Source organism: Heloderma suspectum, chromosome 6 (assembly GCF_057233095.1).
Source record: "Heloderma suspectum isolate Gila_16-S chromosome 6, 16-S_ref, whole genome shotgun sequence".
In the NCBI taxonomy this organism is placed as follows: domain Eukaryota; kingdom Metazoa; phylum Chordata; class Lepidosauria; order Squamata; family Helodermatidae; genus Heloderma; species Heloderma suspectum.
In genome coordinates this window covers 57929418-58001071 of record NC_139463.1, presented here as the reverse complement: position 1 = coordinate 58001071, position 71654 = coordinate 57929418, and the positions used below count along the sequence as shown (strand labels likewise).

The 71654-nt window shown below is 46.3% G+C and overlaps 2 protein-coding genes across 2 annotated transcripts; both read left to right on the top strand.

Moving 5' to 3' along the window:
- Positions 1-10011: 10011 nt before the first annotated feature.
- Positions 10012-14283, top strand: LOC146340938 (vomeronasal type-2 receptor 26-like). Its single transcript, XM_084807277.1, has 5 exons — positions 10012-10617; positions 11054-11116; positions 11538-11609; positions 11818-12027; positions 13336-14283. Exons 1-5 carry the CDS (start codon positions 10012-10014, stop codon positions 14281-14283), a joined length of 1899 nt encoding a protein of 632 aa, XP_084663403.1.
- A 14098-nt stretch (positions 14284-28381) lies between these two features.
- LOC146340937 (vomeronasal type-2 receptor 26-like) lies at positions 28382-48212 on the top strand. Its single transcript, XM_084808230.1, has 3 exons — positions 28382-28633; positions 46340-46466; positions 47200-48212. The coding sequence occupies exons 1-3, from the start codon at positions 28415-28417 to the stop codon at positions 48096-48098; spliced, it is 1245 nt and encodes a 414-aa protein (XP_084664356.1). The 5' UTR covers positions 28382-28414; the 3' UTR covers positions 48099-48212.
- The last annotated feature ends 23442 nt before the right edge of the window (positions 48213-71654 follow it).

Here is a 71654-nt window from a genome sequence, read left to right as displayed (position 1 = left end):
CCTCATGGCTCTGACGAAAGGGCTGCTTCAAACAGAAACCCCGGGAGCTGCCTCATAGTGAGTCGCACCATCGAGCCTCCGCAGCTCAGTATCTAGCAGCAACTCTCCAAGGTGTGTCTAACTCTCCCAGGGTCTTCCTCTCCAGGGTTGCCTAGATATGCCAAGGATTGGTCCTGGGACCAGGTGCATTCAAAGGACGTGCTCTGTTACTGAACTATGGCCATTCCTCACTAACTGGAAAACAATTATTATGGTATGAGTTTTCATGTTTTGTTATATACTTAAAAGAGCGGCCGATACAGCTCCCGAGGGTAACTATTCTAAGCGTCCAGTTTCCAGGCCCTCCTGCTGAGCAATAAAAACAGTCAGAGACTCGACCTGCAATCCACAGTCTTTTATTGAGCTAAAAGTCGCTCTTCAGACCATTAGAGTTGGTAAAAGTGTTACAGAGTATGAATGTGACATGTACTGTTGATCAGCATTCATTGTATTTCATGGGAGTGCTATTTCTAATTATCTGTGTACACTGTAAGTGATCAGTAACAGATGTGATTGGTTCTGTCTGTGCTGTGAGAGAACTGTGGTGATAGAAAGCATTCTTGGAAATGAAGAGAGATTGCCAGAAATGGGTCGGTCAAGTACAGGAACCAGGAAGCTGCTTAGCTTAGCAGGGATAGCTTCATCTAGGAGTTGCTGGTGTCCATGGCAAGCCTAGCTACGCTGAGAGAAATGGGAGTCATGGCAGGGGCGTTGTTACAGAAGGCCCACCTGGGCACAGGACCCGGATCATTTGAGCTGTGCCCTGGATCTTCTGAGCTGTCCTAATTGCCTTTTTTTAACGTTGGAAAACGGAAACGGACATAACTTTTTGATCTTGTATGATAAATACATGACATTGGGAGACGTGGTAGCCCCAATGTATCTTATTAAACTTGCCTAATTTCAGGCAGTTAGGTCCAGTGGTTTTTGTGCTAGTCAAAGGTAGCTTGTGCAATTTTCTAGAAAACCTGTCAAAGCCAAGAGCTATAATTGTTCTGTTCTTCCACATAAGTGCATGGAATTTGGGGACCTGACAGCCCCCAAAGAGTTGATTGAACCTGCCAAATTTCAGGCAGTTAGGTCCAGTGGCTTTTGTGCTAGCCATGCATAAATTTCCTGTTCTCAAAGACTAAAACAAAAAGTAAAGAAACCTGTCAAGCCACACAGGGGATTAGAGATCCTAATCAGAAGGTGTTTAAGGTGACCATTCAGAGGTCACTATCCCTAATCTCTGGTATAGGGTTTGTTTGTTTTTGTTCTTTTGAGGTGCAAAGAACCTCTCTCCCCCTCCTTTTCTGCTCTTACATGCCCACTATTGGGAGCTTGCTTGCAGTGACATTTTGAAGAGGGAGAACAAAGAGAAGAAAGTGCGCCATGTGAAATACTGGTATTTCACACAGCAACTGAACATACTGCCCCAAAGTGGAACCTTTAGCTTCTGCAGAAGTGTAGTAGCTTCAATACAGCAAAGGATCCAATCAGCCTCCACCAACTTCTTTCTCCCTCGACACTTTAATTTCTCCTAAATAGCTGTTATTCCAAAAGGAGGGTTAGGACTATGTGGTGTCATGATTGAGGAACTGCTGAGGCTTTTAAATAAGTTCCACAGTTTTAAAAAACCTAGAAAAAGCCCTCAGCCACCTCACCACATGAAGTTAATTTAAGTATGCACAATCCTTACAAACCCTCCACAGCCTCCTAAATTCCTCTGAAGTACCACCTCTCTTAAAGGAGCCACTTGGCTGAGGGAATTCTCTCTACCCCCACCCCCAAGCTCATTTCCAATCACCATTCTTCTGCTCTTCTTCCTTCCCCTATCCTGTTCTTTCTTTTTCTTCTTTATTCCACCCAGAGTATATCTTGGGGAATTCTTAAAGAGAATTCTCTTTGGTGGGCAAGAGAAGTTCTGAACTGTATTTGACTTTATAGAAACAGACAAGAGGGTTGGTTTTTCTCCTTCTCCTCACAGAAGTCTTTAAGAAAAGTGGGTTCACATGGTTGCAGAGAAACAAACCTGGGTGTGTTTTGTTTGCCAGCTGTCATTGTCCAGCAATAGGAAGGGCTGTAGCTCAGTGGTAGAGCACATGCCTGGCATGCAAGAGGTCCCAGGTTCAATCCCCAGCATCTCCAAGTAGGGCTAGGAAAGAATCCTGCCTGAAACTCTGGAGAGCCGCTGCTGCCAGTCATTGTCAAAAATTCTGGGCTAGATGAACCCAGGGTCTGCCTCAATATAAGGCAGCTTCCTATGTTCCTATGAACAGAATGTTTTAATAAAATAGGAGTTTGGGGTTTGCTTTTTACATGGAGGCCTTACTCAGAAGCCCCATTATGTTTCATGAGGCTTACCCTCAGGAAAGTGTGCATAGGATTCCAGCACAGGTTATTTTGCAGGGAGGTTTGCACCCTGATGTTCTGCATGTTTACTCAGAAGTAAGCCCTGAGTTGTGAGCATGGTACTGCAGGCTTAATACAGCTTTCAGCTCAGTCCTGTGAATGTTTTGTCATTTGTGTTTGGTTTTTTATTTTTTTTATTTTTTGTTTTTACATGAACCACTGTTGAGAGCTTGCTTGCAATGAATTTTTTTTACTTCAGTGGTGAGGGAAAGGCACTCAGTACATGCTCAGAGTTAGTCCATAATGTAGCCCTATTTTTGAAAACAGACTCATTGGCTGAATCCTGCTGAAGTCTTGGCTCAAATGAAGTTATGGGGAGGTAGATACAATGAGAGCTTGTGCATAACAAGGAGGAGGTAGGGGATAGTTGCACAAAACAAAACATCTCTTTTTAGGAAGAGTTACTGCAGGATGGTAGGATAAGGAGGATTGGTTGCATGGAGGGGAATAGAATTGGTAGGGGGAGAATGTAAGTGCTCCATGGTGACAGAAAGGCATTCTGCATATGCTGAGAGGCACTCTCTATTTAAGAAAATAAGAAGAGATGTTTTGCGTCAGACCAAGGTCCATCTAGTCCAGCATTCTGTTCACACAGTGGCCAACCAAATGCCCATGGGAAACCCACAAGCATGACATGAGTGCAACAGCACCTTCCCACCCATGTTCCCTTGCTGCTAACATTGGTGAAATGTAAATCAATTCTCGTAATTCTAAATTTCCATGAATGTAGATCCTTCAGGAACTTTGCAGGTTTCTTGACTGCGGGACGCCTCTAATGACCTGTGTATTTTCGTACAGACTTACTTAAAACCTATTGGGGAAGAGGGGAAGGGAAGGGAAAGAAAATTACTTCCTCTCCCAAACTGGAGAACTCCCTGTCCACATGAATTGCTGCACCTATACTTCTGAAACTTGGCTGGCTTTTTACTTAGGGACAATTCTTGGCTGTCTGTCATTTTCAGAACCATGGTCCACAAGGAACATAGGGAGATAAGTATGTCCTCTTTTGAAGACCTCAAAATTTCAAGGCCACCCTCTCACAAAATCCCTTGTGGCTATCATTTAGAAATTTGGCAGTCATGATCCCCTCTGATGGGGCAGTGAATCCTGAAATATTTATCCAATTCTTCCAAGGAATAAAAATATTACTGGCACTTTCCTTTAAAAGGAAATCAAAATATAAACTCTGTACCTATTTTTCTGAGATTGGGCAGGTGTAATCCCCTTCTAGGGGCTACTATGCCCGACATTATCATCCAGTTCTGACCAAGAGAAAAAAGCTACAGGTTTGTTTGTTTGTTTTAATTTCCCATGGTCAACAGGAAGCATAAAGACTCATTTTTCCAAACCTTGACTCAGGGTTGGTGCTGAGCTGAAGATGTCCGACTATAAATTGGCCCAAGCAGAAGCGGGATGTTTTCCAAAATGCTGAATTGGGGTCTGAGTTGAAGTGGGGTAGGGGGTCAGTGCACACTTCAGTATGTATGTAACCTACACACACATACACAAGTACACACACACTCATAGACACAGAGAGATATTAGAGGTGTTCTTAGACTCGGAGAGAGAGAGAGAGAGAGAGAGAGAGATGCAAATTTGTGTTATGGGCCTGTGCTCAGGATCTTTTAAGAAGCTAGCTACGCCCCTGAGTAATGGTATGGCCAGGTCTGAAGCTTAGAATGTGGTCATCAACATAAAGAGGTATAAAAAGCAAGTTTGATCTGATTGCCCAGAGAGATCCTGGGAGAATGAGAAGCCTACCAAATATGGCTACCTAATATCTGCAGACCATGCTTGCCAGATAGATAACTACAACATCTTATCGATGACTGCTGTGTTGGTTGAGAGAGGAACGGAACTTTAATTTTACTGAGAAATATGCGTGCCACAATTTCTATTATGCTTCTAATCTTCCTAATTGCATTGCATGTCATAATGTGTTTTGCTTATTTCATCATTACGAAGTTTTGTGATTCCCTCATTCTGTTTGAGCAATAAATGTATATTTTGTGGTACCAGTTGGTGTTGCTTGGCTTGAGAGGTGTTTCAGGGACCACCACCCATCGTGTATAAATTAATTCTTGCAACCCAAAGACTCTGCTGGGACTCATACATCTGTTGCTGAGTGGGGTCTGTCCATATAGCCACAGTTTTCTCTCCTGGTCAAGTGAGTAACACACACTTGTTCGAAGAAGAGAAGCGAGCTAGCCAAAAGGAGTGGGAAGGAGTCACCCATCTCAAAGACTACAGGCTGCCCTCAGGGTCTAATTGGCTAAGCTGAGTCCTCCGATAGAGAAACGTCAGTAGGGAAGAGAGTTGCCCCTCAACTAACTATAGGCTACTACACAGTACCTGAATGGTGTTCTGAGCCCCTCCTTCAGGGTGGATCCTCCCTCCCTTGCCTCCAGTGGGTGACCAGCCTGGCAGAGCACCTCCATCCTCTCATAAGATCCGCCCTCTTGGATTGATGGCAGACCCTTGCATCTCCCAATTTGTGCCCTTCATACCCCTCTGAAAGAAGCTGCTTCTCCACGGGGTGGGGGTGGGGTTGGGGAGGAAGTATCTGTACCTGAGCTTCTTGACTGATATGCCCTTGGGAAGGGTCTTCGCTGGCCCTTGAAGAGTCTTGGGGAATTTCCTCCCTTGCCCCCGTCCCAGCTTTTCTTCTCCTAGCCCTGCCTATGAATCTGAATTGGAATCTTCAGACTCAGCAGGGAGGCTGGGCCCAATCCTGACACTTAGTTGAAATGGTAATACACCAGGCTTCCATTTGACTGATATGTTTGTTATGATACTGTTATGTCTGATACGATGTATATGCATTGGAATTGATTGATATGTGTGATATGGTATATATGCACTGGAAACATTTACTTCCTCTGTAATTTGGTGTGCATTATCAGTTGGGCCCTATTTGTTAAATTCATGTTTATACCCTCCTATAAAAGTATTTATTTCATCGAATATATTGATAAAGTGTAATTCTGTAAGGTCCCTTGCATATCGTATGTTCTTGATGAGATGTCATTGCAGATCTTGTCTTATCTCTTTTGCAGTCCTACCTGTATGCTGCCTTGGAAGGATTTGCATCCTGAAAGGTGGAGCATAAATATTTTCAAATAAATTATAAATGTGCTGAATAAGATCCAGCAAGGCTTTTCCAATGTTCCTCTGAAATGCATCTATCAAGACTTTGTGTCTCTGTGTGTCAACAGCACAATCTGAGTGTGTCTGTGAATCCTTGGTGCAGGTGGCTTTGGTCTAGAAGGTTTTTTTCTCTCTTCAAGGAGGGTTGAACCATATAGACTATGTAACCGTTCTTGTCAGTTCCATTGGGATCTTCACTCACCTCCCAATGTCACTCCCATCATTGCAGGATGATATTCAAGCACTACCAGCAAGTCCTGGCCTTGGCATTCGCCATCAAGGAGATCAACAAGGATCCAATTCTCCTACCCAACCACACCCTTGGCTTTCACATCTATGACCACAGCAACATTGCAAGATCCATCTACTTTAACAGTCTGTGTCTCCTCTCCACACGGGGGCAAATGTTCCCTAATTATAAATGTGACAGGAAGTATAAACTGCTCTCTGTTATTGGGGGTCTTGACTCCAAATCCTCAAGAGAGATTGCATCCTTAATGGGCATCTTCAAGATACCACAGGTAAGGGGATTCATGTGGGTACAGACATGGGGGATCTGCGGAACTCAGGAACTGTGAGATGGACAGGCCAGTCTTTGAAAACAGATTTTCCCATGCAGTGGGTGTGTTGCTTTGATTCCGGGTATCAGGAGTCATGGGCCTTCTGACCATGGATAGCCTGCCCTGCAAAACCTTTGGTAGTAGCTAGGGGTGTCAGAGAATTTCGCACCGAAACTTCAGGGGGCCGAGTGCCAACGTATTCGGCCCCCCGAAGTAGTTTCGGGGAGAAATTCTCTGCACCCCCCCGCACCCCCCCCCCCGTGATGGGACTTACCTTTCCCGAATGTCGCTCCCGGTGGCGGGTCGCAGCGGCGGTTCGGCAGGGCTTCGACAGGGGCGGGGGCGGCAGCCGGTCTATCGACTGGCTGCCACTGCCGCCATTCCAAGAAAAGTAAAAAAAAAAAAAACACCCCCGTGATAGGCTACATGACGATTAACGTAGCCTATCACGGCTAGATTTGCAAAGTCAGCCATGATAGGCTATGTCAATCGTCACGTAGCCTATCACGGGTGACTTTAAAAAAAAAAAAAAGCGCGTACGCTAATGGCGGCCCCCATAGGGAGCCGCCATTCCCGTTCCTTATTTGGTCACTGTAGTCTACGTAAAGATTACGTAGACTACGGCAAAAATAAGGGCAACGCTATTTGCGTTGCCCTTATTTTTGCCATAGTCTACATAAAGATTTATGTACGCGTTTGCATACATTTGCGTACGCGTTTTTTTTTTTTAAGTCACCCGTGATAGGCTACGTGATGATTAACGTAGCCTATCACGGCTGACTTTGCAGATCTAGCTGTGATAGGCTACGTAAATCGTCACGTAGCCTATCACGGGGGCATTTTTGTTTTGTTTTTAACTTTTTATTTCACGGCCGGGCGAGGCGCCTCCCCCCCGGCCTGAATTTCGGCCGGGCGAGGCGAGGCACCTCCCCCCCGGCCTGAATTTCGGCCGGGCAAGGCGAGGCGCCTCCCCCCCCGGCCGGAATTTCGGGGGGAGAAGCGAAGCGCCTCCCCCCCACCGCGAAGCAAGCTGCGAGACGAGGTAAGTGACTTTCGAGCACTCCTAGTAGTCGCCAGGAATCTCAGGTGGCTATTGCATGACTATTCACAACCAGCAATGGGCCAATTATGTAAGAAAAGGCTTTGCATTGGGAGAAATAACAAAGAGTCTTGCAACACCTTAAAGAACTGGAGTTCACGAACTCTCCCTCGCCCGACTCTGCTCCATTCTATTCGAAAGATTTCCTTGAAGCTTTGGGTACTATGGTAATCCTGTTCACCAGCCCCCCCCCCCAGCTTTCAGCAATCGTCTGCTCTGTGAACAGTTCCACACACCAGTGACCTACAGCCACAGAGAGATCCAGGACAGTGTTGTGGGGCGTGGGTTGGCAAAATCATGATGCAAACGTTCTGGTCAAAACCTTGTTTTTTCTTGTCCAACCCCACCCCACTGCTTTTTCCTCTCTGAGCTCCCTCCAACTATCCCTGATTTACCAGAGGTTTGCCCCATAGCCCAGTCAAATAAGTTGCCTTCTTAGCAAATGTAGCCACAGAGAGATCCAGGAGGACCAGCCAGGTGTTGTGGGGGCTGGGGAGACGGGAATAGAGAAAGATAAGAGCACTGCAAGCACCTTCTTCCTGAATGTATCATTGAATGGTCCATCGTCCTAAATTTCTGCATAACAATTTGAAAGTACCCCAGCTTATTTTACTGTGTGCTTTTGTAAGCACAAAAGTGTAACTTTGGTGAATGGAATGAGTCATCATGCCAATGGCTTACAGAAGGAACAAGGGTCGGATTCATTCACTACATGGAAAGATCATTGTTGACACGGGACCCTGCCAGCTTCTTCTTTTTGCTTGGAGGATGGGGGTGGTGGTGGTGGCCATTTCAGAAGGGCAGGCTAAAGCACATGGATGGCAGGAACAACTCAACACTCCTCATGTTCCCTCCTCCCTAAAATCATTGCAATGCAATGGCGAACGGACGATTGAGCAACACTGAATCGAAATGTTGCGCAGATGTAGTTGAAAGTGCACATTTGAGGGATGTAAAAGTGGGCAAATTCCAGGCTTTGTGTGCGAATGTGCCCCCTTTTGCGCGTACAGGTGACCGAATAAAAAAACAAAACCCAGCGAAGCCGCAAACGGTTCGAGGGACGATTGACAGCGAACGCCGATCGCTTGCATGCTTCGATGAAGGGGAGGAGAAGCGAATAGTGGGGAGTTCTCACATCCCTACAATCAGTTAACAGAGCTACCCCTCTGGTGATTGCGGGAAACCAAACCCCACTACAATATAAAATTGGTCAGTGTTCCATGTATCGGGGCTAGGGATGTACGAAAGTCACTTACCTTTTTGAAGGGTGACATTCATTCATTCATTCATTCATTCATTCATTTATTTCTATACTGCCCAATAGCCGAAGCTCTCTGGGCAGTTCACAAAAATGGTGGGGGGGAGGCGCTCCGTCCCTCCCCCTGAAATTCTCTCCGGCCGGCTTCGCTCTGCAGAGATTCCGTGGAGCCACCGGCCGGGGCCGCCTGCAGCCGGACATCCGGCCACTGGGCAGCCTGCAAGGATGCAAATGGCGGCTGCTGTAGCCACCGCCATTTGCATCCCTGTATTTTGCCGTGATAGGCTACGTAAATATTTACATAGCCTATCACAGCAACAACAAAAAAACGCAAACGCAACTGGCGGCGGCTACAGCGGCCATCATCTGCGTTCTTTTTTTTTGCTGTTTTAGCCTACGTAAATATTTACGTAAGCTAAAATGGCAAAAAAAAAGAGGGAAAGCAAATGGCAGCTGCCGTAACCGCCGCCATTTGTGTTCGCTGTTGGTTTGTTTTTTTGCCGTGATAGGCTACGTAAATACTTACATAGCCTATCACGGCTATAATGAAGAAGCGAATGGCGGCCGCGGACACGTCCGCCATTTGCAAAGCAGTGTGAACAGCGCCAGGCAAGTACTCCATTTCGCATGCCTTTCGTGGGGTGGGGGGCGGGGGGCTTCATTCCGCCTCAGATTTCGGGGGGCCAAATGCACTGGCATTTGGCCTCACCGAGATCCATGGCAGAATTCTCTGACATCCCTAACTGGGGCACATTCCCTTATGAAAGAGCTTATGTTTCAACCACACAGCTTAGGATTAAAACAAAAAGTATTTGCAGTGGAGGAACTTAAGGGGTTTCTTATTATGATCTACTAGTATCATGTCACATCTTCAATGGTGTGTGTTCTAAGGGATTTTGACGCACAGTGAAACTGATTTGACCACACTGTCATATTTGGAGAAGAGCCCTGAATCCCCAGTATGCTTACAAAGAGTCACATTTCTTCAGTTTTGACACAAGGGCCTGTTCCTGACAATGGCTAGAAGCTGTGTCAGGGTTATCTCCACGGCAGCCCTGATTTTTGGGGTGAAATCCACACTAGTGAGGAACCTCAATGATATCATAGAGCTTTATTTTATATTTAGAGACATTTTAAATAGCTGTCTTCCTTCTGGATAGCACATCATGCATCTGAAGTCGGCTGTGGTAGTCCATGGAAAATTATGCCATTCAAACTGTGTCAATCTTTAAACTGCCGCAAAACTTCTCTGCAACAGGCTAACACGAAATTCCTTCCTTCAGCTTGGTTATGGCTTGTTCAACCATGTTCAACGAGAGGAAACAGAATTTATTTCATTCTACCGGATTGATGCTGATGACACTACTCAATATATGGCCTTGGTATGGCTGCTCCTACATTTCCACTGGAACTGGATTGGGCTGATTGCCTCAGCTGATGAGAGAGGGGAAAGGTTCATCCAGACACTGAAACCAATGCTCAAGCAGAATGACATCTGTGTGGCCTTCACTGACATGTTCAAGCTAACAAATCATCTCCTAATACATCAAGCACTAGCTGGCTCTATTCCTAGTTTTTGGTTTGAACCCGAAGTGATTATTGTCTTTGGGGACACCAGTGTTATGAACATATTAACTGTCTTCTTGGATGCTAATGAAGAAAAGACCATGATCCCATTTAGGAAGGTTTGGATCCTGACATCCCATTGGGAAAGTGCTGCTAAGGGACTAAATTTAGAAATGGCCAAACTCTTCCATGGTGCGTTGCACTTCAGGGTCCAGAGAAGGGATGTGCCAGGATTTAAGCATTTTCTCTGGGCTTTAGATCCACTCCAGCCACAAGGAGATCCCTTTCTCAATAAGTGGTGGGAATGGGCATTTGTGTGTCACTTTCTGAAATCAGGCCAAACGTCTCCAATGGGATGGAGAAACTGTACTGGGAAGGAGGAGGTACAGGACCTGACGGGCCACAAGTTTGAAATCACCATGTCCAGACACAGCTACAGCATCTACAATGCTGTCTATTCCTTGGCACATACGCTACAAGCTGTGTCCTCATCTGGATCCAAACATAGAATGATGGGGGCAGGCAAGAGGCTTCTGAATATCCAGCCATGGCAGGTAACATCTTCCTTCAGATTTGGCCACCTTACAGAAGTGCCTTGGTGTTTTATCAGTGCTCTGATCCTGGAAGAAAAGGGTCACCCTGGGTAAGTGATTAAAAAGTAGTGGAGACTTACAGCGCTTCTGTGATAATTACGTATTTAAAATTCATTGTGGATATTGAGAAGGGAGGAACCAAGCAAATCCCAAACACTTAGTTGTAGCCCCAAACATAAGTTCTAGTGTATACAGCAGTATTCGTCTCCCCTCACCAAGCTGCCAAAGCGAAAGCAGGCCGCCCCCACTGCCACATCTTCCTTCTTGCCACGCCCTTACCTTAGACAGTCCTCACCTTGTTTTACCCACAAGCCCTTGCCATACTTACAGCAGCTATCCTACCCTAAACACAGAAAAGCTTTTTAATGTGCACGTTTTAATGTGCTTCCCTCTGCAGTCCTCGAAGGCCGCTATTAGAGAATCCCATTTCAAAATCGGGAATGTGTCTGCGGAGATGGAAGTATCGAAACCGTAGCCGATGTGCTGTTATTTTGCTCTTTGTATAGAAATGCCTGTGAAGAGTTAATTACCCCCTTATTACTGCCCTATCCAGGATGCCCAGCTGATCATTACGTGAACCTCCTTCTTGAGGACCACGATAGGTTGGTTACAGCAGAAACAGCAACATTTCTAGTAATTGTTATCACAGTGGGAGCAGGAAGACATCTCGATATTTAAATTGTATAATGTTAGTTTTAACTGTGTTTAATGTTTTATTTGCTTAGTAAATTTTTCAAAAATAGCTTTTTATGGGTATTGGACAGTATTACTTTTGTTTTCTGTTTCATTATACATCTTTGTATGAACATTGCTACAAATCGCAGCGGCCATTGGCTTGGTGCAAATACAATTTGATTTGATTTGTCCTTCTTGCCATCTAGCTGAAGACCCCCATGTCGGTCTATTTCCTGCTCCAAGCAGACTCTCTCCTGCTCCCAGTCAAAGATATGAAGGTCTGCTGGAGCAAGTAGACACCAGCCACAAAGACATATGTGCAAGCATATGAGAGCAGTTAGTTCCCAGTGAAGACACATCTGAAGTATTAAAAAAGGGAGTTCAGAAAAAAAGAAATTCTCCTTACTTGACAGCCATTACAGTATGTTAGAAGACACCAGAACTCTTTAACAATTAACCCATTTCTAAGTGTCTCTTCCATTACAGATCCTTGCTGCTTTGAGGAACGTTCATTTTAACAACAGTGCTGGAGATGAAGTCTCTTTCTATAAAAAGTGGGAGAGATATGACATTGTGAACTGGATTTTCTTCCCGAATATATCTTTTGCTCACATGAAAGTTGGACATACGGACCCAGAAGCGCCCCCAGGCCAAGACTTCACTATTCAGTCTGATGCTACTGCGTGGGCTACAGAGGTGGGGTTGAAGTGAATGTCACTGGAGAATTAAAGAACATTGCAGTTCTATCTCTTGTGAATGGAACACGTCTTTCTAGATGAGCCCAAAGGCCTATTCAGTCCAGGGAGGGAACGCTGATCAATGAGAAAAAGTAGTCTTTGCATGCAGTATTTGCAGTCCACAGCATCTCTAGGTAGGGCAGCAAAAAGTCCCCTTCGTGAAACCCTAGAGAGCTGCTGCCAGTACGTGCAGACAATACTGGGCTAGGTTGCCCAAGGATCTGGCTCGGTAAAAGGCAGCTTCCAATGCTCTTGCTTGTGTCTGAGAATATATTTTATATAAGCATCTAGTCTGATGGTTCTAAGTAACCTGCCAACATCAAGAAAGGATTTGGCCTCTCAAAATTGGTGATCCTACACGTCCTGTAATGGGAAACTCTGTTGATGAATTCCAAGTCCTTTTTAGTGCAATAGCCATCACATGTAAAACCTCAACTATTTCTCTCTTTCCATTTAGAAGCAACCCTTTGCGAGGTGTGTGGAGAGGTGCTCTCCAGGGCACTGGAGAAAAGTTCCAGAGGGGAAGCTCATTTGCTGCTACAGATGTGACCGTTGTCCCGAAGGGAGATTTTCTAACTGGATAGGTAGCTCAGATGTTGAAAGCTATAAAAAAGGACAGAGCCTAATGGGCTCAGAGTGGAGTGGGACCAAGGGGATGATCATAGACAAGGAGAAGAGTCGGCCATTTAACCTATGAAAAATTTCTCCATAAAATGCCATTGTGGATTGCTTAGCTTTGCACTTAACTGCTTTGTAAAATACTCACACTTTTCTGAAGGCATCTTCTGTTTAAAAAATAAAACGACTCTCAGTACATTATTAATACTTGCAAGTACAGAATCTGTAGCCCTTTTTCACTCTAGTGATTTTTGTCACCTATTCCCATCCTCTACACCAAACAACTCCTTAGAGAACAGTCCATCATCTAAACAAAATGACAGATAGTTATTAATCATTTGTTTGTCCATTCAGAATGTGTTGCAAGCATCAGACAATGGTTACACTCATACAGTTACCAGTTTTTAATTTCTAGTTATATCATTTGGGTTTTTCTTCCTTGCAGAATATGGAACATGAGGCTGCTATGGGGGGGGGGGAATCATATGGAGGTGAAAAAAAGGCATTTTGTACCTTTTCTGATTTTATGACATTTGGTGCTGAAGCTTAAAGAGAAAATAATAAAAGGGGAGTTGTACCCTAAGGTGTATAGTAAGCTAGGAATGGATATTTCCATCTCCTTTGTTAGCTGAACTGTCCCCATATAAAGAACATCTATGCCATGTTTGAGAAACTTCAGTCGCTTTTGATTCTTCCAGATGCAGATCACTGTGAATCCTGCCCAGAAGATCAACATCCAAATAGGAACCAAGACCAGTGCATTCCCAAGAAGATCCACTTCCTTTCCTATCAAGAGACACTGGGCTTTCTTTTAGTTTCTCTAGCTCTTTTCCTCTTTCTGATCACATCTGTAGTGCTGACAATCTTCATTAGACACGGTGACACACCAATTGTAAAAGCAAACAACCAAAACCTCACTTACATCCTCCTCATCTCCCTCCTGCTCTGCTTCCTCTGCTCCTTCCTGTTCATTGGTCAACCCACAATTGTCACCTGTCTTCTCGGACAACCTGCTTTTGGCATCATCTTCTCTGTTGCTGTTTCTGCTGTTCTGGCAAAAACCATCATGGTGATTCTGGCCTTCATGGCAACCAAACCAGGAAACATGGCAAGAAAACTTTTGGGAAGACAATTGTCAAACTGCATTGTCCTGGCCTGTCCCCTCATCCAAGGTGTAATCTGTGCTGTCTGGCTAGTGACCTCTCCCCCATTTCCAAATGTGGATTTCCATTCCCTGGCTGGAGAGATCATACTGAAATGTAATGAAGGCTCAGTCACGATGTTTTACATTGTCTTGGGCTACATGGCTTTCCTGTCCTTCATTAGCTTCATGGTGGCTTTCCTTGCAAGGAAATTACCTGACAGCTTTAATGAAGCCAAGTTTATCACTTTCAGCATGCTGGTGTTTTGCAGTGTTTGGGTCTCCTTTGTGCCCACCTACATGAGCACCAAGGGGAAGTCCATGGTGGCTGTGGAGATCTTCTCCATCTTGGCCTCCGGAGCTGGTCTCCTCAGTTGCATCTTTCTCCCCAAATGCTACATTATTGTGCTGAGACCCGCTCTCAATTGCAGAGATCACCTAATCAGGAAAAAATAATCTGTGAATCTTATGTTTTGGAGAATTCCTTCATAATTCATATTCCAGCCAGTCAATTATAAGTGAATGTGATTCTGTCTGTTTTATTTTAAGATAAAACCAACCAATCAAATCCATTATTATGTTTCTTTTTTTCTTTTTTTGCCTGGTGTATTTACTTTAGGCTAAGGAGTTCTAAAAAATCTAGAGAGGGACATCTTGTGTAGTCCTCTCATGTGTGTATTGGAAGTCTTGAGATGGCAATAATTAGTCAAAAGTATTAGATGAAAGAAGCAATATAGCCATTAGACAAATCGCACAACTGTACATTATTTCTTGAAAGTCTGTGGACACTTCTCTTCATCTGTTTCATCATGTATTAAGTGAATAGGTATACTGAATTCATAAATAATTTTGCATTGATTGGATGGGGACCTTGCCAGATCTCAGCTCCTCTTACTATCACTCATCCTCTCTGCTATTGAGGAATTTTAGGATTAAACAACCTCTGGTTTAAGCATCAATCTAGATGGGACCATCACACGACTAGCTGTTATGCCCTTATACAGTATTGTTGCAAATGAACAGCAACCATGGTGATGGTGTAGCAGGACCATGACAGGGGGAGCAGGGTTATTATTTCATCCTTTGCCTGGTCTAGATTAGAAGCCCTGATAGTTGTTTTTTGCTGTGCAATAAAAGTTTCCTTTGGTGTCTGTGGGAGCTTCCCTTCTAGGGATGTACGAAAATTCCGCCACGGATCTCGGGGAGGCCGAATGCCAGTGCATTCGGCCCCCCAAAATCGGTGGCGGAACAGCCTGCAACCAACCCGCCACCCCCCGGGACGAGACTTACCTTGGGCGGATCTTCCTGGCGGCGGCAGCTCCGGCGGCGGTTCGGTGGCAGCGGCTGCGGCAGCTGGTCTTCTGACCGGCTGCTGCCGCCACCATTTCCAGTTTTTTTTAAAAAAAAAAATGATAGGCTACGTAAAGATTTACATAGCCTATCACGGCTAGGTTTAAAAAAAAAACGTGATAGGCTACGTAAATGTTTACGTAGCCTATCACGGCTGACTTCAAAAAAAAAAACGTGTACGCAAATGGCAGCGGCCATGGCCACCGCCATTTGTATTCCTTATTTTGGCACGTCTTAGTCTACGTAAACATTTACGTAGACTAGGACGGCGAAAATAAGGGGAACGCAAATAGCGTAGCAGACACGTACACGCGTTGTTGTTGTTGGTTTTTTAAGTCAGCCGTGATAGGCTACATAAACATTTACGTAGCCTATCACGGCTGACTGCAGGGATGCAAATGATGGCGGCTATGGCCGCCACCATTTGCATCCCTGCTAGCCAGCGGCCGGATGCCAGCGGCTCCACAGAATCCCTGCGAAGCACAGCCAGCCGGCCAGGATTCCGGGGGGGGGGAGGAACAGAGCGCCTCCCCCCCAACCATAAACATAATCCGCGAAAGGTAAGTGCCTTTCGTACATCCCTATTCCCTTCTGGTGCAAACTTCCAGTTTTAGGGTAGCAGGTTTTCATCAGCACCCTGATGTGGGAGAAAAGGGCCATGCCCCTTCCTGTACACTGTGGTCCCAATCCTACTTGCTCCCCCAAAACCCCTCAGCTGCTACTTACAATATGAGGTGTAGTGGCCCTTATATATCCATCTGTTTACCAAAGCATTTTGAGGAGTGCTGACTGCATATTTTTCTTGACACACAACAAGACAAGTGGTGTGCAGTAGCAATTTCAAACACCATTTCTTGCAAACCCAAAGGATATTAAAATGAGGATGAAGGCAGGTATGTTTTGAACAATGATATTTAAAGTTACGTTCATCATGACAGCATCCGTTGAGGTCCCCAATCAAAGCCTCCCAACGTTCTTTACAAAATTAGCCACAGAAATGGGTAATTTTAGTGAAGGGCAGTTAATGAAGGAAGGATTTTTGAACATGATATTGAATACCATTCCAATGTTTTTCTAGGAATGGAGACATTATTTAAGAACAGCAGGTTGATGATGTCATCTGAACCTGTCAGAGGAAAAAACAACAACCCCTATATGTATTAGTATACACCATAATACACCATATCCATACACCATAACTTATGGCCCAGAAAAACATAGCTTTTGAAGCATTCCCCCAGGGAAGAGCCAATGCCAATACCGGCCTTCCCTCGGGTCCTCAACAGCAACCCCTAAGGGATGCCTCTGTACCCACAGGGGACCACCCCTGTGGACATGGTGTATTCTGCATATTTACTTACAGGTGCTTGTCATTTGTTAATCCTCTAAGCCACCTTGGAAGCATTTGCATCCTGAAAGGAGGAGCAGAAATAATGGAAATAGATAATTAATAAATAATTATAAATCTGCTGAATTAGGTCTGTGATCCACCAGGGCTCCTGTGCAATGCACCTAGCATTACTTTGTGTCTCCATGTGTCAACTGAACAATCTGAATTGTCTTTGAATCCTTCATGGAGGTGTCTTTCATCTAGAAGTTCAAAGAGGTTAAGCCTGATGAATTTTTAACCCTCCACTTCTCAGCAGTTCTGTTGATATCCTCACCCATCTCCCAACGTCACTTGCATCATTTCAGGATGATGCAAAAGTACTACCAGCTAGGGATGGTGGAGAATTTCTCCCCGAAACTTTGGGGGGCCAAGCGCCAATGTGTTCAGCCCCCCGAACAAGTTTTGGGGAGAAATTCTCTGCACCCCCCCGCCCCCGCACACCCCCCCGGGACGGGACTTACCTTTGCCGAATGTCCCTCCCGGCGGCGGGTCTGGCCGGCGGTTCGGCGGGTCTTCGTCCGGGGCGGGAGCGGCAGCCAGTCTTTTGACCGGCTGCCGCCGCCGCCATTGCAATAAAAAAAAAAAACACCCCCGTGATAGGCTAAGTGACGATTAATGTAGCCTATCACGGCTAGATCTGCAAAGGGAAGCCTCCCCCCTGGCCTGAACTTCGCAGGGGAAGCAGCGAAGCACCTCCCCCCCACCGTGAACAAGCTTCGAGGACAGGTAAGTGACTTTCGTCCACCCCTACTACCAGCAAATCCTGGCCTTGGCATTCACCATCAAGGAGCTCAACGTGGACCCACTTCTCCTACCCAACCTCACCCTTGGCTTCCGCATCTATGACCACAGCAACATCGCAAGCAGTTAGGTCCAGTGGTGTTTGTGCTAGTCACCGGTAAATTTTCCTTTTTTCAAGAAAATCTGCCAACTTAAAGAGATATAAAAAATGTTGTCCTCCCACATAATTGCATGGAATTTGGGGACCTAAGAGCACCCATGGAGTTGATTGAACCTGCCAAATTTCAGACAGTTAAGTCCTGTGGCTTTTGTGCTAGCCATGCATAAAGTTTCCTTTTCTCAAAGACTAAAACAGAAGGTAAAAACTGTCAAGCTACACAGGGGATTAGAAATCCTCATGAGAAGGTGTTTCAGGTGACCATTAAGAGGTCACTATCCCTAATATCTGGTGTAGGTTTTGTGAAAGTACAAATAGTACTTTCCTTTTGTCTGTCCTGAATCTGCCACTATTCAGCTTCACCGGATGACCTGAGGCTCCTCATTGAGGGAAGAAAAATGTTAAACATCTCTTTGGCTGCAATACACATTACCTGGGGAAAAATCTCACTGAACTCAGCTTATTTATTGTACTGCTCTGCTTTCTCATTCCATATAATTTTATAAACCTCCCCTTTTATTTGCCATTCTTCTAAATCAAATAGCCCAAATATTGAAGCCTTTCCTTATAGAGGAGTGATTGAGAATGGTGTGCAGTGACCCCACTGTGACTGGAGACTTCTGGGTTAAAAGTTCAACCCTATTAGCAGCTAGATGATGCTTGTCAAGGCTCAGTTCCCCCCTCTCAACTCCTCCTTTCCCCCTCCCTCATCTTAAGGAAATTGTTACATTCCCCAAACAGGTGACCTTGGCTTCAAAATTGTCCGAAGTGATCTGAAGTGTTTCAGACTGATCCAACCCACTTTGGACCAGTCCAGACCTGCTTCAGGTCCAGACTGATTTGGTCCAAATCACCCTGCTTCAGTTTGGAATTTGGATCCAGATCCAAAGCAGTGCACAGCCCTACTTAATACAAGCCTGCTTCTTCCCTCTGAGCTCAGTAGCCTCGCTGTTATTAGAAGGCCTTAGGACTCGCTTCCTTGGCAGACCAATAGGGATTCTGGTGTGAATGCACTGGCCTTTTAAACTATAAGGGAGACCTTTCCTTCCACAGTTGGCTCATGTTTTTTTTCTGTCTCCCCCCAGTTTTCTGCTCTTACATGCCCACTTTTGGGAGCTTGCTTACAATGACATTTTCAAGAGGGAGAAGGAAGAGCTCCATGAGAAATACTGGTATTTCACACAGCATCTGATTTTACTAGGGCTGTGCAGGGACCCCCCGATCCAACTCAGAAGCCGCTTTGCGGGCCCGAGGTGGGCTCGACCCGCCTCAGGCAGTTTTGGGGGGGCCCCAACCTGCCTTGGTCCCGAACCGGCTTTGGGTCCTCCCATGATGCCCCTGTGCAAACCCCCTTACCTTGCCACCACCACCTCCTTTGCCATCGTCGTCCCCGCCGCCTCCTCCACCACCACCGCTGTCCTTGCCGCTGCCAACTGCTGAGGCCTAGACACGTGTGGCAACTCTTATTGCAGGGAGTCTCCATTTTTAAAATTGGTGGAAGTAAGGGCAGCGGTGGCAGCGGTGGTGGTGAAAACAGTGGCTACGGCAGTGAAGACGGGCTGTAGGAAAGGCTGTCGCTCAGTGGCAGAGCACACGCTTGGCATGCAGAAGGTCCCAGGTTCAATCCCCAGCATCTCCAGGTAGGGCTAGGGAAGAATCTGGCCTGAAACCCTGGAGAGCCGCTGCTGCCAGTCAGTGTCAACAATACTGGCCTAGATGGACCCAGGATCTGCCTCAGTATAAGGTGGCTTCCTATGTTCCTATGAACAAAGCTTTAATAAAAATAGGAGTTTGGGGTTTGATTTTTAAGTGGAGGCCTTACTCAGAAGCCCCATTATGTTTCATGAGGCTTATCCTCAGGAAAGTGTGCATAGGATTCCAGCACAGGTTACTTTTGCACCCGGATGTTCTGCATCTTTACTCAGAAATAAGTCCTGAGTTGTGAGCATGGTACTGCAGGCTTAATACCGTGCTTACCCAATCCAGTCTAATGAACTGACTACCGTTTTAGCTCAGTCCTATGCATGTTTTGTCATTTATGCATGTGTGTTTTTTCCATTTTGCATGGACTCTAGCTTCAGTGGCAAGGAAAAGGCACTTAGTACATGCTCAGAGTTTCTCCATAACTTAGCCTAGGGATGTACGGATTCCCTACCATCCGCAGGGTGGGGGAGGTGATCCGTTCCTCTGCCACAGATCTGTTCTGCCACAGATTCAGGGGGGCTGGATTCTAAAGAATCCAGCCTCACTGGGGCCCGTGGCTGAATTCTCCAATATCCCCAATATATTGGAGGATAAACCCCTGCAATTGTTCATTGCAAGAGAGAGATCTGGCGGTGTTACAGGAGAGAGCTCTGAAGTTATTTGGCTAGATCTGTGGTGTGTGTGTGTTGGACTCTTTCCCATCTTTCTTTGTAGTTTTCCAGCTAGATCCTTTTTAAAAAACAGAAAAAATATATTTAAAAAGTACTTTCCTTTCCTTGTTCTTGGCTCCACCCCCACCCCCCCAGTCCTCTGCCCTTCTCAGTTCCTGTATTCCTTCCCTTTCCATTTTTGAACTCAATATCTTTCCCTTAAAAAATAAAATATAAACCCTTTTCTTTGCTTGTAAGTAGCTCTATATTTGCTTTTCTTTGGATCTTGTGTGTCTCTGGGTGTCTGGGTGTGTGTGCTTGTGTCATAGAATCATAGAAGGGTAGGGTTGGAAGGGGCCTACAAGACCATCGAGTCCAACCCCCTGCTCAATGCAGGAATCCAAGTGAGAGCATTCCTGACAGATGGCTGTCCAGCGTGGTCAAGCAAAGCACTAGACGTGTCCACATTTCAAAATACAATGCGCAGAGCACTGCATCTATTATTCAAATAATACTCCACTGTGTGGCAAAGCAAGCAAGCCCAATATGAGGCATCTTTGGGGTCTTGAATCCATTACAGATTTCTCCAACACCCCTACTGTTACAATCTGACTCTTGCTTTCGATCTAAATCCAAAGTGAAGCAGATGGAGTCTGAATCAATCTGAAGCAAAGCAGGGCAGCTTCAGAAGGTCCGAAGCAGCATACGAAGAGAAGGGCGGGGGGGTCTGTGCACAGCCCTAGTATGTATGTATCTATGTATGTAATATATACACGAACATACACACACACAAACACACCACACACACACCACATGCACACCAAACACACAAACACAGATAGATAGATAGATAGATAGATAGATAGATAGATAGATAGATAGATGATAGATAGATAGATAGATAGATGATAGATAGATAGATAGATAGATAGATAGATAGATAGACAGACATAGATAGCGAGAGAGAGAGAGAGAGAGCGCAAGAGAGAGAGAGAAAGAGAGAGAGAGATTAGAGGTGCGCTTAGACTCGGATATGCACATGCAAATTCGTGTTATGGGTCTGTGCCTCGTATCTTTTAAGAACCTAGCAACATCCCTGTATTGGGCTATCAAGATAACATTTGACAGTGTTTACGTATTTGGACACATTTGCATACAACATAGCTATGGTTCAGCCACATACCTTAGGATGTATACAGAAAGTGTTTGGAGCGGGGGCATTTGGAGGTTTCTGATTAAGGCCCACTAACATTGTGTCACATATTGTTCTGTGTTCTGATGGATTTATACACAAAATGGAACCGGTTTGATGAAATTGATGATATTTGGGGAGGGGAGCAAAAGCCAGAAAACCCCCAATATGCACACAAACAGTCACATTTCTTGAATATAGATGCAAGGGCCTATCCATTGCAATGGTTAGAAATTGTGTCTGGGTTAGCTGCATGGTACCCCTGAGCTGCACACTGAAGGGTGGTGGGTGGGGGGAGTCTTAAAGACAGCACAGACTTTCAGTTTATATTTGGATACTCATGTTTAAAATGAATACCTTCCTTCAGGATCGCTGTTCATGCATCTCAAGTTGTCTGTGAGTCCATGAGGCTCATATGTACTATCCCTTAAGGTGCCACAAAATTCTGCTGCAAGAGACTAACAAAAAAGACCTTCTTCTAGCTTGGTTATGGCTTGCTCGACCCTGTCCATGAAGAAAAAATGGTATCTCCTGCCTTCCTCCGGATTGATCCCAAAGAATTTCCTCAGTGTGCAGGCTTATTCTGGCTGCTCCTGTATTTCCACTGGAACTGGGTTGGGCTCATTGCTCCCAGTGATGACAGTGGTGACATCTTCATCCAGACACTGACACTGATGCTCAAGCAGGAGGACATCTGTGTGGCCTTCACTGAAATGTTCAAGCCAACAAATCTGCTCCTTCTAAAGCAAGCACTAACTGGATCTATTCCTAGTTCTTGGATTGAGGCCCCAGTGATTATTGTCTTGGGGAAAACCAGTGTTATAAAACTATTCTTGAGCAAGCATGAGAAAAACACAAAGACCCCATTTAGGAATGTTTGGATCATGACACCCACTGGGAAATTGATGTGACATCATCCCACATGGGCAGAGATGATCCACAACCCTTCCATGGTGCTTTGCACTTCATAGTCCACAGAAGGGATGTGCCAGGATTCAAGCATTTTCTCTCTGCTTTAGGTCCACTCCAACTGCAAGGAGACATCTTTCTCCATGGATGGTGGGAATATTCATGTATCTGTCGGTTTACAAAATTAGGCCAAACTCCTATATGGAAGAACTGTACTGGAAAAGAGAATCTGGAGGACTTGCCAGCCTCCCAGTTCTCAGTGGGCATGACCAGTCCCAGCAACAATATCTACAACGCCATCTATTCCCTGCACAGGTGTTCCATGCTGTGTCCTCTGGATCCAAACGTGCAATCACAGGGGATTGCAAGAGGTTTCTGAATATCCAGCCATGGCAGGTAACATCCTCCTTCAGATTTGGGAATCTTACAAAAGGTAGTTTCTTAATGGTCTGATCCTGGAAGCAAACAGTGAGCCTGCAAGATGGGGTGTTACTCCATTTTAAGTATCCTAAGAAAGTCATTCCCCATGGATATTCTTTCATGGTCATCATTTCCCTGAAAGAGCATTAAGAAGGGAGTAAGGAGTAGCTGAGACTTATATTGCTTCTATAATCATTATGTATTTACAACTGTGAATACTGAGGAGGGAGGAACCAGGGAAGCCCTGATCCCAAGCAAAGTTCTATTCTACAGAGCAGGATTTCTCCCTCCCTTCCCTCAGAAGCAAAAGCATCAATCTTCTTCCACCTCACATTCTTTCTTGCCAGCCAGCCGAAGACCCCAGGCAGTGGTCACTTCATAGAGACCAATGAAGATGAATTAAAGTATTAGACTAAATGGCACAGGACACCCCCCCCCCAAAAAAAAAGCAGTCTTCAAACCTAATGGCATTTAGCATATGTGACTTAATGGCAGTCACCAGAACTCACTCACAATTACCCATTTTCAAAGTGTCTCTTCCATTTCAGATTCTTGCGTCCATTTTAACAACAGTGCTGGAGATGAAGTCTCTCACATCTCTAGTCCTGGCAACCTTCATTAAACACCTTGACATGCCTTGATATTGGCATGACCTTGACATTAAACACCTTGACACCTTGATATTGCTTCTATAATCATTACAATTGTGAATACTGAGGAGGGAGGAATCAGGGAAGCCCTGATCCCAAGCAAAGTTCTAGTCTACAGAGCAGGATTTCTCCCTCCCTTCCCTCAGAAGCAAAAGCATCGATCTTCCTCCACCTCACATTCTTTCTTGTCAGCCAGCCGAAGACCCCAGGCAATGATCACTTCATAGTGACCAATGAAGATGAATTAAAGTATTAGACTAAATGGCACAGGACACCCCCCCCCCAAAAAAAAGCAGTCTCCAAACCTAATGGCATTTAGCATATGTGACTTAATGGCAGTCACCAGAACTCACTCACAATTACCCATTTTCAAAGTGCCTCTTCCATTTCAGATTCTTCTTGCATCCTTGAGCAACGCCCATTTTAACAGCAGTGCTGGAGATGAAGTCTCTTTCGCTAAAAAGAGAGAGAGAGATCATAGAATCATAGAATCATAGAATAGTAGGGTTGGAAGGGGCCTACAAGGCCATCGAGTCCAACCCCCTGCTCAATGCAGGAATCCAAGTCAGAGCATCCCTGACAAATGGCTGTCCAGCCTCGTCTTAAAGGCCTCCAGTGTGGGAGAGCCCACCACCTCCCCAGGTAATTGGTTCCATTGCCGTATTGCTCTGACACTCAGGAAGTTTTTCCTGATGTTCAGCCGGAATCTGGCTTCCTGTAACTTGAGCCCATTATTCCGTGTCCTGCACTCTGGGATGATCAAGAAGAGATCCTGGCCTTCTTCTCTGTGACAACCTTTCAAGTACTTGAAGAGTGCTATCATATCTCCCCTCAGTCTTCTCTTCTCAAGGCTAAACATGCCCAGTTCTTTCAGTCTCTCTTCATAGGGCTTTGTTTCCAGTCCCCTGATCATCTTTGTTGCCCTCCTTTGAACCCTCTCCAGCTTGTCTGCATCCTTCTTAAAGTGTGGTGCCCAGAACTGGACACAGTACTCCAGATGAGGCCTAACCAGTGCTGAGTAGAGGGGAACTAGTACTTCCCGGGATTTGGAAGCGATGCTTCTATTAATGCAGCCCAAAATAGCATTTGCCTTTTTTGCAGCCACATCACATTGTTGGCTCATATTCAGCTTGTGATCGACGACAATTCCAAGATCCTTCTCGCTCGTAGTGTGGTTGAGCCACGTATCCCCCATCTTGTAACTGTGCATTTGGTTTCTTTTTCCTAGGTGCAGAACTTGGCATTTGTCCCTATTAAATGCCATTCTGTTGTTTTCTGCCCAGCACTCCAGTCTATCCAGATCACTTTGAATTTTGTTTCTGTCTTCCAAAGTATTAGCTATCCCTCCCAATTTTGTGTCATCTGCAAATTTGATCAGCATTCCCTGCACCTCCTCCTCCAAGTCATTAATAAAAATGTTGAAGAGCACTGGGCCCAGGACTGAGCCCTGCGGTACCCCGCTCGTTACCTCTCCCCAGCTTGAGAAGGTCCCATTGATAAGCACTCTTTGAGTCCGATTCTGTAGCCAACTGTGGATCCACATGATCGTTGTTTCATCTAGCCCACTTCGAGCAAGTTTGCTCATCAGGATATCATGGGGCACTTTGTCGAAAGCTTTGCTGAAGTCGAGGTATATGATGTCTACAGCATTCCCACGGTCTACAAGGGAGGTGACTTGATCAAAAAATGAGATCAGATTTGTCTGGCAGGACTTGTTTTTGACAAATCCATGTTGGCTTCGAGTAATCACGGCATTGTTGTCAAGGTGCTTCCAGATGGATTGCTTTATGATCTGCTCCAGAATTTTCCCAGGGATTGATGTCAGACTGACTGGTCTGTAGTTCCCAGGTTCCTCCTTTTTACCCTTTTTGAAGATAGGGACAACGTTAGCCCTCCTCCAGTCATCTGGCACTTCCCCGGTCCTCCATGATTTCTCAAAGAGAATAGACAGCGGTATATATGCTGTCAGGTCCCTGACATTGAATAGATGACATTGAATAGATGACATTGTGAACTGTATTTTCTTCCCAAGTATATCTTTTGTTCCCATGAAAATTGGACAGGTGGATCCAGAAGCTCCCCCAGGCCAAGACATCACCATTCACTAGGATGCAATTGTGTGGGCTACAGAGGTGGGGTTGAAGTGGATGTTCTGGAGTCATGGGTGAACTAAAGAATGTTGCAGTTCTATCCCTTGAGAACAGGAATTATCTTTCTAGATGACATCAAAGGCCTCTTGAGTCCAGAGAGGGGTCATCTTCCAGGGATGAAGAACACAATTTGCATGCAACAGTCCCACGTTCAGTCCAGGGCATCTCCAGGTAGGGCTGGAAAAAGGCTTCACCTTGAATCCCCGGAGAGCTACTGTCTGTCAGTGCAGCCACTACTTGGCTAGGTAGACCAAGGGTCTGATTCAGAGAAGGAAGTTTCCAGTGCCCCTGTTTCTGTCTGAGAATATATTTTACATCAGCCTCTAACATGATGGTTTTAAATAACGTGCAGACATCCATAAAAGATTTGGCCTTCGTAAATTGGTGATCCTATCCACCCTGCAATGGGGAACTCCACTGAGTAACTCCAAGTCTTTTAAACATTTCCATCTCATGTAAAACTTCAGCTATTTATCTCTTCCCCTTTAGAAGACGCCCTTTGCGAGGTGTGTGGAGAGGTGCTCCCCAGGGCACTGGAGAAAAGTTCCGGAGGGGAAGCCGGTTTGCTGCTACAGATGTGACCGTTGTCCAGAAGGGACGATTTTTGAATGGAGAGGTGAAAATGACGTTCTGACTTTGCCCCAGTGGGCAAGAGTGTGTAACCAGGCTGACTTAAGGCTCTTTACAAGTTCACTGGGTTTGAAAATATATTTTAAACTTAAGCAGGAAAATAGTGAATATTGGTTTAACTTGTTAAACAAATGAAAACATGTCACACAGAAAGTCTTAAGTTATGAATGGTTTATACAGAAAAGTTAATGCAGTAGAACCTCACATACAAAACTCAAATGTGAAACAGACAATGATTACAGAGAAAATATATTGTACTCATGAATCACCATGCAAAGTAAACTACAGTTTCCCTCTTGTTGAGGCTTATTAATAGCTATGGCATATAAAAGTTATAGCCGGCCCAACCAGTAGCAGTCTGAATGGTTATTTAGCACCACTTTAACTTCCACCACTCCAAACTAGTTAAATGCAATATTTGAAGCTTTTAACTATATAGCAGTGAAGTCTAAACCTTTAGAGAAAAAGAAGGGGGGGGAGGAATAGCTACCTATCCCAAGCAGAGATCTGAAGGACAGGCTTTTGTGGACCTAGAGGAAGTCTGAAAGGGACTGCTCCCAGAGTCCAAGGTGTAGAACTCAGTGAAGGCCACATTTGGGGAGGGGGGGAATCCAGGAAGAGTCTAAAGAAAATGTTTCAGAATGTAAAGCATGTAAAGCAAAAAAGAATGTAAAGAATGTAAAGCAAAATAAAAAATGGGGAAAACTGAATCAAGCTGCATCTAGCCCTCAAAAGCTAATTCAGGAAAAAATGGCCAGCTGAAGCCTTAAAAACTGGAGGAGAGACATGGTCAAAGTAAGGCATGCATGCAAAGTATGGCCCCAAAGGCCCCCAAATTAACAAAAATGTGGTAGCAAAAGCTAGAGCAATGCAAAACAGAACAAACAACAGAAAGAACTGAAAACCAAAGTCCTTCTCTTCAGTTTCAATCACTCTTTGATTCATGGACTCCCCTAAACTTTCTTGCCTTCTGATTGGCCTTTTTCCTTCTTTTCAGTTGTCTACTGGAAATTTGGTTCTGAGTCAGTGAAAGACGTATTGGGCGGGCAGAAACCTGCACAAACAATCCTGTTGCATACAAACCTGTTGCATACTTTAGGCAGCTGTGGTTACTTTATCAGGGTATATGGGAACATTTCAGACTCATGGAGCTTCCAGCTGTGAGGAGTAACAAAAACTGTGACTTCTTCTCATACTGGTCCATTGTTCTGCAACTTGACCCCAGCTTTGTCAGCATGACTGCCTGCCTCTCAGACTCCAGGCAGCAAAACATTGTGCCCTCAAGGAAAGACAGGCCTGCTTATGGAGCGAAGTTTCACTCCTGTTCTATTCCGTGGCTTCCTTCGAAGCCCTCTGTTCTCAGCACTTGAACCCAAACAGGGACCTGAGTAACAACAGGGAGTTAAAGCATTGAGAGCCATGTAAAAGTGCAGAGTGGGAACAGTGCAGATTGGAGACAAAGGGAAGGTCAGAAACAAGGGGAAGAGTTGTTCATTTCCCCATGGAATATTTTCTCCATAAATACCATTGTGGATTCCATATCTCTGTGGTTCACTGGTTTGCAAAGTATTCACAATTTCCCAAAGAAATCTTCTTTTTAAATGATAAAATAATGACACTCAGTAAATTACTCATATTCACATGTACAGAATCTGCTGGGGTTTTTTAGATATTCCCATTGGCTCACCTTTCCATGCATAATTTTTTAAGCAGCATGTTTCCAACCTCGGTTGTGGTCGCATCATACTTGAAGCTGTTTGTGCAGAAGGTTGAACACAGACTTGGCCTGTGTTACTGAAACCTGGTTAGATGAACAGGGAGGAGTCAGTCTCCCCCAAACGTGTCCACCAGGGTTTCTCATGTAACAAGCTCGACTGGAAGGGTGGGGGGGGGTAGCCTTGGTCTATAGGGATTCCACCCCCCTGGTCAGATTCCCTATCCACAGTCAGCCAGGTTTCAGTGTCTGTACCTGGTGCTGGGCACCTGAGACAGGATCAGGATTCTCTTGGGGTACCACCCACCCCGCTGCCCAACAGTCTCCCTGCCTGAGCTGACTGAGGTGGTCTCCAGCGTGAGGTTAAGAATCCCAAAGCTTATGGTTGCTGAGGGTGATGAAATGACTGTGTTGATGATCAGAGTGCAAATGGCAGAAGACTCGGAATGAATACGATCAAACACAGGTAGGAATCCACTTGAGATCATGTGGAGGTGATGGTGGAGAAAAAAATCCTACTTCTCTTCCACCTCTGCATCTGCTCAGTGTCGTCCAGTGGCACTCTATCATGTGGTTCATGTAGTGATGTTAGAGAATTCCGCCATGGACTCCAATGAGTCTAAAGAATCCAGAACGAAGCAGTCCCCCCTGCAACCCCACGAAATTTTCCCAGGACAGACCCTACCTGGCGTCAGCCGGTCCGGTCCGTCCACTGCTCCGGTCTGTGGCCATGAATGGCTGCCCCAGTCTGCGGCCGCCATTTGCCTCCCTGCGTTAGCTGTGATAGGCTACATAAGTATTTCCGTAGCCTATCATGGCAAAGAGTAGGGATGCAAATGGCGTCTGCTACGCCATTTGCTTCTCTATTCTTTGCCGTGATAGGCTACATAAATATATACGTAGCCTATCACAGCTAACGCTGGGACGCAAATGGCACCCGCAGACTGGGGCAGCCATTCATGGCCGCAGGGACCCGCTACACCGGACGCCATTTGCGGCCGCAGCCTGGCAGCGGACGGAAGTCTGGCTGCGGGCGGGCCCGGCCGGCGGCTCCATGGACTCACCACGGAATGGAGCCTGACTGGGGAGGATTCCGGGGGGAGGGACGGATCGCCTCCCCCCCCAGCGGATGCCCCCACCCGGAACAGGGTAAGTAATCCGCCCATCCGTACGTTCAGGGCATCTTGGGTGTAGGCCTTGGAACACAACAACTTGACCCCACAAAGGCCTGCTGCGAACAATTTGCCAGACACTTTGCAGCTAAAATAGCTCATATTCATGCTGACCAGGATGCCATCGTTTTGACAGAGTCTGATATGGATGGGGCTGGTGCATCATCTAGTCATGTTATGGATACCTTTCGGCTTGTGCAACCTGAGGATGTGGACAAACTGCTTGGAGGACTGGGTCCTACTACTTGCCCTTGAGATCCTTGCCCATCCTGCCTTGAGAAATCTGCCGGAGCTGGGATGGATATCTGGACCAGCGAGGTAGTCAATGCCTCCTTGAGATGGTGAGGCCACTGCAGCTTTGAAAGAAGCTGTGGTGAGGCCTTTGTTGAAGAAACCGAATTTAGATCCAATGGTTTCAGATAATTATGTGTTAAATTTGCCCTTCTTGGGCAGGGGGCTGGAGGGTGTGTTGGCCTCACAACTCCAAGCCTTTTTGGATGACACTGTTTACCTAGATCCCTTCCACTCAGGATTCAGGCATGGTTATGGGACAGAAACAGCCTTGGTCGCCCTGGTTGATGACTTGCACCGGGGAATGGATGGGGGGAGTGCAACCCTGGTGGTTCTTCTGGACCTCTCAGATGCTTCGCTACCATCGACCATGGTATCCTTCTGAATTGGGCTTGGGAGGCACAGTTTTAAAGTGGTTCCGGTCCGTTCTGGAGGAACAGTCTCAGAAGGTGGTGCTGGGGGACTTCTGATGGCATCTGTAGTGCTGGCAACCTTCATTAAACAACATTACATGCCAGTCGTCAAAGCTAACAACCAATACATCACCTACGTCCTCCTCATCTCCCTCCTGCTCTGCTTCCTCTGTTCTTTTTTATTCATCGGCCGACCTATGAAGGTTACCTGCTTTCTTCAATAAGCTATGTTTGGCACCTTCTTCTCTGTTACTGTTTCTTCTATTTTGGCAAAAAAACTCATGGTGGTTCTGGCCTTCATGGCCATGAAGCCAGGAAACATGGCCAGAAAACTCTTGGGGAGACAATGGATAAACTCCATTGTCCTAACCTGTCTCCTTATCCAAGGTGTTATCTGTAATGTCTGGCTGGTGACCTCTCCCCCATTCCCAAACTTGGACTTCCATTCCCTGAGTAGAGAGATCATAGGGAAATGCAATGAAGGTTCAGTCACCATGTTTTACACTGTCCTGGTCTACATTGGTTTTCTGGCCCTTGTGAGCTTCACAGTGGCTTTCCTAGTGAGGAGCCAAGTTTATTGGCTTCAGCATGCTGGTGTTTTGCAGTGTTTGGGTCTCCTTCGTGCCCACCTACCTGAGCACCCAGGGGAAATCCATGGTGGTCATGGAGATCTTCTCCATCTTGGCCTCTGGAGCTGGTCTCCTGGGTTGCATCTTTCTCTCCAAATGCTACATTATTCTCTTGAGGCCCAATCTCAAGTGCAAAGATCATCTAATAAGGAGAAAGGATCTGTGATTATAACGTATCAGCAAATGGAGGTGGTGAGGAGGAGGGCCAGCAGATGCCACAGCCTCCTTGTTCCCTGGCTCTCTAGCTGACAAGCAAGCAAGTGTGAGCCATGATGAGGAAGAGGAGGAGGAGAAGCCAGTGACAAGAGCAGTGAGAAGGTTGAGTCACTGACGGAGGGGGCCCACTGAGGGTGCCTTGCCCAAGGGCTCTAAAAAACCTGGGGCTGACAATGTGTGTGTGTGTCCTTGCTCAGATCCTTAAGGGTGAGAAGTAAATCTGAATGAGATGCAAGATTCACATTTTGCTCTCAGATGCTCCCAGCATCTTAGAAGCTGTTTGAAAGTGTGAGAGGCTGAGTTTTATTAGACTGGGGGCAGGAGCAGTTTGGGTGTTTAACACTACCCCTCCTACATCATGTCAGGGATTGAACTTGGGGGCTTCCATGTGCAAAGCAGGTCTTCTTTTGGTCCTTTCTCTGAAACTAAAGCAAGATGCCAGTCCTCATGGCTCTGACTAAAGGGCTGCTTCAAACAGAAACCCCAGGAGCTGCCTCTGGTTCAGTATCTAGCAGCAACTCTTCAAGGTGTATCTAACTCTCCCAGGGTCTTCCTCTCCCAGGGTTGCCTGTATATGCCAAGGATTGATCCTAGGACCAGGTACATTCAAAGGACGTGCTCCATTACTGAACTATGGCCACTCCTCTAAAAAACAAAATGTTTCTACTCCTACCAGACCAATCTTGTTCAATGATTTTTATTTTTAAACTGCAGCTTGAGAACTGTAGACATGCAGAAATGTCTGAACCTTTGAAAAGGTTCAAAGCTCAAGCAGTATGTTTAATTGTTCCATGTCAATCACACTCCCATTGCTCTATGATCTGTCATCACATCTTTTCAACCTGAAACTTTAAGAAATGGAAACGCTAAATGATCTGTTTAAAAAGAATGGACCAAACAGCGCCTGATCTGACATCATGTGTTTTTGACCTCCGCTCCTTTTTTCTGTTTCTGTTTGGGTTCATCTTTATTTGCTTTGCTTCTCAGGCAGGCTTCATGGAGTGCTGCTAGGCTGCAGAGTGGCTGCTAGGGTCAACAGCCATGCTCCCCCACCCCTCGGATTGTAATGATTTGAAGGGGACGAATCAGCGAATCGGGAGGGAGGGGTTGCTGCTGGCAGGAGTGGGTGGGGCGCAAGACCAGCACCATATTGGATGGCTCTGGCTCAGGCCAGGTGAGAGAAAGGAAGCATTTTTCTTCTCCCTGCCCCATATCACCTTTCATTTTTTAAGCCCAGCTGAAGGTGGGAATGGGGCTTTTTGGGTGGGGGCTTGGAACACCCTGTATCCCTGCAACAAAGGCGGGGTGGGGTTGTTCTGCTTTCATGTAATCCAAGGGGGTTCCTGTTGGAATGAAGCAGACTAACTGTGTGGGTGAATGAGAGGGCGGGAGGTGGGTTGGAAGACCCCATTTGCTATGTTGTGGGGGGCTTGCAATAATGAAGTGGGAAGAGGTCATATTATTGCGGTGGTCATTGAAGGGAAGCTGGTAATTGGAATGTTGAGACAGGAAGAGGGAGGGAAAAAAGGAATTGCCCCCTGAAAGTTGTTCCAGTCACAAGGATGACGCCCAAACCTATTTTCATCCAGTCATTCTCAGACTGACAGCGCCCGCGGCAGCACAGGCTTTCCACTAGTATTGTTAAGTTGTGAGTGAAGGACGTAGGCTGCCACAGCAGACTGGCTTTTGGAGCATGACTATGTTCTTAACTTCTTGGGAGTTGGAAGAAACCAGAATTTCCTCATTCAGTACAATACTGAAGTTTTCTCCAGAAAATATATCTCACTCACTATTAGAATATGTTTGGCTATTTTGCTTTATCGACCAGTACACCACTGAAAAATTATAATCGTCACTAACTGGAAAACATTATTATGGTATCAGTTTTCATATTTTGTTATGTACTTAAAAGAGTGGTCAATATAGCTCCTGAGGAAAACTATTCTTAGTGTCCAGTTTCCAGGCCCTCCCGCTGAACAATAAAAATAGTCAGAGACTCAGCCTGCAATCCACAGTCTTTTATTGAGCTAACAGTCACTCTTCAAACCATTGGAGTTGGCAAAAGTGTTACAGAGTATGAATGTGACATGTACTGTTGATCAGCATTCATTGTATTTCATGGGAGTGCTATTTCTAATTATCTGTGTACGCTGTAAGTGATCAGTAACAGATGTGATTAGTTCTGTCTGCTCTGTGAGAGAACTGTGGTAATAGAAAGCATTCTTGGAAATGAAGGAAGACTTCTAGAAATGGGTCGGTCAAGTACAGGAACCAGGAAGCTGCTTAGCTTAGCAGGGATAGCTTCATCTAGGAGTTGCTGGTGTCCATGGCAAGCCTAGCTACCCTGAGAGAAATGGTAGTCATGGCAGGGGCATTGTTACAGAAGGCCCACCTGGGCACAGGACCCGGATCATTTGAGCTGTGCCCTGGATCTTCTGAGCTGTCGTAATTGCCTTTTTTTTAACATTGGAAAACAGAAATGGACATAACTTTTTTATCTTGTATGATAAATACATGACACCTGGTAGCCCCGATGTATCTTATTAAACTTGCCTAATTTCAGGCAGTTAGGTCCAGTGGTTTTTGTGCTAGTCACAGGTAGCATGTGCAATTTTCTAGAAAATTTCACTTAGTACATTCTCAGAGTATCTCCATAACTTAGCCCCAGTTTTGAAAACAGACTTATTGGCTGAATCCCGGTGAATTCCTGACACAAATGAAGTTATGGGGAAGAAGATACAATGAGAGCTTGTGCATAACAAGGAGGAGGTAGAGAGGAGTTGCAAGAAACAAGACATCTGTTTTTAAGAGTTGCTGAAGGATGATAGGATGAGGAGGGATGGTTTCATGGAGGGGAATAGAATTGGTAGGGGGAGAATGTAAGTGCTCAGTGGTGATGTTTCCAAAATGCTGAATCGGGTCTGAGTTGAAGTGGGGTTGGGGGTCAGTGCACACTTCTGTATGTATGTAATCTATACACACATGCAAGTACACCACAGGCACATACACACAGAGATATAGTGGAGGTGTGCTTAGACTCGGATATATATCATAGAATAGTCTATAAGAGCATTTAGTCCAACCCCCTGCTCAATGCAGAAATCCAAGTCAGAGCAATGATTGGGAATTATCCCGTGGTACAAAACTGGTACAAAACCGGTCATGTGGTGCTCGAATGTGCTTTTTTCTGCTGCTCCTGAGATGCTTCTGGGCGGAGTCTAGTATTATCAGAGAACCTCCCCCACCAGCCATGTGTTCTGTCATAGAATCACAGAATAGTAGGGTTGGAAGGGGCCTACAAGGCCATCGAGTCCAACCCCCTGCTCAGTGCAGGAACCCAAGTCAGAGCATCCCTGACAGATGGCTGTCCAGCCTCGTCTTGAACGCCTCCAGGGTGGGAAAGCCCACCGCCTCCCTAGGCAATGGGTTCCATTGTCGTATTGCCCTAAAAGTCAGGAAGTTTTTCCAGATGTTCAGCCGGAATTTGGCTTCCTGTAACTTGTGCCCATTATTTCGTGTTCTGTACTCTGGGATGATCAAGAAGAGATCCAGGCCTTCCTCTCTGTGACAACCTTTCAACTCCTTGAAGAGCGCTATCCTATCTCCCCTCAGTCTTCTCTTCTCAAGGCTAAACATGCCCAGTTCTTTCAATCTCTCTTCATAGGGCTTTGTTTCCAGTCCCCTGATCATCTTTGTTGCCCTCCTCTGAACCCTCTCCAGCTTCTCTGCATCCTTCTTCAAGTGTGGTGCCCAGAACTGGACACAGTACTCCAGATGAGACCTAACCAGTGCTGAGTACAGGGGAACTAGTACTTCCCAGGATTTGGAAGCTATACTTGTATTAATGCAGCCCAAAATAGCATTGGCCTTTTTTGCAGCCACATCACATTGTTGGCTCATATTCAGCTTGTGATCCATGACAATTCCAAGATCCTTCGTGCTTGAGCCAAGTATCCCTCCATCTTGTAAATGTGCATTTGGTTTCTTTTTCCTAGGTGCAGAACTTGGCATTTATCCCTGTTGAATGTTTTTCTGTTATTTTCAGCCCAGCGTTCCAGTCTATCAAGATTACTTTGAATTTTGTTTCTGTCATCCAAGGTATTAGCTATCAAACCCAATTTTGTGCCATCTGCAAATCTGATCATCATTAAATAAATTAGTCAGCTTAAAGTGCCTTACATAAGACTTCATAAAATGTGAGGTAATACACACTTCGATTTCCCCTCGGCATTAGGGGTGGACGAAAGTCCCTTACCTGTCGTTGAAGGATGTTCGCGGGGGGGGGAGGCGCTTCGCTGCTTCCCCCATGAACTTCAGGCCAGGGGGGAGGCTTCCCGCCTTGCCCCGGCCGAAATTCAGGCCGGGGAGGAGGCTTCCCGCCTCTCCCGGCCGCGAACGCGAAAGTTTTTTTTTTTTTTTTTTTAAACGCCCCCTGATAGGCTACGTGACTATTCACATAGCCTATCACGGCTAGATCTGCAAAGTCAGCCATGATAGGCTACGTCAATCGTCACGTAGCCTATCACGGGTGACTTTTTTAAAAAAAAAAAGCGCGTACGCTAATGGCGGCCCCCATAGGGAGCCGCCATTCCCATTCCTTATTTGGTCGCTGTAGTCTACGTAAAGATTTACATAGACTACGGCGAAAATAAGGGCAACGCTATTTCTATATATAACGCTATAAGGGCAACGGGAGAAATTCTCCGCCATCCCTACTCGGCATTTAGTGAATAGGAAAATAGTACTAAAACTGTCACTGAGCATGTCTCTGCCATACCCAACTTTCACAGCCATCAATCTGGGCTAACAGACTTCAGAAAAGCTCAAACTCCATCTCAGATTTAGGTTCTAAGATCCACACAAGCCCAAGGCCAGAACCTGACAAGTCAAATTTCTGTGCCCATCTGCCCCACAGGAGCAAACAGTAGGGATGGCGGAGAAATCCGCCATGGACTCCAATGAGTCCGTGAGTCTGTGGCGGAATGGACTACTCCCCCCCAGAGTCCGTGGCAGAACAGACTACTCCCCCCACCACCACCCCGCGAAATTCTCCCCAGATGGATACTTGCTGCTGACCGTTCCGGGTCATTTTGTGTCCCTGCTTTAGCTGCTGGCCATCTGCGTCCCTACTTTAGCTACTCTTTGCTGTGATAGGCTATGTAAATATTTCTGTAGCCTATCATGGCTAAAGCAGGGACGCAAATTGTGTCCGCTACGCCAGATGCCATTTGTGTCCGCAGACCGGCAGTGGAGTGAAGCAGGCCAGGGACTCACCGCAGAGTGAAGCAGGCCAGGGAAGGTTACGGGGGGAGGGACAGATTGCCTCCCCCCCCCGCCCAGATGCCCCAAACCAGATGGGCGAGTGGGGTTTGTAGACCCCTAGCAAACAGTGGCACAAACTTTTTTCTTAATTCCCTCCATGGAGCAAAGGGACTCAGTGTTCTGGGACTGTGGTCCCTTTTGCTACCCTGGAATTGTGAAAATGACAGTAATTCCTGAAGAATCTCCTGTGGATGTCCATCCAGCGAGTCAATAACAATGAAATCCAAGAGAAAATGTGCATAATATAAAAACACTCTGAGCCTTTCCATGTGGGGCTGGGGTGGCGTCTGATCACTTTCTGGTCATTGCTTGCTAGGATCTAATTCCCCTGTTAGTGTCTATGAAGTCCAGTATTTTTCAGGTTGTCTTTGTCTCTGAACTAGAAGGGAAGGTCTCTCTGTGCCACTGATGATTTGGCTGCTGCTGGTATTTTGGATTGTTCCTCAAGCCACCCAGAGGATGCTGAGGACCACTTGCCTCTTGACCAGGCCTATTGAACTGCAAGCCTATAACAGCCCAGGAGACCTCATTGTCGGTGGGAATTTACCGCTTGGCATGCATCATTATAAAGAGACACAAGATTTTCATAGTTTAACCCCACCAAAGTTCTTCACTGTTAATTTGTAAGTATCCACAAGGGGTCTGGGGTAGATGTTTGCCTGCTTTGCTTTTAGACTAGAGGGGTACTTCCAGGTGTCTCATGATTTGGCATCAATGTAATGAGAACTAGAGACTTGAGAGTTCTTCTCCGGCTTCATAGCAACATAGTCAGCTCCTTATACTGAGTCAGCCTGAGTCATATTGCGTCCTCTGTGGGCAGCTGGTTGGGCACTGTGCAAACAGAATGCTGGACTAGATGGACCCTTGGCCTGATCCAGTATGGCTCTTCTTATGTTCTTATGTAGAGCGTTGGTCCATCTAGCCCAGTATTGTCAACACTGACTGGCAGCAGCGGTTCTCCAGGGTTTCAGCCATGAGGTTTTCCTGCCTTATTTGGAGAAACCGAGGATTGAAACTGGGACCTTCCGCATGCAAAGGATGTGCTCTGTCACACTGAGCTATGGTCCCATTCTGAGCCAGAGCTTCATTCCTCCCCCCTCTCTGGCACGATTGATGGTGCTATGGTAATGTCACAGGAACCCTAAGAACTATAATTTCCAGAGACTGAGGGAGCCAAGCCCTGCTGCTGCTTCTCCTGCTGCAAGGTGAGATGTTTGGAGAGATGTGTGTGTGTGTGTGTGTGTGTGTGTGTGTGTGTAAGGCAGGGAATGGGAACTCGGAGGCAGGGATTTTGGGACTCAACCAAGAAGTTGGGAGGATACTTCATATGGTATCCCCACCCTACCCCCACCCCAAAGTCACTGGATTATGGTCTACTTGTAATGGAGTTTGAAATTTTAAAAAATCAGATTTTTAATCCAAAAGTTGGCTTTGCAGAGTCCTCTTCTGAACTGAGCTGGGCACAGTGGGTACCTGGCCAGAGTTTGGCATCATATATCGCTAACTGAGAGAATAACTTATCTTTTTCAAGAGGCTGTTTGCTGCAAAAAGCATAGGCAGAGCTAAGCAATAATTTAGTTTCATGTTAGGAATTTCAGAATAACTAAGAAATGCTGACCCATCTACCCCCCCCCCCCCGGACATCATCTAAGACTATGGGTGGGGAAGGTCGATTTCTGGGTGATCTGAAGTAGAGGAGCAAACATTTCTGAGTCCCAATTGTGCAATAACAGCAGCAACAAATGTCTTCCTCCCACCTTATATTGTACTGCTAAAATGGAGAGACCTTGGTAGGGATGGGGGAGAATTTCTCCCCGAAACTTCGGGGGCCGAGTGCCAATGCATTTGGTCCTCCGAAGGTTGTTCGGGGAGAAATTCTCCACCCCCCCGCCCCCCCCGGGATGGGACTTACCTTTCACGAATGTCCCTCCCGGAGGCGGGTCCCGGCAGCGGTTCGGCAGGTCTTGGTCAGGGGCGGGGGCGGCAGCCGGTCTTTTGACCGGCTGCCGCCGCCGCCATTACAAGAAAAGTAAAAAAAAAAAAAAAACCTCCCCTGTGATAGCGTTGCCCTTATTTTCGCCGTAGTCTACGTAAATCTTTATGTAGACTACAGCGACCAAATAAGGAACGGGAATGGCAGCTCCCTATGGGGGCTGCCATTATCCGTACGCACTTTTTTTTTTTTTTTGATAGGCTACGTGACGATTGACGTAGACTATCATGGCTGACTTTGCAAATCTAGCCGTGATAGGCTACGTTAATCATCACGTAGCCTATCAGGGGGCATTTTTTTTTTCTTTTATTGCAATGGCGGCGGCGGCAGCTGGTCAAAAGACCGGCTGCCGCTCCTGCCCCGCTCGAACACCCGCCGAACCGCCGGCCGGACCCGCCGCCGGGAGGGACATTCGGCGAAGGTAAGTCCCGTCCCGGGGGGGGTGCGGGGGCGGGGGGGTTCAGAGGATTTCTCCCCGAAACTTGTTCGGGGGGCCGAACATGTTGGCGCTCGGCCCCCCGAAGTTTCGGGGAGAAATTCTCCACCCTCCCTAGAATTGACTACCCTTTCAGCTCAGTCCTATGCATGTTTTGTCATTTGTGTTTGGGGTTTCTATGTTTTTTACATGAACCACTGTTGGGAGCTTGCTTGCAATGAATTGTTTTGCTTCAGTGGTGAGGGAAAGGCACTCGATACATGCTCAGAGTTTCTCCATAATTTAGCCCTAGTTTTGAAAACAGACTTATTGGCTGAATCCTGCTGAAGTCTTGGCACAAATGAAGTTATGGGGAGGTAGATACAATGAGCCGCAAGCATGACATGAGTGCAGTAGCACCTTCCCACCCATGTTCCCTTGCTGCTAACATTGGTGAAATGTAAATCAATTCTAGTAATTCTAAATTTCCATAAACGTATATCCTTCAGGAACTTTGCAGGTTTCTTGACTGCGGGACACCTCTAATGACCTGTGTATTTTCATACAGACTTACTTAAAACCTATTGGGGAAGGCGTGAATGGAAGGGAAAGCAAATCCCAAAGCAAATCCTTCCCTGAAATTGGGGAACTCCCCTTCCACATGATCTGCTTCACCTATCCCTCTGAAACATTGCTGGTTTCCTACGTAGGGACACCTCTAAGATGTCTGTAATTTTCAGAACAATGATTCGCCAAGAACATAGAGAGATAGGTATGTCCTCTTTTGGAGACCTCAAAATGTCAAGGCCATCATTGCACAAAAAATCTTGTGGCTATCATTCTGAAATTTGGCAAACATGATCTCCTCTGATGGGGCACTGAATCCTAAAATGTTTATCTAATTCCTCCAAGGAATAAAAATGTTATTGGGAGTTCTCTTTAAATGGAAATCAAACTATACCCTGCACCTATTCTTCTGACACTGGGCAGCTGTAATCCTCTTCTAGGGGGCTACTATGCCTGAAATTATCATCCAGTTCTGACCAAGAGAAAAAAAAACATGCAGGTTATTTTTCTAATTTCCCATTGGTAGTCAACAGGAAGCATAAAGACTCTTTTTTCCAATCCATGACTTAGGGTTGGTGCTGAGCTGAAGTGGTCTGACTATAAATTGGCCTGAGCAGAAGCCAAGGTTGGCTTCTGGTTCACCAAGGTTCACCAAGGTTGGCTGTAGAATCCCTGTCCAAATGTCTGGAGACAGTGAGTGGCTGGATGGGGAGAAATAAGTAGGGATGGCGGAGAATTTCTCCCCGAAACTTCGGGGGGCCGAGCGCCAACGTGTTCGGCCCCCCGAACAAGTTTTGGGGAGAAATCCTCCGCCCCCCCGCCCCCCGCCCCCCCCGGGACGGGACTTACCTTCCCTGAATGTCCCTCCCGGCGGCGGGTCCGGCTGGTGGTTCGTCCGGTGTTCGAGCGGGGCGGGACCGGCTGCCGCCCCCGCCATTGCAATGAAAGAAAAAAAAAAAACTGTCCCCTGATAGGCTACGTGACGATTCACGTAGCCTATCACGGCTAGATTTGCAAAGTCAGCCGTGATAGGCTACGTGAATCGTCACGTAGCCTATCACGGGTGACTTTAAAAAAAAAAAGCGCGTACGCGAATGGCGGCCCCCATAGGGAGCTGCCATTCCCGTTCCTTATTTGGTCACTGTAGTCTACGTCAATCTTTACGTAGACTACGGCGAAAATAAGGGCAACGCTATTTGCGTTGCCCTTATTTTCGCCGTACTCTACGTAAACATTGACGTAGACTACAGCAACTAAATAAGGAACGCGAATGGCGGCTCCCTATGGGGGCCGCCATTCGCGTACGCGCTTTTTTTTTTTTTTTAAGTCACCCGTGATAGGCTACGTGACGATTCACATAGCCTATCATGGCTGACTTTGCAGATCTAGCCGTGATAGGCTACGTGAATCGTCACGTAGCCTATCAGGGGACTTTTTTTTTTTTTTTTTTTACTTTCGTGTTCGCGGCCGGGCGAGGCGGGAAGCCTCCTCCCCAGCCTGAATTTCGGCCGGGCGAGGCGGGAAGCCTCCCCCCCCGGCCTGAATTTCGGCCGGGCGAGGCGGGAAGCCTCCCCCCCTGGCCTGAACTTCGCGGGGGGAGCAGTGAAGCGCTCCCCCCCACCGCGAAAAAGCTGCGAGAAAAGGTAAGTGACTTTCGTTCACCCCTAGAAATAAGCTGAAGCTGAACCCTGACAAGACCGAGGTACTTTTGGTGGGAGACAAGAGGAGGCTGGGAGATGTTGGCCTGGTGTTGAATGGGGTACAGCTACCCTTGAAAGACCAGGTCCGCAGCCCGGGGGTCATTTTGGACTCCCAGCTGTCCATGGAGACTCAGGTGTCAGCTGTGAGCCGGACAGCGCTGTATCAACTCCATCTGATACGGCGGCTGCGCCCCTTCCTTCCCGACCATCTGCTCCCATCGGTAGTACATGCCCTGGTCTCCTCTCATTTAGACTACTGTAATGCGCTCTACGTGGGGTTACCCTTGTAACGGTTCGGAAACTGCAGCTGGTACAGAACGTGGCGGCTCGCCTGATTAAAGGCAGCCGCTGGTGAGATCACATCACTCCAGTGCTGAAGGAGTTGCACTGGTTACCAGTTGTTTTCCAGGCCAAATTCAAGGTGTTGGTTTTGACCTTTAAAACCCTATATGGTTCCGGCCCAGTCTATCTTAAGGAGCACCTCCAGCAGCACCAGACAGGCCGCTTAACAAGATCAGCCTCGGATGGCCTTCTCTCTGTCCCATCAGCCAGGACAGCTAGACTGGTGGGGACGAGGGAGAGGGCCTTTTCTGTGGTGGCCCCCACTCTGTGGAACTCCCTCCCTAGGGAACTCCATCATGCCCCCTCTTTAATGAGCTTCCGTCATGCATTAAAAACGTGGTTGTTCAGGCAGGCATTTGGGGTGGGTTAGGGTATTTTAGAAAATGTTTTTATTGTAGAATTTTATTGTTTTAAACTGTTTTATTGTATCTTGTACATCGCCCAGAGTGGCTGGGTGACCAGCCAGATGGGCGATTAATAAATTTAATAATAATAATAATAATAATAATAATAAATAAGCAGGATGTTTCCCAAAATGCTGAATCGGGGTCTGAGTTGAAGTGGGGTGGGGGGTCAGTGCACACTTCTGTATGTATGTAATCTACGCACACACACACACACACACAAGTACACCACATGAACACACCACACACGCACACGCACACACTCATACACAGAGAAAGATATTAGAGGTGTGCTTAGATTCGTAAGTAGGTAGGTAGGTAGGTAGGTAGGTAGATAGATGATAGATAGATAGATAGATAGATAGATAGATAGATAGATAGATAGATAGATATGCAAATGTGTGTTATGGGCCTGTGCCCAGGATCTTTTAAGAAGCTAGCTACGCCCCTGAGTAATGGTATGGCCAGGTCTGAAGCTTAGAATGTGGTCACCAACATAAAGAGGTATAAAAAGCAAGGGTTTGATCTGATTGCCCAGAGAGAACCTGGGAGAATGAGAAGCCTACCAAATATGACTACCTAATATCTGCAGACCATGCTTGCCAGATAGATAACTACAAGATCTCATTGGTGACTTGCTGTGTTGGTTGAGAGGAATGGAACTTTAATTTTACTGAGAAATATGCATGCCACAATTTCTATTATGCTTCTAATCTTCCTAATTGCATTGCATGTAATAATATGTTTTGCTTATTTCATCATTACAAAGTTTTGTGATTCCATCATTCTGTTTGAGCAATAAATGTATATTTTGTAGGGATGTACGAAAGTCACTTACCTTTTCGTGGATGTGATTTGTGGTGTGTGGGGGGGGAGGCGCGTCGTCCCTCTCCCTGGAATCCTCGATGGGGGGGGAGGCGATCCGGTCCTCCCCCCCAGAATCCTGCCCAGCCGGCTCTGCTCTGCGGCGGCTCTGCAGAGCAGCCGGCCGGGGCCGTCCACAGCCGGAGTTCCAGCCACGGATGGGGTGCTGCGGACACAAATGGCGGCTGCTGTAGCGGCTGCCATTTGTGTCCAGTCAGGCTGCCGTGATAGATTACATAAGTATTTACGTAGCCTATTATGGCAAGCAAAAAAAAAAAAAGCCTGCATACGCAAATGGCGGCAGCTATGACGGCTGCCATTTGCATTCCCTATTTTTCGCTGTTTTATCCTATGTAAATATTTACGTAGGCTATTACGGCGCAAAAAAAGGGGAACGCAAATAGCGTAGTGGGTGCTATTTGCGTTCTCTTTTTTTCACCGTTTTATCCTATGTAAATATTTACGTAGGATAAAATGGCGAAAAATAGGGAATGCAAATGGCGGCTGCCGTAGCCGCTGCCATTTGCATACGCGGGGTTTTGGGGGGCGTTGCTTGCCATGATAGGGGTTTTTTGCTTGCTGTGATATCATTGCAGGATGATATTCAAGCACTACCAGCAAGTCCTGGCCTTGGCGTTCGCCATCAAGGAGATCAACAAGGATCCAATTCTCCTACCCAACCACACCCTTGGCTTTCACATCTATGACCACAGCAACATTGCAAGATCCACCTACTTTAACAGTCTGTGTCTCCTCTCCACACGGGGGCAAATGTTCCCTAATTATAAATGTGACAGGAAGTATAAACTGCTCTCTGTTATTGGGGGTCTTGACTCCAAATCCTCAAGAGAGATTACATCCTTAATGGGCATCTTCAAGATCCCACAGGTAAGGGGATTCATGTGGGTACAGACATGGGGGACCTGCAGAACTCAGGAACTGTAAGATGGACAGGCCAGTCTTTGAAAACAGATTTTCCCATGCAGTGGGTGTGTTGCTTTGATTCCAGATAGCAGGAGTCATGGGCCTTCTGACCATGGATAACCTGCCCTGCAAAACCTTTGTTAGTAGCCAGGAATCTCAGGTGGCTATTGCATGACAATTCACAGCCAGCAACGGGTCAGTTCTGTATTAAAAGGTTTTGCACTGGGAGAAATAACAAAGAGTCTTGCAACACCTTAAAGGCTCATGAATGAGAAAGGTGTCAGAAGTCTTCTTATTCTTGCTGCAATCAGTTAACAGAGCTACCCCTCTGGTGATTGGGGGAACACAAACCCCACAACAATCTAACATTTGTCAGTGTTTCATGTATTGGAGCACATTCCCATATGACTTGAATTCCTTCATTGACTTGGATTCCTGCATTGAGCAGGAGGTTGGACTCGATGGCCTTGTAGGCCCTTCCAACCCTACTATTCTATGATTCTATGAAAGAGTTTATGTTTCAGCCACGCACCTTAGGATGAAAACAAAAAGTGTTTGCAGTGGAGGAACTTAAGGGGCAATGGCTAGAAGCTGTGTCAGTGTTACCTCCATGGCAGCTCTGACCTTTGGCGTGAAATCCACACTAGTGAGGAACCTCAATGACATCATAGAGTTGTATTTTATATTTAGAGATGTTTTAAATGGCTGTCTTCCTTCTGGATAGCACTTCATGAATCTGAAGTCAGCTGTAGTAGTCCATGGAAAATTATGCCATTTAAAATGTGTCAGTCTTTAAACTGCCAGAAAACCTCTCTGCAACAGGCTAACAGGAAATTCCTTCCTTCAGCTCTGTTATGGTTTGTTCAACCATGTTCAGGAAGAGAAAACAGAATTTCGTTCCTTCTACCGGATTGATGCTGATGACATTGCTCAATATATGGCCTTGGTATGGCTGCTCCTGCATTTCCACTGGAACTGGATTGGGCTGATTGCCTCAACTGATGAGAGAGGGGAAAGGTTCATCCAGACACTGACACCAATGCTCAAGCAGAATGACATCTGTGTGGCCTTCACTGAAATGTTCAAGCTAACAAATCATCTCCTAATACATCAAGCACTAGCTGGCTCTATTCCTAGTTCTTGGTTTGAACCCCAAGTGATTATTGTCTTTGGGGACACCAGTGTTATGAACATATTAACTGTCTTCTTGGATGTTAATGAAGAAAAGACCAAGACCCCATTTAGAAAGGTTTGGATCCTGACAGCCCACTGGGAAAGTGCTGCTAAGGGACTAAATTTAGACATGGCCAAGCTCTTCCATGGTGCTTTGCACTTCAGGGTCCAGAGAAGGGATGTGCCAGGATTTAAGTATTTTCTCTGGGCTTTAGATCCACTCCAGCCACAAGGAGATCCATTTCTCAATAAGTGGTGGGAATGGGCATTTGAGTGTCACTTTCTGAAATCAGGCCAAACGTCTCCAATGGGATGGAGAAACTGTACTGGGAAGGAGGAGGTACAGGACCTGTCGGGCCACAAGTTTGAAATCACCATGTCCAGACACAGCTACAGCATCTACAATGCTGTCTATTCCTTGGCACATGCGCTACAAGCTGTGTCCTCATCTGGATCCAAACATAGAATGATGGGGGCAGGCAAGAGGCTTCTGAATATTCACCCATGGCAGGTAACATCTTCCTTCAGATTTGGCCACCTTACAGAAGTGCCTTGGTGTTTTATCAGTGCTCTGATCCTGGAAGAAAAGGGTCACCCTGGATAAGTGATTAAAAAGTAGTGGAGACTTACAGCGCTTCAGTGATATTATGTATTTAAAATACATTGTGGATATTGAGAAGGGAGGAATCAAGCAAACCCCAAACACTTAGTAGTAGCCCCAAACATAAGTTCTAGTGTATACAGCAGTATTCGTCTCCCCTCACCAAGCTGCCAAAGCGAAAGCAGGCCGCCCCCACCGCCACATCTTCCTTCTTGCCACGCCCTTACCTTAGACAGTCCTCACCTTGTTTTACCCACAAGCCCTTGCCATACTTACAGCAGCTATCCTACCCTAAACACAGAAAAGCTTTTTAATGTGCACATTTTAATGTGCTTCCCTCTGCAGTCCTCGAAGGCCACTATTAGAGAATCCCATTTCAAAATCGGGAATGTGTCTGCGGAGATGGAAGTATCGAAACCGTAGCCGATGAGCTGTTATTTTGCTCTTTGTATAGAAATGCCTGTGAAGAGTTAATTACCCCCTTATTACTGCCCTATCCAGGGCACCCAGCTGATTATTACGTGAACCTCCTTTTTGAGGACCGTGATAGATTGGTTACAGCAAAAATGGCGAATTTTTAGTAATTGCTATCAAAGTGGGCGCAGCAAGGCCACTTGAGCTTTAATTATATAATGTTAGTTTTAATTGTATTAAATGTTTTATTTGCTTAGTCAATTTGTCAACAATAGATTTTTATGGGTATTAGACAGTATTACTGTTTTTTCTGCTTAATTATGCATCTTTGTATGAACATTGTTACAAATCGCAGCGGCCATCGGCTTGGCGCAAATTTGAATCAAATTTGATTTGATTTGTCTGGTTTGATTTGTCCTTCATGCCATCTAGCTAAAGACCCCCATATCAGTCTATTTCCTGCTCCAAACAAATTCCCTCCTTCTCCCAGTCAAAGATACAAAGGTGAACTAGAACAAGTAGACATCAGCCACAAAAAGCCACAGTGCAAGCATATGAAACCAGTTAGTTCCCAATGAAGACACATCTGAAGTATTGAAAAGGGAGTACAGAAAAAAAGGAAGTATCCCTACTTGATGCCCATTATGTTAGAAGACACCAGAACTCATTAACAATTAACCCATTTCTAAGTGTCTCTTCCATTACAGATCCTTGCTGCTTTGAGGAACGTTCATTTTAACAACAGTGCTGGGGATGAAGTCTCTTTCTATAAAAAGGGGGAGAGATATGACATTGTGAACTGGATTTTCATCCCAAATATATCTTTTGCTCACATGAAAGTTGGATATACAGACCCGGAAGCTCCCCCAGGCCAAGACTTCACTATTCAGTCTGATGCTACTGCGTGGGCCACAGAGGTGGGGTTGAAGTGAATGTCACTGGAGTACTAAAGAACGTTGCAGTTCTATCTCTTGTGAACAGAACGTGCCATTCTAGATGAGTCCAAAGGCCTATTCAGTCCAGGGAGGGAACGTTGATCAATGAGAAAAAATAGTCTTTACATGCAGTATTTGCAGTCCACAGCATCTCTAGGTAGGGCAGCAAAAAGTCCCCTTCGTGAAACCCCAGAGAGCTGCTGCCAGTCTGCACAGTCAATACTGGGCTAGGTTGACCAAGGATCTGACTTGGTAGAAGGCAGCTTCCAATGCTTGTGTTTGTGTCTGAGAATATATTTTATATAAGCGTCTAGTCTGATGGTTCTAAGTAACCTGCCAACATCAAGAAAAGATTTGGCCTCTCAAAATTGGTGATCCTATACGTCCTGTAATGGGAAACACTGTTGATGAATTCCAAGTCCTTTTTAGTGCAATAGCCATCACATGTAAAACCTCAACTATTTCTCTCTTTCCATTTAGAAGCAACCCTTTGCGAGGTGTGTGGAGAGGTGCTCTCCAGGGCACTGGAGAAAAGTTCCAGAGGGGAAGCTCATTTGCTGCTACAGATGTGACCGTTGTCCCGAAGGGAGATTTTCTAACTGGACAGGTAGCTCAGATGTTGAAAGCTATAAAAAAGGACAGAGCCTAATGGGCTCAGAGTGGAGTGGGACCAAGGGGATGATCATAGACAAGGAGAAGAGCCAGCCTTTTAACCTATGAATATTTTCTTCATAAATGCCATTGTGGATTGCATGGCTCTGTGCTTAACTGCTTTGTAAAATATTCACACTTTTCTGAAGACATTTTCTGTTTAAAAAATAAAACAACTCTCAGTACATTATTAATACTTGCAAGTACAGAATCTGTAGCCCTTTTTCACTCTAGTGATTTTTGTCACCTATTCCCATCCTCTACACCAAACAACTCCTTAGAGAACAGTCCATCATCTAAACAAAATGACAGATAGTTATTAATCATTTGTTTTTCCCATTTAGAATGCACTGCAGGTGTCAGACAGTGGTTACACTCTTACAGCTACCAGCTTTTAATTTCTAGTTACATAATTTGGGTTTTTCTTCCTTGCAGATTATGGAACATGAGGCTGCTATGGGGGGAATCATATGGAGGTGAAGAAAAGGCATTTTGTACCTTTTCTGATTCTGATTTTATGACATTTGGTGCTGAAGCTCAAAGAGAAAATAATAAAAGGGGAGTTGTACCCTGAGGTGTATAGTAAGCTAGGAATGGATATTTCCATCTCCTTTGTTGGCTGAACTGTCCCCATATAAAGAACATCTATGCCATGTTTGAGAAACTTCAGTCGCTTTTGATTCTTCCAGATGCAGATCACTGTGAATCCTGCCCCGAAGATCAGCATCCAAATAGGAACCAAGACCAGTGCATTCCCAAGAAGATCCACTTCCTTTCCTATCAAGAGACACTGGGCTTTCTTTTAGTTTCTCTAGCTCTTTTCCTCTTTCTGATCACATCTGTAGTGCTGGTAATCTTCATTAGACATGGTGACACACCAATTGTAAAAGCAAACAACCGAGACCTCACTTACATCCTCCTCATCTCCCTCCTGCTCTGCTTCCTCTGCTCCTTCCTGTTCATCGGTCAACCCACAATTGTCACTTGTCTTCTCAGACAACCTGCTTTTGGCATCATCTTCTCTGTTGCTGTTTCTGCTGTTCTGGCAAAAACCATCATGGTGATTCTGGCCTTCATGGCAACCAAACCAGGAAACATGGCAAGAAAACTTTTGGGCAGACAATTGTCAAACTGCATTGTCCTGGCCTGTCCCCTCATCCAAGGTGTAATCTGTGCTGTCTGGCTAGTGACCTCTCCCCCGTTTCCAAACATGGACTTCTATTCCCTGGCTGGAGAGATCATACTGAAATGTAATGAAGGCTCAGTCACGATGTTTTACATTGTCTTGGGCTACATGGCTTTCCTGTCCTTCATTAGCTTCATGGTGGCTTTCCTTGCAAGGAAATTACCTGACAGCTTTAATGAAGCCAAGGTTATCACTTTCAGCATGCTGGTGTTTTGCAGTGTTTGGGTCTCCTTTGTGCCCACTTATGTGAGCACCAAGGGGAAGTCCATGGTGGCTGTGGAGATCTTCTCCATCTTGGCCTCTGGAGCTGGTCTCCTCAGTTGCATCTTTCTCCCCAAATGCTACATTATTGTGCTGAGACCCGCTCTCAATTGCAGAGATCATCTAATAAGGAAAAAATAATCTGTGAATCTTATGTTTGGGGGAATTCCTTCATAATTCATTTTCCAGCCAGTCAATCATAAGTGAAGGTGATCCTGTCTGTTTTATTTAAAATAAAACTAACCAATCAAATCCATTATTATTTTCCTTCTTTTTCCTTCTTTTCCCCCCTGGTGTATTTACTTTAGGCTAGGGGTGTACAAAACCCCGCTTACCTGGCTCCGCCAGGTTCCGCAGGTGGGGGGAGGTGATCTGTTCCTCTACCTGGAATCCTCGATGGGGGGGGAGGCAATCCGTTCCTCCCCTCCGGAATCCTGCCCAGCTGGCTTCGCTCTGTGGTCAGGCTGCGGAGCCGCCGGCTGGGCCAACCCGCAGCAAGGCCTCCAACCGCTGCCTGGCTGGCGCGGACGCAAATGGCATACTGTGTAGGGGACGCCATTTGCATCCCTACACCAGCCTGTGATAGGCTACATAAATGTTTACGTAGCCTATCATGAAAAAAAACAGGGAACGCAAATGGTGGCTACGGCGGATGCAGCTGCCATTCGCTATGCAGCACAGATGACAGCTGGTATGTGCTCTGTTCCGGCCCCATTTCGTGGGGTGGCTTCGTTCCGCCATGGATTTCAGGGGGCCGAATGCACTGGCATTTGGCCTCACCGAGATCTGTGGCAGAATTCTCCACCATGCCTACTTTAGGCAGAGTTCTAAAAATCTAGAGAGGGACATCTTGTGTACTCCTCTCAAGTGTGTATTGAATAGAGATGTACGAAAGTCACTTACCTTTCGCGGATTATGTTGATGGAGGGGGATTCATTCCGTCCCTCCCCCCAGAATCCTCGCTGGGGGGGAGGCGCTCCATTCCACCCCCCCGGAATCCTCCGTGGATGGCTGTGCTCCGCGGCAGCTCTGCGGAGCAGCCGGCCAGGCCCAGCCAGGCCAGAGCCGTCCGCAGCCAGATTTCTGGCTGCGGAGGGCTCTGGGTAAAAAAAAAAACCGCATACACAAATCTTTACGTAGCCTATCATGGCTGGGTGGGTTAAAACAAAAACAAAAACTGCATACGCAAATAGTGGCGGCTATGGCCACCGCCATTTGCGTTCCTTATTTTTGCCCTCTTAATCTACGTAAATATTTACATAGACTATGACGGTGAAAATAAAGGGGAACACAAATAGCGTAGCGGCCACTACACTATTTGCATTTCCCTTTATTTTCGCCGTCATAGTCTACGTAAATATTTACGTAGACTAAGACAGGCAAAAATAAGGAACGCAAATGGCGGCGGACGTAGCCGCCACCATTTGCATACGTGGTTTTGTTTTGTTTTTTAACCCACCCAGCCATGATAGGCTATGTAAAGATTTGCGTAGCCTATCACGTCGTGTTTTTTTTAAAAAAAAAACTAGCCATGATAGGCTACGTAAATCTTTACGTAGCCTATCACATCTTTTTCTATTTTTTTACATGACTGGAAATGGTGGCGGCAGCAGCCGGTCGGAAGACCAGCCACTGCAGCCACCACAGCTGCCGCCAGAGCCGCCGCCGCCTGGACGATCCGCCCCAGGTGAGTCTCATCCCGGGGTGATCCACGGAGGGGCGGGGGGGGCAGGCCGTTCTGCCACAGAGTTCGGGGGGCCGAATGCACTGGCATTCGGCCTCACCGAGATCCGTGGTGGAATTCTCTGCCATCCCTAGTATTGAAAGTTTTCAGATGGTAATAATTAGTCAAAAGTGTTAGATGAAAGAAACAGTATAGCCATTAGACAAATCATACAACTGACAGTATTTCTTGGAAGTCTGTGGACACTTCTCTTCATCTGTTTCATCATGTATTAAGTGAATAGGTATACTGAATTCGTAAATAATTTTGCATTGATTGGAATGGGACCTTGCCAGATCTCAGCTCTTCTTACTATCACCCTCCCTCTTTGCTATTGAAGAATTTTAGGATCAAACAACCTCTGGTTTAAGCATCAATCTAGATGGGACCATCACAAGACTAGCCATTGTGCTCTTATACAGTATTGTTGCAAATAAACAGCAACCATGGTGATGATGTATCAGGACAATGGCAGGGGGAGCAGGGTTATTATTTCATCCTTTGCCTGGTCTGAATTAGAAACCCTGATAGCTGTTTCTTTGCTGTGCAATGAGAGTTGCTCTTGGTGTCTGTGGGAGCTTCCCTTCTGGTGCAAACTGCAGTTTTAGGATAGCAGTTTTTCATCAGCACCCTGATGTGGGAGAAAAGGGCCATGCCCCTTACTGTACACTGTGGTCCCAATCCTACTTGCTCCCCCACAACTCCTCAGCTGTTACTAACAATATGAGGTGTAGTGGCCCTTATATATCCATCTGATTACCAAAGCATTTTGAGGAGTGCCGATTGCATATTTTTCTTGACACACAACAAGACAAGTGGTGTTCAATAGTGATTTCAAACACCATTTCTTGCAAACCCAAAGGATATTAAAATGAGGATGAAGGCAGGTATGTTTTGAACAATGATATTTAAAGTTACGTTAATCATGACAGCATCCGTTGAGGTCCCCAATCAAAGCTTCCCAACGTTCTTTACAAAATTAGCCACAGAAATAGGTAATTTTAGTGAAGGGCAGTTAATGAAGGTAGGATTTTTGAACATGATATCGAATGCCATTCCAACGTTTTTCTAGGAATGGATGCATTATTTAAGAACAGCAGGTTTATGATGTCATCTGAACCTGTAAGGAGAAAAAAACAACCCCTATATGTATTAGTCCATACACCATAACTTATGGCCCAGAACAGCATAGCTTTTGAAGCATTCCCCCAGGGAAGAGCCAATGTCAATACCGACCTTCCCTCGGATCCTCAACAACAAGCCCTAAGGGATGCCTCTGTGCCCACAGGGCACCACCCCTGTGGACATGGTGCATTCTGCATATTTACTCACAGTGCTTGTCATTTGTTAATCCTGTTGATGAAAAGGGTTTATGTTCTTTACCATTTGTCCATTCATAATAGTGATAATGTGGTGTATGTTATCCAGTGCCCTTGTAAACAAAAATTATGAAGGGCAAACTAAGAGACCTTTAAAAAAAACTGCACCAGTGAACATTTGAATAATATTAGAAATACCACAGCTGGCTCTCCTTTAGTGCCATACTTTCAGGATCATACATATTGCCAGTGATTTAATCATCGGGGCTATAGAAAACACAGTGAACCATGTGGGTGATAAGTCCCTATTAAGAAGGAAATTGTGTTGGATACTTAAGTTAAAAAGTTTGTCATTTTTTGGACTTAATGAAAATCTGGAAGTTACATCCTTACTACAGATGTACGAAAAACCCCACTGTCCGGTCTGGGGGAGGGGGGTTCTGCTGAGGGGCAATTCGAGCTGCTTGAGCCCCTGCAGAGTCCTCTGGAGCCCTGCTGCATCTGACAGAGTTGGCAGAGCAACTCTCTGGCATTCTAAAGAGCACGATACACCAATGGTGGCTGCCATTAACCTATCGCAGAAAACGTACAGCCGTTATACAGCTGTTTACCGTTGTATTTAGGTAAAAGTAAGTGCCTTACAGCTGCAGATGGTGTACAATACGTCATTTACAGCTGTGACTTTCCTAATTGCAAACATCATTAATGTATCACGTTTTTTATAGGGATGTCAGAGAATTCCGCCACGGATCTCGGTGATGCCGAATGCCAGTGCATTCGGCCCCCCGAAATCCATGGCAGAACAGCCTGCCACCCCCTGCCCCCCACGGATCCCCCCCGGGTTGAGACTTACCTGGGACGGATGTTCCGGACAGCGGCGGCTCCAGCCATGGCTTCGGCGGCGGCAGCAGCAGCGGTGGCGACTGGTCTTCCGACTGGCTGCCGCCACTGCCATTTGCAGTCTGGTCGCTTGTGTTTTTTTTACATCTGGGTTTTAAAAAAAAAATTACGTAGGCTAAAATGGCAAATCAAAAAGGAACGCAAATAGCGCCCACTACGCTATTTGCGTTCCCCTTTATTTTCACCTTCTTAGTCTACATAAATATTTGACTAAGATGGCCAAAAATAAGGAAAGCAAATGGCGGCGGCCATAGCTGCCGCCATTTGCGTACGCGTTTTGGTTTTTTTTGGTTTTTTTCCCCAGACATAATAGACTTACGTAAAGACTTACGTAAAGACTTACGTAGCCTATCATGGCTGAATACAGGGACGCAAACGGCGGCGGCTACAGATGCCGCCATTTGCGTCCCTGCTACCCAGTGGCCAGATGTCCAGCTGCTGGTGGAGCCGGCCGGCGGCTCCGCGGAATCCCCACAGAGTGGAGCCAGCTGTCGAGGATTCCTGTGGGGATGGACGGAGTGCCTCCCCCCCCCATTGAGGATTCCGGGGGGACAGATGGAGCGCCTCTGCCCCCTTCGTGAAAGATTCCGCGAAACGGTGAGTGACTTTCGTACATCCCTAGTTTTTTAGGAAGCTGGAGAGCCGCCCCACGGGAACTCCTCTGGACCCGGAGGTAAGTGCAGCCGGTCTGCTGCAGACTCTGGAGCTGGGATTCCTTGGAAACTGGCCTCACTTGAGTCCATGGTGGATTTCTCCTGCATCTAGGGATGGGGGAGAATTTCTCCCCGAAACTTGGGGGGGCCGAGTGCCAACACATTCGGCCCCCCGAAATTGTCAGTGAAATTCTCTGCCACCCCCCCGCCACCCCCCCAGGATGGGACTTACCTTTCACGAATGTTCCTCCCGGCGGCGGGTCCCGGCGGCGGTTGGTCGGGTCCTTGTCAGGGGCGGGGGCGGCAGCCGGTCTTTCAACCGGCTGCTGCCGCCGCCATTACAAGTGCAGTAAAAACAAAAACAAAACCCCATGATAGGCTATGTAATGATTAACGTAGCCTATCACGGCTAGATCTCCAAAGTCAGCTGTGATAGGCTACGTAAATCGTTATGTAGCCTATCACGGGGGTGGGTGTTTTTGGGGGGGGGTTCACGGCCGGGTAGATGGGGCTCTTCTACCCAGCCTGAATAACGCCGGCAAGGGATGGGGCGCCTCCCGCCCGGCCTGAATTTCGGCCGGGCGGGGAGGGGCGCCTCCCCCACCTCTCATGAACTTCGGGGGGAGAAGCGAAGCGCCTCCCCCCCACCGCGAAGCAAGCTTCAAGGACAGGTAAGGGACTTTCGTCCATCCCTACCTGCATCCCTAAACCTTACTGTAACAGGATCTAATGTTCACGATAATGAGTGTGGAGAACCTTTTACATTCTGGTCTATAAGCTTACTCGCAAGTACACTTTGTACTTCCAATACTACTGAAAATAAATGTAGTATCCCTTTGAAAGTGCTGCAGCTCACCACACCCAGAATGTCTTGGCTACGTGTATAAGAATGCCTGATTTTCCAGTATGGAGTAGCCTGTGTGGAATGTGCACTTCGCAACTCATTTTCTGTCTTGGAAAAGCATGCAATCAGGGTTTCAAGGTGGATGTTGCTGTATTTTTAATGTTTCGGAAAGGTCTCGCTAAGAGAGTCTTTGAAGATCCTATGGAGTCTTTTAAGGTTTGTTTGCTAAGGGATGTATTCTGGACCCTTCAAATATTTCTTGCTGGTTTCTCAGAATATGTTACTGCATTAGATCATGTTGGTTATTACTAAAAACGCTTTATTTTTAAAAGTCTTCTCTACTATATTTTTTTATTTCATTTCTATACCACCCAATAGCCAAAGCTCTCTGGGCAGTTCACAAAAATTAAAACCACAAGGTGCAGCAGAAAACAATGTAAAATATCTTAGATTATTAATAAGGGTTTTGTTGTTAAAGACTTCTGTGCTAGTTTAGATTAATGTCAATATTACCTGTCCTTTCTGCATTTTGTGTGTGAAAGGATTTGTTTATAAATCATGTAAACTAAGGTTTTCATGAGTGCAGAATATTTTAATGAGTGCTATTTATGTACCTTTTTTGTGTCTGTTGCAGCATACCCTTGAAAAGGGGGTTCTAAAACCTGCAACACACTGGGCTTCAATCAAACATCTTCACAATTATCCTACTGGCAGTGATTTTATTTGCCCAGGTGCCTGGGGGGGGGTCCACCTTCGGTCTGCACCATGTGCTGGTTTCCTTTGTCTGTCTGGTATGGCCAGTTTTATGCATAATATGTAGGGATGTCAGAGAATTCTGCTACGGATCTCGGGGAGGCCGAATGCCAGTGCATTCGGCCCCCCAAACTCTGTGGCGGAACGGTCTGCCACCCCCCCACCCCCGGGACGGGACTTAACTTGGGCGGATCGTCCTGGCGGCGGCGGCTCCGGCAGCGGCTCCGGCAGTGGTTCGGTGGCGGCAGCGGCCGGTCTTCCTACCAGCTGCCACTGCCACCATTTCCAGTTTAAAAAAAAAAAACACTTGATAGGCTACATAAAGATTTACGTAGCCTATGATGGCTAGATTTTTAAAAAACACCATGATAGGCTACGTAAAGATTTACGTAGCCTATCACGGCTGATTTTTTTTTTTTTTAAGCGCATACACAAATGGCGGCTTGCGTTCCTTATTTTGGCACGTCTTAGTCTACATAAACATTTACGTAGACTAAGACGGCGAAAATAAGGGGAACGCAAATAGTGTAGAAGCTACGCTATTTGCGTTCCCCTTATTTTCACCGTCTTAGTCTACGTAAATCTTTACGTAGACTAAGATGTGCCAAAATAAGGAACACAAATGGCGGTGCCCATGGGCGCCGCCATTTGCGTAAAAGCTTTTTTTGTTTGTTTGTTTTACTCAGCCGTGATAGGCTGTGTAAACATTTACGTAGACTATCACAGCTGACTGCAGGGACGCAAACGGTGGCGGCTGCAGCCACCGCCATTTGCGTCCCTGCTAGCCAGCGGCCAGATGTCTGGCCGCTGGCAGAGCTGGCCAGCGGCTCCGCAGAATCCCTGCAGAGCAGAGCCGGCCGGCCAGGATTTGGGGGGGAGGGACAGAGCACCTCTCCCCCATCTAGAATTTCAGGGGGAGGGACGGAGTGCCTCCCCCCCACTGCGAATGTCACCCTTCGAAAAGGTAAGTGACTTTCGTACATCCCTAATTATATGTCATAGATAGGTAGATAGATAGATAGATAGATAGATAGATAGATAGATAGATAGATAGATAGATAGATAGATTCCACAGACTAAGTATTTTCCTTCCATGCCCACTTCTAGGTGCTGCGACTTGCCCTTAAAGATCTAGGCGACATGAGACCCAAATTCCTGAAGGACGCAAACAGCAGGCACTCATTATGGTCCTCTGAGACAGGGTTGAGGCAACGTGTTGTCCTAACTCCGAGGGTTCTTCCCAGTAACCATCGGCAGGATCAAATTCAGGCTGCACTTCTACACTCAACCGGAACATCTGTCTGGGTACCAAAACGGGGGAATGCCCATGCTGCCTTAACTGCTGAGATGTGAATCTTGGGTGCAGGTGCTCAGCTTTACACAGGACCAACAGCAGACCCCGACACCAAAAGTCAAATCCCCCAGCTACAGGTAGCAATGGTGGCCAAGAAGTGGTGGCCTCCTGCACTGCCACCGCCGCCACGTGGCAGGCGTGATAATGAGCTCTTGCCTGTGCTCGGTCATGTTTGTTCTGATGTTTGTGCCTCTTGAGCTCTAGCTGTTATGATTTGGCTGCTGCTAATATTTTGGCTCCTGCCTTGGGCCACCCAAATGATGCTGAGGACCACCTGCCCATTGACCAGGCCTACTGAACTGCAGGACTATCGCAGCCCAGGAGACCACATTGTCGGTGGGAATTTACTACTGGGCATGTATTATTATCATGAAAAGACATGAAACTTCTGTAGTCCAACCGCACAAGACGTCTTCACTTGTCCTTATTTTTTTTATTATTTATTTATTATTAAATTTATTAATTGCCCATCTGGCTGGTCACCCAGCCACTCTGGGCAATGTACAGCATACAATAAAACAGTTTAAAACAATAAAATTCTACAATAAAAACATTTTCTAAAATACCCTAACCCACCCCAAATGCCTGCCTGAACAATCATGTTTTTAATGCATGGCGGAACCTCATTAAAGAGGGGGCATGGCAGAGTTCCCTAGGGAGGGAGTTCCACAGAGTGGGGGCCACCACAGAGAAGGCCCTCTCCCTCGTCCCCACCAGTTTAGCTGTCCATATTTAAAACCATATAGGGTTTTAAAGACGTAGAGCTGCGTGTCATCCGCATATTGGTGACACCGCACCCCAAACCTCCTGATGATAGCCCCCAGCGGCTTCACATAGATATTAAATAGCATTGGGGAGAGGATGGAACCCTGTGGCACCCCACGAGTGAGTGGCGCGGGTCCGAAACCTCCTCTCACAGTGCTACCCTCTGATACCTGCCGGAGAGGAAGGACCGGAACCACCGCAATACGGTGTCCCCAATGCCCAACCCCTCCAGGCAGTCCAGGAGGATACCATGGTCAACGGTATCAAAAGCCACTGAGAGGTCGAGGAGAACAAGGAAGGAGCATTCACCCCTATCCAGAGCCCTCCTCATATCATCCACCAAGGCGACCAAGTTTCAATAGGGATGTCAGAGAATTCCACCACGGATCTTGGTGAGGCCGAATGCCAGTGCATTCAGCCCCCTGAAATCCATGGCAGAACGGCCTGCCACCCCCCCCTGCCCCCCGCAGATCCCCCCCGGGACGAGACTTACCTGGGGCGGATATTCCGGATGGCAGCAGCTCCAGTGGTGGCTTTGGCGGCGGCAGCGATGGCTGGTCTTCCGACCGCCTGCTGCCGCCGCCATTTGCAGTCTGTGTGTTATTGGTTTTTTACATATACGTGATAGGTTACATAAAGACTTACGTAGCCTATCAGGTCTGGGTTTTTTAAAAAAATGCATATGCAAATGGCGGCGGCTACGGCCGCCGCCATTTGCATTCCTCATTTTTCACCATCTTAGTCTACGTCAATATTTACGTAAGCTATTATGGCGAAAATAAAGGGGAATGCAAATAGCGTAGTGGGTGCTATTTGCGTTCCTATTTTCGCCATCTTAGTCTACGTAAATATTGACGTAGGCTAAGACGGCGAAAAATAAGGAACGCAAATGGCGGCGGCCGTAGCCGCCGCCATTTGCGTACACTGGGGTTTTTTCCCCCCTGCTGTGATACTTACGTAGCCTATCACGGCTAAATACAGGGACGCAAATGGCGGCGGCTATGGCCACCGCCATTTGCATCCCTGCAGGCTGCCCAATGGCCGGATGTCTGGCTGCGGGCGGCCGGAGCCAGCCGGCAGCTCCGCGGCTTGGCCACGGAGCGGAGCTGGCCAGGAAGGATTCTGGGGGGAAGGACTGGATCTCCTCCCCCCCAGTCGAGGATTCCAGGGGGAGGGACGGAGCGCCTCCACCCCCCAGCAGAAACAGAACGGAACGGAAGATAAGTATTCCGTCCATCCCTAGTCCTTCATAAGTTTCCATGAGAGGGATCCGGATATGTGCTGCTTGTCTGCTTTGCTTTCAGATGACAGGGATCCCTCCAGGCTTATCGTATTTCCCTTCAACTTGTAATGAGTGTCAGAGACTTGAGGGTCCTAGGAACATGGGAAGCTGCCTCATCCTGAGCCAGACTCTTGGTCCCTCTAGCTCAGTTCTGTTGACACTGACTGGCAGCAGTGGCTCTCCAGGGTTTCAGCCAGGATTTTTGCTGCCCTACCTGGAGAAGCCGGGGATTGAACCTGGTCCCTTCTGCATCCAAAGCATGAGCTACGGCTCCATTCTATGCTGGAGGATCATTCTTCCTTCCCTCTCTGGCACGATCAGTGGTATAATTCCCAGACAGTAGAGGAGCCAAGCCCTGCTGTTGCATCTCCTGCTGCAAGGTGAGATATTTGAGAAGGGGTGTGTGTGTGTGTGTGTGTGTGTGTGTGTGTGTCTTTGCATGGAGAGGGGAGAGAAGGGGAACTTGGAGGCTGGGATTTGTGGACTCAACCCAGAGGTTGGGAGTATATTTCTGACTTTGGTCCATTTGTAATAGAGTTTGGAAGAACTCTTTTCAGCTCTTTGAGCCAAAAGCTGGCCCTGCATAGTCCTGCTCTGACTCGAACAAGGGGCGGGGGTGACCTCGGAAGAGTTTGCCATCATATATCCACTTCCTTGCTATTGATCTTGCTCTAGAGGCTGTTCAGGGTAAGAAGGGTGGGCAGAGCTGGGCAGTAATTTGGTTTCATGTAAAGAACTGGATGAGGACTAAGGAATGCCCCAGCCCTGCCAATTTCATCTAAGACAGGGGTGGGCAAAAGGTAGACCTGGACGGTGGAGGCTGATAGCTCCAATTTCAGTGGGGCTCTGAATCCGCTCTGGGTTGCAGTCAGAACTCCAACGGAGCTATCTAAGGTGCTGAACCCATTTTAGGGATTTGGTTCAGCACCTTGGATAGCTCCTTTAGAGTTCTGACTGGTTCCGACTAAAACCCAGAGCAGATATTCAGCCACACTGAAATCGGAGCACCAGCCTCCAAGATCTGGATCTACTGGAGGATATCTGTGGTGCATCAGCATGCATTTCTGACCCCCAATTGTGTAATAACAGCAGCAATGAATGACTCCATTCCCACCCCCACCCCCAGTTACACAGTGGGAATGTAGAAAACGTGGGCATAACCAGGAATGGGGTTTTGTGTCCAAGGCCTGTGGGCTCTGTTTGGTTCTGGCTCTCAAAACAAATTCCTGAGCTCAAAGTGCCTGTAAAAAATGAAGTAGATTCTGCAAGATTGAAATCTGCCCACTCCTGATCTGGTTCCTAAGCTTGAATTCCCAGATGTTGTTTGGACCAAAACTCCCATCATCCATGGCCATATACTGACCACGATAGGAATTCTACTCAGAACTCAATGCTGGGAAACACAGAAAACATTGCCATGGCTGGATGGTACAGATGTTTGGCAGGTTTAAGATGAGATTCTGTAGTATGCAATAATTGTGTGGTCTTTGTAGCCCCAGAAATAAGGCCTTTGAAAATCAAAGGCTCAAATACCTAATAGTCAGTAGTATCTTTACTGCATGGAAGAAGCTTTCAGGAAATAAAACTTAAAACATACTGAAATATACACGATGTTCAACAATGACAGATGGTTCAATTGGACTTCCAGTCGGATCCAATGTCGCCCTTGCAGCATTTCGTGGAGCCTCTGCGGGATGCTGTCTCAAGCAGCTTTTTAAAAGGTTGAAAAACCTTTTCATCTCTCCCCTGGAATGAAAAGGGGAGGCAAGGCAGCATCTGGATGAAGTCTTGGTAAATTAGTCCTCTCGGCAAAGCAGCAGGGGGGCTGGATTCTGGGACTACCCTCCCAGAACTTAATCATCACCAAAAGCTGTTTTGAAACTCCTATCTAAATAGGAGTAATTAGGGTTGACGTGCTCCATTGTAATTTATGGATTAAGAAATACCAATATCTGAGGAATGGTTTAAGAAATATTAACAATGTTTGAGGATATCTGAGGACCTGCAAGATCTGTTTGAAGAGAAACAGGGCTACAGCAAGCAGTAAAAAGGAAATGCATCTCCACCTACTCCCCCTGTACCTCCTTTGGCAAAGGCACCGAGAACCAAAAATATAGGGGAGTTATTTACTCTGATAAAAGCTTTATCTTCACAATTTGCTGAATAGGCTAAGGGGTTGGATACAATTCAAAATTCCATCACCACCCTGCAAGGGGCTGTGAATTGAATTAACACTTCTTGGCAAAAAATGGAAGTGAAGGTTAATGAGCTGAAAGATAGGGTGGCAGAGAACGAAACTGCATCACAAGTTTTTTTCAACAACTCCTTTGTCAGAATTTCTCAACTGGAGGCTTTTATACACAGGGCAAATGTACTTATTATTGGTCTTAAGGATTTGCCTAGTGATGTAAATTTGTCTACCTTTGTAGATAAGCTTTTGCATGAGATACTCCCTGTGCCATCTGATTATTTACTTGCTGTTGAGTAGGCATTCCGTGTGTCAAATGCCAAAGGGACTGGCTATATGATTATAGTTCAATTTGCAAGAATCTCCACAAAAAAATTATATCCTGTGTTTGGCAAGAGGGGATGGAAATCTTTTTTGGAAACTAGATAAAGTTATGTTATTTCTGGATTACACCAAAGAAGTTGCTGAGAAAAGAAGGCAATTTATCAAGGTGAAAAATCTGGAAAAACAAATGAACTTACAATATCATTTAAAATATCCAGCTACATTTTGCATTGTTTCTGAAGGTCAGATTAAGAAGTTCCTAAATCACGAAATGTCAGAGGCATGGCTAAATGCAAAAATGCTTGAGATTTGTGTCCCAGCCCCATGAACTGGAATCCACAAACGTGTTTTGTTAACTGGCTATGTTTACTCTGAATGACTCAGGCTAGGTCAGAGTTAATTGCATATATATATATATATATATATATATATATATATATATATATATATAATCTCCCCGTCTGCTTTGTCTCATTTTTCTCTCTCCTTTTTTTTTAAAAAAAAATCCCTTTTCTTTAAAATGGATATGACATACTGTACCTAAATATACTGTTTGAGGGTTTATAGAAATGTGCACACTCATTTATATATCTAGTATAAAATATATTACTGATTGTTGTAAGGTTGTTTTTAAGCTTTATTATCATATAATATTATAAAATTTATTAGTGATTTGTTATTATTATTATTTATCCTTTTTAATCTTTCTTTTTATTATTATTATTATCTTTATTATGAGACTGGCTAGTAAGATTTTTGGCTGGTTAAATTGTTAAGCTTTACTATTATATGTTAATTGAAGAGCAATATATGGTTACTGGAAATGAATTGTAGGCTTCCTTCCTTGCTATAAGACTGATGACATGATATGATTAATCATGCTGTCTTGAATTGTAATATTGCCAATGTTACAGGTATAATTTTTAAGTGGAATGGGATTTGAAGCCCATGTGTATTGGAATTTAAATGTAATCCTTTTAAACATTTTTTTCTCCTTTTTGTTATTGCTGTGTCCTCTTAAGAATATTGTATTGTTGGGAAAATGTAGCTACTGATTAGGTTGTTGGTACTGTTTACTTCATTTATAAAGATAAAACTTAAATAAAAAGTATTGTTTTAAAAAATTAAAAACAATGACAGATGGTTGAACTAAATGATGCACAACCCCGGAAGGCGCCTCCTGGCAAGTCAGACCATCGGTCCATCGAGTTCAGTCTCCCCTGCGGAGTGTCAGTGGCTGTCCTTCCCTGCCCTACCTAGAAGTTCTGCCAGGGATGGAACCTGGGGGCTTTGATCCGCAAAGCAGGGGTGATGTTGTTCCCTTGGCTGAAACTAAATCAGGTGCCAGTCTTCACGGCTCTGAATACAGGGCAGCTTTAAACAGGAACACTGGGAGCTTGCCTCATGCTGAGTCAGACCATCGAGCCTCCCAAGCTCAGTATCAAGCAGCAGCTCTCCAGGGGGTGAGCCAGGGTCTCTTTTTCTGAGGGTTGCCTGTATATGCCAGGGATTGGTTCTGGGACCAGTTGCTTTTGAAGGAGGTGCTCTGTCGCTGAACTATGATCCTCCTTATACAAATATAACAAGTTCCCAGTCCTCATGCCTGCGAATGAAGGGCTGATTTCAGTCAAAAGCTGTTTCATACCATGGCAGAGCTTCGGTGCAATTAGTCTGTCTTGCCTGCACTGACTGGCAAGTGCTCTGCAGGGTTCCTAAGAGGGGTCTTTCCCCGCCCCACCTGCAGAGCCTGGGGATGGAACCTGGGACCATCTCCATGCAAAGCAGGGGCTCTGTCACTGAGCTATGGCCCTTCCCCTCCGTAGTTCTGAAGCACAAGTGCAAAGTCTTGCTTCGCTACAGAGAGGTTTTTGGAGTTCTGGTGATGGCTGCTGGGTTACGTTTGCTTTGAAATGGATCAAACAGATCCCTGGAGGACAGGTTGATTGGCAGCTCTGAACCAGGACAGCTAAATCGAGATTCCAGTTTCAGAGGCAGGTTCATTGATTTGTGGGGGAAGAGAAGAAAAGAAGGCTGTTCCTTTCCTGTCCTCCTTGTAGGGCTCCCAGGAAGCATCTGGGCTAATCACAGGCAGAAACAGGAACCACCTTGGTCAGATCCAGCAGGGCTCATCAGATGTTCTCCTACTACATTAAAAACATTGTCTTATTTTGATTTTGCATTTTGCTTTTACCTGTAAGCCACCTTGGAAGCATTTGCAACCCCAAAGGAGGAACAGAAATAATGGAAATAGATAATTAATGAATAAACAAATTATAAACCTGCTGAATGAGGTCTCTGATCCAGCAGGGCTCCTATGAAATGCACCTAGCATGACTTTGTGTCTCTGTGTGTCAACTGAACAATCTGAATTGTCTTTGAATTACGGATGTACGAAAGTCACTTACCTTGCCCGAAATTTGATTCGTGGGGGGGGGAAGCGCTCATTCCCTCCCCCCGAAATTCTAGCCTGGGGGGAGGCGCCCCGTCCCTCCCGCCGCGAATCCTGGCTGGCCGGGAACGCAAATGGCGGCGGCCGTAGCCACCACCGTTTGCGTCCCTGCAATCAGCCGTGATAGGCTACGTAAATGTTTACGTAGCCTATCACGGCTGAGTAAAAACAAAACAAAAAAAAACCCGCACGTATGCAAATGGTGGCGCCCGTAGATGCCACCATTTGCGTTCCTTATTTTGGCACGTGTAGTCTATGTAAACATTTACGTAGATGACAGCGAAAATAAGGGGAACGCTATTTGCGTAGCCTATCACGGTATTTTTTTAAAATCTAGCCTAACACTTTTTTTGCTTTTTTTTTTTTTACTGGAAATGGCGGTGGTGGCGGCCAGTCGGTCGGAAGACCGGCCGCCGCAGTCGCCACCGCCGCCAAACCACCGCCGAACTGCCGCCGAACCGCCAATTGATTAGGGATGGCGGAGAATTTCTCCCCGAAACTTCGGGGGGCCGAGCGCCAACGTGTTCGGCCTCCCAAACAAGTTTCAGGGAAAAATCCTCCGCACCCCCCCGCTCCCCGCACCCCCCCGGGACAGAACTTACCTTCGCTGAATGTCCCTCCCGGCGGCGGGTCCAGCCGGTGGTTCAACGGGTGTTCGAGCGGGGCGGGAGCGGCAGCCGGTCTTTCGACCAGCTGCCGCCGCCGCCATTCCAATGAAAGAAAAAAAAAAATGCCCCCGTGATAGGCTACGTGACAATTAACGTAGCCTATCATGGCTAGATTTGCAAAGTCAGCCGTGATAGGCTACGTCAATCGTCACGTAGCCTATCACAGGTGACTTTAAAAAAAAAAAAGCACGTACGGATGATGGCGGCCCCCATAGGGAGCCGCCATTCCCGTTCCTTATTTGGTCGCTGTAGTCTACGTAAAGATTTACATAGACTACGGCGAAAATAAGGGCAACGCTATTTGCGTTGCCCTTATTTTCGCCGTAGTCTACGTAAACATTTACGTAGACTACAGCGACCAAATAAGGAACGCGAATCCGTGAAAGTCAGCTGTGTCAAAGTCAGTCGTGATAGGCTGATAGTCAGCCGAAAGTCAAAGTCAGCCGTGATAGGCTATGTTAATCTTAATCATTACGTAGCCTATCACAGGGGCGTTTGTTTTTTTTTTAACTTTTCTTGTAATGGCGGCGGTGGCAGCCGGTCGAAAGACCGGCTGCCGCCCCCGCCCCTGACGAAGACCTGCCGAACCGCCGCCGGGACCCGCCCCCGGGAGCGACATTCGTAAAAGGTAAGTCCCATCCCGGGGGGGGGGGCGGGGGGGAGAATTTCTCCCCGAACCTTCAGAGGACCAAATGCATTGGCACTTGGCCCCCCGAAGTTTCAGGGAGAAATTCTCCCCCATCCATACTCGCTCCCTTGGCAGACCAATAGGAACTCTGGTGTGAATGAACCAGCCTTTTAAACTATAGGGGAGACTGCCACCTTTCCTTCCACAGTCGGGTCATGGTTTCTTCTCTCCCCCCCCCACCTTTCTGCTCTTACATGCCCACTGTAATAGGAATGGCAGAGAATTCCACCACAGATCTTGGTGAGGCCGAATGCCAGTGCATTCAGCCCCCCGAAATCTGCGGCGGAATGGCCTGCCCCCCCACCCCCCCCATGGATCCCTCCCAGGATGAGACTTACCTTGGGCGGATCTTCCGGGCGGCGGTGGCCGCAGCAGCTGGTCTTCCGACTGGCTGCCGCCGCCATTATTTGCAGTCTTGTAAAAACAAACAAAAAAATACATGATAGGCTACGTAAAGATTTACGTAGCCTATCATGGCTGGATTAAAAAAAAAAAAACGCGTACGCAAATGGCGGCGGCTATGGTCCCCCCCCCATGCCATCCGCTGCCCTTCTCACTTCCTATATTTCTTCCCTTTCCATTTTTGAACTCTATAACTTTTCCCTAAAAAATAAAATATAAAGCCTTTTCTTTGCTTGTAGGTAGCTCTGTATTTGCTTTTCTTTTGCTCTTGTGTGTCTCTGGGTGTCTGGGTGTGTGTGTTTGTGTTGTGGGCAAGCTAAGCACTACACATGTCCACATTTCAAAATACAATATGCAAAGCAGTGCATCTATTAGTCAAATAATAATCCACTGTGTGGCAAACCAAGCAAGCCCAATATGAGGCATCTTCAGGGTCTTGAATCCATTGCAGATTTCTCCAACACCCTACTGTTACAATCAAGCAGAGTACTTGAGGGAGAGTGAGAAGTTATATGGATTTAGAAAAGATGGAACTGGGCACATTAAGTTGTCCAGATTTTAGAAATCCAGCAATTTTTTACCACAGGGCAGTTTCATGAATCAACCATCTCTTAAGTCCAAGATGGAAAATTGGCAGTCCACAGCCTGGATGCCAACTTTGTTTGGCCCCAGATTACCAAATTTAGTAGTACTAGGGGAGAAGGGTTATTTGCACTTCCAAGAAACCTACAGCAGAAATTAGGGATAGTGACCTCCTCCTAATCATCACTTAGGGTGCAATCCTATCGAGATAGGCATCCAGCTCCAAACTCAGAGGTGACCACCTATCTGTAGCAGGGCAGGGGAAGCACAAAGGGGATTTTCCCTCTGCACTTCTCTGGCCCCGCATTTTTGGCTAGACAGCCAATGTCAGCTATCTAGCCACAGGAGCATGGAGCAGGGAAGGAGGCAGCTGTACAACACATAGGATATGCTGTAGGGGCATTTCCGCCCTCCGTACCCTGGAACACCACCAGCCACAGGCCTTTTCAGCCACTCCAGGCTCCTCTTGGGAGTGCAGAAAATGGCTCCGAGGTTGGTTCCCAGAAAAGACCATATCCTATGGCCGTCTAGCCGCTGTCTAGCGGCTGTAGGATTACTCCCTCAAACACCTGGTTTCTCTGATTATACCTTTATGACTTTTGGTTGAGTTTCTGAGAACAGCATAATTTATCTGTGCCTAGCACACAAACTACTGGGCCAAACTGTCTGCAGGTAGAATCCCCTCAGTGGGGGCTGACAGATCCCCACATTTTATGTATTTATCATGAAAACTATAAAGTTATGGCAGTTTCTATTTTCCAATGCAAGTCAATGGGAAAACGTCATATCAGAATGACTCAGATATACGAATCTCGCTTTGGCGAAGTAGGTGGGGTCTGAATCAATCTGAAGCAAAGCGGGGCTGCTTCAGAAGGTCCGAAGTGGAATATGAAGAGAAGTGGGGGGGGTCTGCGCACAGCCCTAGTATGTATGTATATATGTAATCTATACACAAATATACACACTCGCAAACACACCGCAAACACCACACGCACAGACAAACAGACAGACAGACAGATATAGATATATCGATATATATATAGAGAGAGAGAGATCCAGATATCTAGAGAGAGAGATCCAGATACAGATATAGATATAGATATAGATATATAGATATATAGATATATATATATAGAGAGAGAGAGGTAGATAGATGATAGATAGATAGATAGATAGATAGATAGATAGATAGATAGATAGATACATACATACATACATACATACATAGATCTAGATATCTAGAGAGTAGGGATGGACGAAAGTCCCTTACCTGGTCCCGCAGCTTGCTTCGCGGTGGGGGGGAGGCGCGTCGGTTCTCCCCCCAAAGTTCAGGCTGGGGGGGAGGCGCCCCGCCTCGTCCGGCCAAAATTCAGGCCGGGGGGGAGGCGCCCCATCCCTCGCTGCCGAAATTCAGGCCGGGGAGAAGCGCCCCGTCTCCCCGGCCGCGAAAGAAAAAAGAAAAACACACACACATACACGTGATAGGCTACGTAACGATTTACGTAGCCTATCACGGCTAGATTTCCAAAGTCGGCCATGATAGGCTACGTAAATCGTTACGTAGCCTATCACGGGTGACTTTGAAAAAAAAAAAGCACATACGCAAATGGCTATTTGCGTTGCCCTTATTTTCGCCGTAGTCTACGTAAATCTTTACGTAGACTACCCGGGCCCAAATAAGGAACGCAAATGGCGGCACCCACGGGTGCCACCATTTGTGTACGCGCTTTTTTTTCAAAGTCACCCATGATAGGCTACGTAACGATTTACGTAGCCTATCACGGCTGACTTTGGAAATCTAGCCGTGATAGGCTACGTAAATCGTTACGTAGCCTATCACATGTGTGTTGTTGTTTTTTTTACATTTACTTTGTAATGGCGGCGGCGGCAGCCAGTTGGAAGACCGGCCGCCTCCCCCGCCCCCACCCCCGCCCCCGCCGAAACGCCGCCGAAATGCCATCGGGACCCACCGCCGAGAGGGACATTCGAGGGAGGTAAGTCCCATCCCGGGGGGCCGGGGGGGCGGAGAATTTAACCGCCAATTTCGGGGGGCCAAATGCGTTGGCATTTGGCCTCCCTGAGATTTGTGGAGAAATTCTCCGCCATCCCTACTAGAGAGAGAGATCCAGAGATAGAGATAGAGATAGAGATAGAGATAGAGATATCGAGAGAGAGAGTGAGAGAGAGAGAGAGGCAGAGAGAGAGAGAGAGAGGCAGAGAGAGAGAGAGGCAGAGAGAGAGAGAGGCAGAGAGAGAGAGAGAGAGAGAGAGCGCAAGAGAGAGAGAGAAAGAGAGAGAGAGATTAGAGGTGCGCTTAGACTCGGATATGCACATGCAAATTCGTGTTATGGGTCTGGGCCCTGTATCTTTTAAGAACCTAGCAACATCCCTGTATTGGGCTATCAAGATAACATTTGATAGTGTTTATGTATTTGGACACATTTGCATATAACATAGCTATGGTTCAGCCACATACCTTAGGATCTATACAGAAAGTGTTTGGAGCGGAGGCATTTGGGGGTTTCTGATTAAGGCCCACTAACATTGTGTCACATTTTGTTCTGTGTTCTGATGTATTTATACACAAAATGGATAGGCCCTTGCGTCTATATTCAAGAAATGTGACTCTTTGTGTGCATATTGGGGGGTCTCTGTCTTTCGCTCCCCTCCCCAAATACAATAATTTCATCATGCAAATAATTTTTGATAAGATTATGGCAACAATTCCTAACAAGAATGTTTGTGTTTATTTGAAATAATGTTTTTGTGCATGTATATATTAGGATAATACCTGACAACTAGTGTGAATATAAATGCAACAAATACTGTGTGTGTACGTATGTGCATATACATATGTGCACCCCCGTTTTCCCACCTCCCACCCCCGTTTCTGTTTTGTAGCATTTGGGTCTCCTTTGTGCCAACCTACCTGAGGACCAAGGGGAAGTCTATAATGGCTGTGGAGATCTTCTCCATCTCGACCTCTGGTGCTGGTCTCCTAGTTTGCATCTTTCTTCCCAAATGCTGTAATTGTGCTGAGGCCTAATCTCAACACCAGAGATCATCTTATAAGGAAAAAAGATTAAGGAATCTAATGCTTTGGAGCATGCCCTGCTAGTCTAGTTCCCTTTTGGGTATATCTATTTAGGAACGCTGATAGAATTACTAAAAAAATTAATGTGCTGAGTTACTTGTGAAAGAAAAAAGGGCTTTCCACACTGGAACCATTGCCAACTGCAAAGGTATTTGTTCTTTCCCAGTCAACTGTAAACAGAATTGAAATTGTTTTCTGCAGGGCACTGTATTCCCCATAAAAATCCTGCAGTTGTTGAATTAGTTTGAAATGGTACCCATTCACTATCAAGAATGAGCTTTATATTTAAAAAAAAAATACTTAGAAAAGGCATCTGCAACAAAAAGTTCAGTGTCGTAAGGATTTCGAGCAAGGCATTCCTGTCCCCTGCATCTCTTTGTCTCTTCCAATTGATATCCCATGGCTCTTGAGCATGATCAGTTTTTCTTTCTGAATTATTTTTGCAGGGGTACCCCTACAATATTTTTAAAGATTCTTTGTTCTGTCAGCACTTCTCACCTGAGTGCACCATTAGGGAGAGTAATACTAGCAGCAAGAATATAATATGTTACATTATGGAAAATGTCAGCTACTCCCATATTTGTGGGGTTGGAAAATAAAATGTATGAGTATGCTTTCATGGCAAAACTGGATAATAAGGCTGAGAGATGGCAAGAGTATAACCAATTCCTTCAAAATTGGGGTCCTTTTATTGCGTATTATGAAAAACCAAAACAATCCTATATATGTTTACTCAGACATAAGTCCCATGGAGTTCCATTTGGCTTAGAACCATAGAATCATGGAATAGTAGGGTTGGAAGGGGCCCATAAGACCAACCCCCTGCTCAGTGCAGGAATCCAAGTCAGAGCATCCCTGACAGATGGCTGTCCAGACTCATCTTGAATGCCTCCAGTGTGGGAGAGCCCACTAACTCCCCAGGCAACTGGTTCCATTATCGTATTGCTTTAACAGTCAGGAAGTTTTTCCTGATGTTCAGCCGGAACCTGGCTTCCTCTAACTTGAGCCCATTATTCCGTGTCCTGCACTCTGGGATGATCAAGAAGAGATCTTGGCCTTCCTCTCTGTGACAGCCTTTCAAGTACTTGAAGAGTGCTTTCATATCTCTCCTCACTTTTCCCTTCTTAAAGTTAAACATGCCCAGTTCTTTCAGTCTCTTCTCATAGGGCTTTGTTTCCAGTCCCCTGATCATCTTCGTTGCCCTCCTCTGAACCCTCTCCAGTTTGTCTGCATCCTTCCTAAAGTGTGGTGCCCAGAACGGGACACAGGACTCCAGATGAGGCCTAACCAGTGCTGAGTAGAGGGGAACTAGTACTTCCCGGGATTTGGAAGCTATGCTTCTATTAATGCAGCCCCAATTAACATTTGCCTTTTTTGCAGCCACATCACATTGTTGGCTCATATTCGGCTTGTGATCCACCACAATTCCCTTGTAGTGTTATTGAGCCTTGTATCCCCCATCTTGTAACTGTGCATTTGATTTCTTTTTCCTAGGTGCAGAACTTGGCATTTATCCCTATTAAATTTCATTCAGTTGTTTTCTGCCCAGCGCTCCAGTCTATCAAGATCACTTTGAATTTTGTTTCTGTCCTCCAAGTTATTAGCTATCCATTCCTGCCCAATTTTGTGTCATGTATTTTAACCCAGATGTTCTCGACAGGGCTACAAAGCTCCTCCTCCTGTATTTCTGTGCAGAGACATGTATTTTTAACATATAGTGCAATTCCACCTCCCTTTCTGTTCCTTCTTTCTGAAAAGTTATATCCTTCATAGGGATGTACGAAACCACTTACCTGTTTTGTAAGTGGCATCCATGGTGGGGGAGGAGGCGCTCCGTCCCTCCCCCCGGAATCCTCCCCGGCTGGCTCCACTCTGTGGCAACTCTGCGGAGCCGCCGGCCGGGTGCATCCGCAGCTGGACATCCGGCTGCAGCAGGTCTGTGGATGCAAATGGCGGGCGGCGTAGCGGCCACCATTTGCGTCCCTTCGCTGAGCTGTGATAGGCTATGTAAATATTTATGTAGCCTATCACAGCTCAGCGAAGGGACGCAAATGGCGGCCAGTGTAGCGGCTGCAATTTGCGGCAGCAGCCCAGCAGCAGCTGGAGCTGCCACTGCCACCGGACCTGCCGCCAGAGCCGCCGCCACTGCCGGAGCCGCAGCCAGGTAGGCTCTGTTTCATGGGGCTTTCACGGGGTGGTGTGGTGGGTTGCTCCGTTCCGCCACAGATTCCAGGGGGCCGAATTCACTGGAATTCGGCCTCCCTGGGATCTGTGGCGGAATTCTCTGACATCCCTAATCCTTCAACTGCTGTATTCCAATCATGGGAGTCATCCCACCAAGTTTCAGTTACACCTATCAAGTCATAATTTTCCTCCTGTATTAAGAATTCAAGCGCATTCTTTTTGTTTCCCATACTCTGGGCATTAGTGCATAGACATCGAAGACCATGTGCTTTAAAGTCTGCCTTTCTTCCTACATGTTTTTGAAGACTATTATTGAGCACTATTAGAGCTGTTGTTGTGTCCCTTGTGGTGCATGAGCTTTTGTCCATGTTACCCCCAACTTTACGTCCCCCCACCCCACCCCACCACACCACCCCTGTAGGATTCAGTTTAAAGCATTCCTAATGATATTCTTCATGCTGTGGCCAAACAGATTCTTCCCAGCCCTTGGGAAGTGCAACCTGTCCCTTGCCATCAGTCCATATTCCAGGAAGTATAGCCCATGGTCCCATAATCCAAATCTCTCATGTTGGCACCACCTTCATAGCCAGTCATTCACCTGGAGTATTTTTCTTTCTCTTTCTATCCCTCTTCTAACTACTTGAAGGGTAGATGAGACCCAAAGTTCTTGAGTTTCCTTCCCAAAGCTTCAAAGCCTGACATGATTTCTTCGTAGCTCCACTTGGTAGTATCATTTGTTCCTACATGGATGAGAAGAGAGGGATACTTGTCAGTGGGCTTTATGAGTGTAGGCAAACCTTCAGTCATGTCTCTAATCCATCCTCTTGGGAGACAGCATACGTGGTGAGTCCACAGGTCTTCATGACATACTTGGGTTTCGATCCCATGCAGCAAGGAGTCTCCCACTACTACTGCTCTTCTCTTCTTGCTGTAGGCCTTGGTTTCATTGCCTCTGCTTGACTGACTTTCAGCCTCTTGCTTGTTCTTATGCCTGTAATTCTTCCTCTGCAGGCTGTCCTACAGTCTCATCCTCAAGTACCTAAAAACGGTTCCATAGTTCCAATGCTTCCACTGGTGTAGAGCGTCTTCTAGTTCTTCTGCTCCTAACTGTCACCCTTTCCAAGGAGTATCCTCTACTTCATCTTTCCTCACCTCAGCTTTTTCCTCTTCTGCCTCAGCTTGCTGTTGCTCTGCTAGCTTCTGTTCTTCACTTTGCTGCTGTAGTTCCACCATTCTGTCCAAGAACTCTTCATCTTCTCTTATTCCCTGGAGGGTCAACACTTGCAGCTCCAGTCCTCTTACTTTTTCTTCCAACAGTGTGATCAACTTGCACTTGTTGCACGTGTAGGCCATGTTGATCTCAGGCAAGAAAACAAACATCACACAGACCTTGCAGGTCATCACCACTGGAGAGTCTTTTCCTTCCATAGTCTCTATTCCTTTTATGTTTCTAGCTTTCTGATGGTACTGGAATAGCCTGTGCTTTGTCCTCTATTCACTGGAGGTTCAAAACACAGTCCCACTG

Excerpts from the sequence above, each read along its gene's own strand:
- LOC146340938 (XM_084807277.1), top strand. The coding sequence starts at position 10,012 with ATGTTCAAGCTAACAAATCATCTCCTAATACATCAAGCACTAGCTGGC. Across the intron at positions 10,618-11,053 it reads TGAATATCCAGCCATGGCAG|TCCTCGAAGGCCGCTATTAG; the intron begins GTAACATCTTCC and ends TTCCCTCTGCAG. Across the intron at positions 11,117-11,537 it reads ATGTGTCTGCGGAGATGGAA|CTGAAGACCCCCATGTCGGT; the intron begins GTATCGAAACCG and ends CTTGCCATCTAG.
- LOC146340937 (XM_084808230.1), top strand. The coding sequence starts at position 28,415 with ATGGCACCCGCAGACTGGGGCAGCCATTCATGGCCGCAGGGACCCGCT. Across the intron at positions 28,634-46,339 it reads ATGCCCCCACCCGGAACAGG|AAGCAACCCTTTGCGAGGTG; the intron begins GTAAGTAATCCG and ends CTTTCCATTTAG. Across the intron at positions 46,467-47,199 it reads GAGATTTTCTAACTGGACAG|ATGCAGATCACTGTGAATCC; the intron begins GTAGCTCAGATG and ends TGATTCTTCCAG.